The 60,948-nt window shown below is 39.0% G+C and overlaps 3 protein-coding genes across 5 annotated transcripts; all 3 read left to right on the forward strand.

Annotated features, from left to right (window-relative positions):
• Positions 1-33,438: 33,438 nt before the first annotated feature.
• Positions 33,439-40,723, forward strand: wasf3a (WASP family member 3a). Of its 2 annotated transcripts, none has more exons than XM_028594464.1 (9): positions 33,439-33,700; positions 35,487-35,651; positions 36,509-36,643; positions 36,732-36,885; positions 36,967-37,084; positions 37,179-37,363; positions 38,856-39,077; positions 39,168-39,472; positions 39,609-40,723. In XM_028594464.1, the coding sequence occupies exons 2-9, from the start codon at positions 35,519-35,521 to the stop codon at positions 39,764-39,766; spliced, it is 1,410 nt and encodes a 469-aa protein (XP_028450265.1). In that variant the 5' UTR covers positions 33,439-33,700; positions 35,487-35,518; the 3' UTR covers positions 39,767-40,723. The 2 variants fall into 2 exon arrangements, with proteins under 2 accessions (XP_028450265.1, XP_028450266.1); XM_028594465.1 differs by having other exon boundaries at positions 35,490-35,651.
• A 506-nt stretch (positions 40,724-41,229) lies between these two features.
• LOC114566429 (V-type proton ATPase catalytic subunit A) lies at positions 41,230-48,918 on the forward strand. The gene is made up of 15 exons (XM_028594896.1): positions 41,230-41,492; positions 42,172-42,269; positions 42,528-42,656; positions 42,869-43,083; positions 43,161-43,298; positions 43,382-43,533; positions 43,619-43,781; positions 43,941-44,049; positions 45,973-46,095; positions 46,184-46,298; positions 46,903-46,966; positions 47,087-47,290; positions 47,506-47,600; positions 47,883-48,054; positions 48,176-48,918. Exons 2-15 carry the CDS (start codon positions 42,188-42,190, stop codon positions 48,266-48,268), a joined length of 1,854 nt encoding a protein of 617 aa, XP_028450697.1. The 5' UTR covers positions 41,230-41,492; positions 42,172-42,187; the 3' UTR covers positions 48,269-48,918.
• Positions 48,919-52,023: 3,105 nt separating this feature from the next.
• On the forward strand, positions 52,024-60,215 carry LOC114567092 (palmitoyltransferase ZDHHC23-like). 2 transcript variants are annotated; one of them, XM_028595996.1, is made up of 5 exons: positions 52,024-52,192; positions 55,559-55,712; positions 56,534-57,163; positions 58,139-58,306; positions 59,017-60,215. In XM_028595996.1, exons 2-5 carry the CDS (start codon positions 55,594-55,596, stop codon positions 59,288-59,290), a joined length of 1,191 nt encoding a protein of 396 aa, XP_028451797.1. In that variant the 5' UTR covers positions 52,024-52,192; positions 55,559-55,593; the 3' UTR covers positions 59,291-60,215. The 2 variants fall into 2 exon arrangements, with proteins under 2 accessions (XP_028451797.1, XP_028451796.1); XM_028595995.1 differs by lacking the exon at positions 52,024-52,192 and adding an exon at positions 54,607-54,709.
• The last annotated feature ends 733 nt before the right edge of the window (positions 60,216-60,948 follow it).

Here is a 60,948-nt window from a genome sequence, read left to right on the forward strand (position 1 = left end):
GTGTAATAAGTGTGTAGGAATGAGTCCAATCTGTGGTGGGCAAAGTAAATTCATTATGGTTGAGTTTTTTTTTTTCTCCTTTAAAATGTCTGACATTTGGCTAGAGTCAGCCAAATTCAAAGCTAAGATATGGGAGCCAGCAAAGTGCTAATACAATAATAATATTTCTTTGAAATTTAACATAACTCTCTGTCCCTTCTTTTATTATTTTATTATTTTTGGTCTGTGGTTATTTATGTGCTTTCTGATGATTTGAACTGTGGCCACTTTCGCTACGCTGCAAAGGGAACACCATTAATAATACAAAGCAGATAATAAACCCTCTAATCATCAGTGACCTGAGCACTATCACTATCATCTTCATCAGTTTGATATTACAAGTCAATCTTAAAATACTAAAAGATACAGCCAGAACCACCCAGACCTCTCAGGTTGTCTGGGACAGGTCTGCTTTCGGTCCCCACAGTCAGAACTAAACAGTTTAGTTTAGTTTTTATGCTCCACATATCGGGAACAAGCTCCCTGAAAACTGCAGGTCTGCCGCAACTCTCAGTTCTTTTAAATCAAGGCTGAAGACTTTGATGTTGCCTTTCTTTAAATAATTATTCATTTCTTATAATGAAGTTGCATTGTTGAAACTGTATGACAATCTATATAAGCATATAAAGAGAATTAAAAAGTAAGACCGGTGGGAGCGGCCCGTTCTGGGATGAATTACGTGTATAGAGTAACGGCTTATACATTGTCCCATACTAGCAGCCTAAAATTTCGTATTTTATCTGCTTTTATATTTCTAATTGTTTTTAACTGCTCTTTAATGTTTAATTTCTTATACTGTACTGTAACTTCTATTCTTGTATTTTATCCGTTTTTAATTTTTTAATCGTTTTTAACTGCTCTTTAATGTTTTATGTAAAGCACTTTGAATTGCCCTGTTGCTGAAATGTGCTATGCAAATAAAGCTGCCTTGCCTTGCCATTAGATTCAGTCACAAACACTAAGCCTCTTTGCCTCCTCAGTTCTTTGTGTTTATATATCTACAAGTAGGCTTCAGTACATGTAATTCCACTGGGAATGTTACATTTGATACACACTCAGTACACCACTGAAAAGCAAGCAGCCATGCTGCAAACTGAAACATCTCCACGTGTGTGAATATGACAAATGACGCATCATATGTCATGCTGACACAAGTCTGAGCCGCGGTTCATTGAGTGCTTCGTAAAAATCTCCTAGCAACCTCTGTCATGGAGGTCTATTATATAGAGTATAACTCAAAGTCCCACAGTGCAGAAGGATCGAAAAGTAACTTCTGCAATCAGCAGTGTTAGAAAATTCACCTTTAACAAAATGGAAAGACATGCATCCTAATTCACTACTTACTATTGTACTTCAATTTAGTGTTTCAAATGAAAATAATTTAAAAACAAACACGAATTGCCACTGTTTCACATTTTTATGCAAATGTGATTCATGAAACACTCAAGCATCATGGAACTGCACAAGTTGGAAAGCTCATTGCAAACATACAAGCATGAATACAGTACATAAGCCTATTAGAAATCTGCACATTATACCCCTATTCCTAATCAGGAGAAATGACTAACAATAAAACAATGTAAATGAAAGCATCGATGTGACTAAAATGCTTAAAATTTTGGACTATTACTACGATTAGCATTTTATACTTTGTCTTTCTCTTCATTTCTCCCCTGACGGTAACTCTGGTTGCTGAATTTATGCTTCAGTCTGCCGTGTCGAGCCTCTCTGATGTGTTTGAGTCCAGGTCAAGAGCTGTTGCTGGGTGCGTCCTCAGAGCTATGGCTGCCTCTACACAGCTGGCCACACTGACAGCCTCAGCACTGACGGTCTCAGTGAGGCTGTCAGGTCTGAACGACTGAGCATAGTTAATAAATAACTAATAATCAGAGAAAAACAGATATCTGACAAAGAGCTACATTGTTGATGGAGATCCAATCATTGATGTTGAAAATTAATACTCTCAGAGGGAAGATTGGTTTGGGTGCCAAGCTTGTTTGCTGCTGGTTGTTACTTCAAACCCTCTGAGTTTTTTGTTTGTTTCTTTGCTCACCATAAGTTTTCATATGTTGACCAGGAAGAAAATGTAGCCAAGTAACAAATATTGGGAGCTACTATGCAGATCTAATGCGTCATGCAGTTAAGTGGTTATGCTTTTTTCACTCAATGTTTAGAGTGTTCTGGCCTATGCTCTCACTCCCAGTCTCCTCGCCACGCCTCCAAACCAAGTTTGAACTGCTCAACAATGGAGGTCCCCACCAAAAGCAAACGAAACAAGTTTATGTTGTGATTTATACTACCTGCCCCTTAGATTGTGCTGGTAGTTGGTAAAACTGAGCAGCAAATTTCACATTACAGAAATCTTAAGCATTTCTTGTTCAATTCTACAGGTTAACTCTTACTAGGAGTTTTTGGCCTCACTGACTGTCAGATCCTAGAATTTCTATATTTTAAGATAAACAATATAAACACCAGTATACATAATACTAATTAAAAGTTACAAAGTGATTGGATTTTGAAAAGGGTAATTGTGTACATGAATGTGTAGATTACGTGGACTGAGATGCATCATTTTGTGTCTTCCCTTGGCGTAGCATCCACTACAGTTAAGGAAATCTCACAAGTAAAAAGCATGGAGTAGGCTGGCCACAATGAAAAAAGAAAAAACCCAAACTGAACTCAGTCTACACTACAGCATGAAAACATGTATGGGCACAAAAAAGGTCAAGTATGACATAAATTAAAGTGGCAAAAAAACCATTTCAGAATAAAACAGTAATGTGCTTGACCTTTATGCCAACAGTAATTGAGTAAAATTAGTGCATTTCGTAATTGTGAACATATGTGATGCAATAAAAAATTACTTAAAGTGCTTATATTATGCTTTTTGGCTTTTTGTCCCAAAGGAACTTACCATCTTCCAGAGAAAACACTGTTCACAAACTGCTCCAAACAGCTCTATTGTAGTCCAGCCTTTACTTCCGTAACACATGTTATAATGCTCGCCTAGCTGCTAGCATGGCCCCCCCTATACTCTGCTTCTGACTGGCTAACAGTACTTACTGCGCATGTGCGACTCCCAACAAAGATGGTACAGAAATGAGATGTCTCACTCTATAGCTAAAACAGAGCACTCAACACACAGGGTGAAAAGAGGAGCTGCAGCAATGTGCAGTACAACAAATATATGGTGTTTTTTGAAGATTAAACCATGTAAACCTATTCTGATATAACCTCTAAATACAATTATGAACCTGGAAGTCAGCATAATATGAGCAATTTAACAGTAAATGGAAAGAATTTTTTTTCGGACATTTTGTATACGATTGTTATCATTTTGGCACTTTTTTCTAGAAAAAAAAATACTTGACATTACCTTTACACCTATTTACCTCCAACATCTTGGATTTGTGCTTTTACATTTTATGACTCTAGACAGTACTATAGTTGTTATTAGCACTCCCTTTTTAGCATTTGTGATTCATTAATTGGAAGTTGCTGTATTTAAGGTAAACAGAAAGCAGTTTAAACTAATTTTACTTTCATACTTCAGCAGGAAAACACATGCTGTGGGCTGTGGCCTGTTTTTGACAAGAATAAATGGGAAATAGATGCAAACCTGACAGTTTGGCCTCTCTAATGAGCCCATTTACATCTAAATGTGATGATTTTATGGGAACTGAAATAATCAAGTATGTCTTCCATGAACTTTTTCAACTTCAGGAGAAGACAAACACTACAAAACAATACCATTTACCAACCAATGTCCGTCATACTAATACTACAAAGCATTTGTAAACTACTGAATTTTCCAACTGTGTCCTTTGACATGCAAGACTCATCAATCCTTACACTTTCCATATGAATGAAAAATAATCAGAAATTGGGTTTTGCTTAAAAATATTATAAGAAAAACTCCACAGAGCCATTAGCAGTCTAAATATCTTTGGATGATTTCAAATTCCCTTTTGATGTAAATCCATTGGTTCTGCTATAGATATGTCTCAAACTTCCCCTTTGACCCTATTCATATAAAAGCCTTGAAATGCTCTTCAAAAGGGTGTGTTACCCTGCGAAGGTCAGTAGGCTATTACGTATGGCTAACTCACATTTTTCCAAATCAGCAGACTTTTGGCCTAGAAATAACAGGTCAAACCAATGAATTTAATGAACTCTCCCAGACACAATGAAGGCCTCTTGCCATTTGAACCCCAGTAAAGGGATATGGGCAGGTCAGCCAGCCCTTTCAAGGGGTTTGTACACAAATGTGACAGAATGCAGTCGCTTCAGTGTCTGTGCTGACAAGTTGTTCAAAGTGCTGGGGATGTCAGTGATAGTGCCTTCATCCACACTGCCCCCTTTGTTCCCTATTTTGTGTCTGTTGCTCTTTCATCAACAGTCCCACACATACAAAAGCGAAAGAATGCAAAGCGTCTTTTGCAATGTTCTGTTTGCCTCATTTCTCTCTGCCCAATGTTGTGCTGTAGGCCAACATGCAGGAGATTTTATTGTAGGGAAAACAAAGCCGAATTACGGTGCAATACAACTTCTGATGGCAACTCGCTACTCCTCCCTCCTTTTCACCGCTTTACTTTTCTGATCCTCCCCTCTTTCCCTCCCGTCATTCACTTTCTCCTTCATTCATTGTCCCTTCTTTCTCTCAGAGTTTTCATTTTTGATGCTCTGATGTTTCCAGTAGGTTTAATTTGGAATAGAAAAGAAGAGGGAACAGAGAAATCAAAGGAAAAAAGATGAATTTCCTATTTCAACTTTTGCACAAGTATCAGGATCAAGTATGTTTCATTGATGCAGCTGCCAATTTGTTTTGTGCTTGGTTGAGAAAAAAAAACATCTTTAAGCATATGGTATTTGTGTGCTCACTTAATTGAATCATTCGGAGGCCCATGAGAAACCACCAAGGGGGGTAAGGGTTAGGGAGGAGGGAGGTCAGAGAGTTAGAGCAGGAGAGAGGGGGGGGGGGGTGGTCAACACTCCAAAAACTACTCATGTAACCACTACTTACTAATTTTCAGCTCAGCAGTTCATTATTACCCCTTTCCCAGTGTGTTTCTCTAAACAACAGGACGGGTATGAGCTTCAGGAAAAAGTCTTAAAGGAAGCCGACTCAAAGACCACTGCGATTCCTTTAAGTTTATGGTTTTCTCATTAATGACCTCCTGCAGTTTGGCCCATTTCCTCTCCATTCATGTCACATTAGCCTCCTTTCAGAGGTCACTATTGTTTTGGGATTGTTTTCACTTTTTAGGATACAAATGTTTAAACATCAACACAAACTTTAACATTTTGACATTTTTAAAACTAAACCGATGTCATTCTGTCCACTTTTCAGCCACATGATGTAAGGACATTTCACGATATAATTTGATGAGAGAAAAACAAAGTAAAAGAATAATTTCAGAAGTTTTTGTTTTAAATGTTGAGGTAAGCTACATTTTCAACATATCAAACTGTAACCACTCTGTTAAGGATGGAGTTGAGTCTGTTTCCAGGGTGAGAGCAACACTTTCAGGGCAATGAATGAGTAATGTAGGGACATTTGCATAAGTAAGAGCCGACCCCCTGTATGATTTTCATAACCCAATATCCCCTTTTCTTCTCAAATTTCTATTGCAGGCATTGTGATTTGGAGTCAGCTTTTGTTTGATTTTTTTCCCCACACTTTGTGGTTGTTGCATTTTACTTCTCTCCCCCCTCCCTCCCTCATCCTAATGACCTCTGCGACGGCTTTTTACTCCGTCTCACACACTGCTTTTGACTAAATGGGGAATCTATGGCTCAGTCTCAACTTTCTCGCAAGAGTTATGATGTAAGAAGTGTGAAAAAGAGGTTTAGGCTAATTCAATGTCTATATATGACCATATATGTGAGAGTCGGTGTGATGACGGGTCACTGCCCATCTCACAGAGTCCCCCAGTTTTCTGCAGATGCGCTCTATTCAGGAGGCGACACACGGCGGGACGCTGCTGGGAGGTAGTTACTATTTCTCCATTACCATAGAAACTAACACACTGGCTTTCAGCTGGACTAGGCCAGGGGTCCACTGACACCAACTTTCACACTACTATCAGTCCTGACAAAACCCCAAATGGATCTCAGCGCTCTAAATAATACCCATTTGTACCCAGTTCAATGACAGAATGAGCTTCCAGCAAAATGCTATGACATCAAAAAATAAAGAGGGCCTCCTTTTTGGGACACTTTATAATGAACACAATGATGACAGGAAAAACACTTGGGCACTGATATGAGTGAAGCAGATAAGTAAAAAAAATACAGCAGTTTATCAGTATCTAGTCATGTTTATCTTGTCTAAGAGCTGTGCAGGTTGATGTCAAATTAAGATTTTTCTTCCACTGTGTAATGTGGCAGGAAATTGTGTCCAACCTAAAAGGAATAGTTTGACATTTTGGGAAATATACTTATTTGCTTTTTTTGCCGAGGATTAAATAAGAAGATTGATACCAGTTTAGTATAAAGACTGAAAATGGGGAAAGAGCTTGTCTGGCTCCGTCCAAAGGTAATAAGATCCACTTACCAACACCTGAAAAGCTAATTAGCATGTTATATCTTGTCTGTTTAATTTGTATAAAAACTGTGTAAAAGTAAGTGTAAAAACGACAAGTTGAGGTTTTATGAGAGGTTATAGCTGAATAGTCTGGCTTACTGGATGTACAGTGCTAGAAGCCTAATATCTGGTGCGTGATGTCCCTCTCCTTCCGCTATCTCCACTATCTATTTAAAGGGCAAGCACCATCGCTGCATCCGGGGCTTTGCACCGCCCAGGACGGTTATTAGTGGTTTAAAGAAATGCAAACAAGCCAGAGCGTTTTTTTCCTCCAATTCCAGAATAAAAAGCGGTGTGGCCAGACCATACTCCAGCACTGACACAGCACTGTGGAGATAGGTCTGGCAATGTGAGACTAACGCTTACTTGGCAGAGCTGCACTAGCCGGATCCAGTCTCTGTGCTAGGCTAAGCTAACTGCCTGCTGGTGATAGTATGGTGATATCTCTTTCTTTTTTTTAAGATTATTTTTTTGGCATTTTAGGCCTTTATTTTGACAGGACAGCTAAAGACATGAAAAGGAAGAGAGAGCAGGAATGACATGCAGCAAGGGGCCGCAGGTCAGGGTCGAACCTGGGCCCACTGCGTCGAGGAGTTAACCTCTTTACATGGGCGCCTGCTCTACCAACTGAGCTATCCGGGCGCCCAATGTTAATCTTAATGCTGGAAAAAAGTGTAGTTGTAGTCAGTTTAATTTTTTCATTTTTTCTGCTGGTCTGAGCCCTTATTTACATCCTTGCTCTCTATTTGTGCAAAGTGTTTCTGCAGCTGCAGAACTATTTGAGTTTAATGGCAGAAGTGGCAGAAGATTTAATTGTCTGTCTGTCCTTAATTAATTTTATATTCATTGTATACGGGTAATAATTGGGCCCAATAGTACAAGTCCACTGAAAAAGCACACACTTGGACATTGATGGAGAGTGAAGCAGTCAAGTAAAAACTACAGAAGTTTACATTTTATGATGCCAAATACCAGCAACAGGTTAGCAATATCTGAATCAAGATTTATCTTGTCCCATGGAGAAAACAGTGTCTTTCCTTGTTTTACAGTACATCCTATCTGCTCTCCACTTGTGAAAATAGTTTCTGCAGCTGCACAGCTCTGTGGTTTTAATGTCAGACAAGTAATTTTCTTGTCCATCCTTAATGTATGATGTATATATTACATGGTATGGGTAGTAATTGGGCATTGTGGAAGGTACAAGGTCAGAGTTCACAATTGATCCTCTCACCCCTGGCAGGTGCAGCTCACAGAAGTGAGAGGAGGCGGCCCCTCATCTCTTCCCACCTCTTCACGCCGCTCAGCGAGAGAAAGGGAGGAGTGTAAATGAGTGCACTCCAGAAAGCCATCACCTGCTCCCCCCACCCTAAAATCCCCACTAACTCTGCCAGACAGAGATATCCTACAACCCTAGCTCAAATTTCTCCAACTTCGGTTAATGAGAGAGACCGAGAAAGAGAGAGACTGACAGAGAGAAGGAGGGAAAGGGAGGGAGGAAGAAAAGAGGAATCAAGAATTTTAACTATCAGCATCCATGCCGTAATTTGGTTTTTTCGCCTGTTTTGTTTTTTTGCGTATGAACGCATTCATCGGCAGAAAAATGTACATTTGTCATGCCTATAGAGGGAACTGAATTGGACTGGAAGGGGCATTGAGTTTGTGCGCACAGAGAGCCCAAGGGTGAGGTTGTGTATTGATGGGTGCCCCTCCCAGCTTCTCCCAGATTCCCCCTCTATTGTGACTTTGAGTGAATGTATCCTCTTGCTAAGGGCACTGGAATGTGTCTTCTCTACTTGTGTGATGGATGGGGCCTTGTTTTGCACTCCTCTGCCCCTCCCTCTGAATCCCTCTTTCTCTCCCTCAGCCTTTGACTCTTTCATCACATCCTTTTATTCGGCACCAATAAAAGTCAGTGATTCTTCATCAGCCGTTGTGCAGATCTGAGGGCCGCTGTTATTTTTCATCAGGAGTGTGTCACACATCACCATTCAGCCCCTCCGTCACACAAATTCAGACACTGGCACAGAGGCAGAAGCAGGTGGAGATACACATCAATGAATTATTCAAATGAGACACTGGGCATATCCTTTAAATTTAATTTAAATACTTGGTTAATGTTGTTTGGTGGGTCTCTATTGCCATTTATGCACAAGGGTGATATACTGTTTTAGCCTGAATGAGTTATAATAGTGGCATAGAAAATACTACTACTACTATACATTAATAATAAATAATAATAATAATAATAATAATAATAATAATAATAATAATAATGAATGAAAAATAAATAAGAGAAAGGTAAGAAAAATTGGAAAAACATTGTATTATACATGCTCTTTGCTCTGTATTACATTTTTAATCAAACATTTAAACATTGATTGTTGTAATTATCGGAGTAATAATTATCAGAGTAATAAGAGATAAATAAATACTAACAATGACTACATGTACTGTATAGTGAACATGCAGATTACCTCACTTTCTAAAAGATGGCCCACAGTGAAATCTCACTCATTCTCACTCATTCCATCATTTGGTGTTTTGTGAGACCATCCTAAAGTGTTGACTCTCACATTGGGCTGACCGACGATATGCATGAAGATAATATAAGATAACATAAGACTATCCCACACTGAGACTAACGTAAAATAAGATTAAAAAAATAGAATAAGATAAAATAGACTTCATTAATCCCAGTGCGGGATAAAAAAAGTCTATCTTATCTTATTTTATGTGGAGTCAACGAAACCATTATCACAATAATAAGGATATTTTTCTGATGTTGTTGATTTATGTCACATAGTGGTGAATATCTACAAATTCACATATTAAATAAAAAAAACTGCAAAAGCAATGAACTCGCCATATGTGTAAAACTAATAATAGGGTTACCCATGTGGCCTGGGGGGTTTATGCACTGACCATGAATCACAACATTGCCCGTCTATTGTTAGCTCTCCAATAAAGGAAAAAAAAATTTTTTTTTACTGCAGCTTGTTCAGAAACTTTGTCTTGGACAACTGAAATGTGTAGAACAACATTATTTTTCTACACACGTCTGTTGTCCAAATTAATGACTAACTGATATATTATCCTGATATGATTCTGCTAAAAATCTATAAATTATAACATTGATGAATCTTCAGCCTTTCTCTCATGCCACTTCAGTACTTTTCACTGGTGTAATACCCTGCTGACTGACGATTTACTTAGATTTACTATATGCATATTTGTGAGGAGCAGGTAAATAGAAACCATTCAAGAACTGTCCAACTGTTTTTTTTATAATCAGCACCAGCAGTAAAACTTATTACATTAAAAATCCTATATTACTGCATGATTATATAAAACCACCACTTTGCATCTCATGACAGAGCTTTATATTTTCAGTGTGCACATCTTTTTTTTTTTACTTTTCCACTGGACATCTATATGGATTATGAGCTGTGTAATAAAACAAATAATTAACTACAGACAATACCAGCAAACACGGTTACTTTCGACAGTGCTTAAAGGATTTTTTTTTAACCTTCTGCTTAACATTGCACATCCTTTGAAAGAATCACAGTATTTAAATACGTATGCATTACTACCCAGTGCAGCACTTCCTATTTTATCAGGGCATATTTCACCTTAAAAGTTGATCACCTGTATCCAATATACAGTATTTATAAATAATGGTGCATTTTGTTTACTTGTATTCTGTACCCATTCCCATTATTTTCATCTTTATTTCCTTTTTGCAACATAACATCCCAAGATACCTCACACTCAGACATCACTTCCCGTCAGTGGCCTTGTGGAAAGTGAGAGTGTCTCTATTTAAAAAGTATTATTCAACAGAGTTACATAAGCTCCAAACAGGAGTCAGGCCTCGCAAATGAATCATCAACTCAGTCATCATGTCAAACAACGATTCTCTAGCACTTACAGCACTTTACGACATTTTACACAATCTAAAAAGACTCATACACACCTAAATACAAGCAGAAGCATCACTTAGACGAATATTAACACATTTTACTCTCAGCTTTATGTGTGGACACGCAGAAATGTCAATACTAATAGCAGTAATTGTAAGCAAGCCTACTTATTTGTGAAGTCATTAGTATTGAAAGGTGTTTCTAATGTTCTGTCCACCATCATTTGCATACATCAAGGGGGGTGGGGGGGCAGCACAGAATATTCTAAATACATCTCATGCAGTTGAATATGAAGACATGAAGTGATGTCCAGCTGAGGAGAAAAAGAAGTCCTGCTAAGCAAAGGACTCATCTCAATCGATCATTTTTAACAAACGTGAAATTGGATAATTGGAGCAAAAAGTAAAGTCTCGACTCTGCAAGATGCCTGATGACCAGGGTGCAAAATTAACTTTTTTTGTCCACTAGCCAAATGGCTAGTGAATGTTCAAATTTCCAGCCACTCAACAGTGTAACAGTACTTTTTTGGCTGGTGAGTGAAGGAAATCTACCATCCATTTGCATATTTTACCAGCATTTGGCTGGTGACTGGTGCTAATTTTGAGCCCTGCTGACCCACAATTCAATAATAAAAGAGACAAGTCTTTGGTGAGAAGCAGTTCATCATTTAAAGTATCAAATGGATGTTTATAAAAGCTACAGGCGTTGCTGATTAAATTGTAGCCTTACATATCAATAATGTGTCTCCCTGTTTCTTTGACAAGTTTGTTGGGATGTTAGGATGAAAAATAGCAGCCCCACGTCCAGGTGTAATGTGAACCATTATTCCACCTCTTTGATACAAAAGTGGAGACAGCTTAAACACACCTTATGTTTTTGCATGCTAAAAAATAAATTAAAAAAAAGAAAGAGTGACTGCACACACACCAAGGAAGAAAGAGTTGTTCAAGACAAAATAAGGAAATACCATTTGGTGACAGGGCTGATGTGCTACATTTTTACAGGCAGGAATATGTTTATCCATGAATAACCTGCACAGTCAGGGGAGGAGCATGATATAGAGAAGCCAGCCCCATATTGCCTTGTAAGTCCATAAACCACACCCACGTGTGTTCCAGAGAAGTGGCCAATGCTGCAGATCAAACATATAAAGATATCACCTTAATGATTCTCTTCTCTATAATGTTGAGGTAAGTGGAATTTAAGGTTGTTGTGCAGCGAGTAAATGTACAGACTGACGTCATAAGAGATGTAGGTACACTCACAAAAATAACTCTTTAAAAAGGCATTTTCATAATGTGACAATATGACAAAGTACTGTATATTTACATACAAGTTTTGTCTCATCTGATTATAATTATATTATAGGCAGTAACCTTATTGGAAGATTTAGTGTTCTTTGAGTTTCATGCTAAGTCTTACTTAGTTGTACATACTTATTTATGAAAGGTTATGAGGAAGTGAAAGAATTTAATTTGAAGAAATTCATTCAATTTAAACGATAAATCTAGTTTATCAGAATATGTTTATTTAGTTTTATTTTGAACTTGAAAAGCCTCATACACTCATCTCTAGGTGTCTTTTTTAAATGGAGGAAATTAACAACCATACCATCATATTTATTTTGTTGAGTCCGTCCATTTAAAATACAAAACAAATTAACACTAATATAGTTATTGACTCATTTTCTGATAACACAGCACAACATATCTACTCTACACTAAGCATATTATAAATCAATACTACTATCTAATCTTCATTAGTATCTCATTGTATTTTTACCAGCGCCCTCTGCAGGCTGTTAAACCACAGAGGGAGTTTTGCCAACCATACTCCACACTGAACAGTGCCACCTCTATATTTTCGAACAAACTGACAACAAAAGTAAGCTCCTCACTTTTTATCTGCCATTTATTAAGGGTTTTCTTAAAGATAACATTTAGAGAAAGATTTTTAATCCTGCAGAAACGTAAAATGTAAGAGCAGTGGAGGGAGGTATAGTTAACATGACATCAGGCTAAGCATTTTAGACAATAACATTTTTTTAAATCCCAAGTTTAAGAGTATGGATTCTGTGGGGAAAAAACATTTTATATCAGAACTCCCGAATAGAAAAATCCTCATTCTCAGATTTTATGAAATTCTCAGAGTCATGAGATTAGTTCAATTTTTCTAATAATTCTCTTCTGTGTATTGATTTATTTCCTCAAATAACATCTCTAAGAATAAAGCTGCTGTTAGATCACATCCTGGTGTCAGTAGGAGCAATTACAGCATTTCAACTTATAACTGCTTTTTTGAGTCCACGTCTTTTTTTTTTCTTCTTTTTTTTTAGGAGGTGTTGAGAGCATGCTTCAGCATTAAATTGTATCTGCACATTGGACTTGTATTAGTTTTGTTTTTATTGTGCCGTCATCCTCCTCTTGCTCCCACTTCACAACACTTTGCTGATGGTTAAAGGTATGATGGAGTAAAGGGATGAGTATTTGCTCATCTTGCGGTGTCCGCTTCAGGCGCACAGGAAGTAAGCTGTGTTCACAAGTTCAGGATATTTGCTGGTGTTTTGTCACAGTGATGTCGGAGGGTCACATGGAGGCAGGGAGCCATCAACAGAGGCAGATTTAGTATCGCCTCCCAGCAGCTGCCCCTGTTGCCTCCAGCTATAACCGTCGCTTTTTCCTCAAAGTTTCAATACTTTCGTTTCATTTACATTTTTGGCAGTCTTTAATTAATTTTGTGGGATAGAAAAATAAATCATCAGGATTTACACCATTTCTAATGTCTAATTTTCAGAAATAAAGCAGGACACATTGACTTACTACATTTACATTTTGATTAGTTTCTTTCTTCAACAACTGTTCACCTGTTCTTGTTTTACAATCTTCACTGGAATTATTGTGATGATTTTGATAATTACATTTGATTAATATGCATTCTATTCTTTTTATAATATGTCTCACCTAAAATAGTGTTTTTTTCACCTGTTTTAAATCAAGAAAAATACAAATTTAACATAATTAAAGTAACTATGCATTAATCCAATAATCAGAAAACATATTTTGGAGTTGTGTGTAAATGTCTAATATTTTTTTATAATAATGTTTTATCTTCAAAGATTGTCTTCCATGTCGTCTCCACAAGGTTGTGAACATTTAAATCTATACTGTTAGTTATTTGAAAAAAAAAATATATAAAATATATAGACTTTCTTTCATTCAGAATCCAATAAACGGTATTAAAATTACCTGGATTTTATTTGGATGCAATCAGCTGTAGTTATATGGAAAAAGTAATTGAGCATATGTGGTTTCTCAGGTTTACAGTGTATACTGTAAATGAACACAAATTCAAATTAGTCAATAACAAAATTCAATCCTCTGGTGACAAAGTAAGGTAATGTTAAATGAACCTGATTTTTTAAAGAGATTTATAATTTTGTCATTTAACACTGAAACTGTCTAAATTATTGTTTGAATGTGACCTTTTTCTAACCACCTGAAATTATATTTTGGGTTTAACAGACCCTTTAGTGGCATATCTTACAGATGCTATAAATGACATGGATGTTTATATGTGTGTGCATGTGCATATAAGGCAAAAGTCTAAATGTGCATGTTTTTAATCAGTCCTGGTATAACCTCTCGAAGCGCGGAAAAATGGCAGAGGCATTAAAAACATAAAAGGGAAAAAGGGCAGTAATGAATTTAGAGAAAATGGACATTAATGGTATTAGCATTACTCATGTTCCATATAACAAATTATTGGAAATTTGACAAGCACACCAAATTATCTCCTCATGCCTGACGGGAGTGTGGTGAAGTCCCCTCTACCTGCTGAGGAAAGACAATTTCTGCTCATTTTACTATTTTTAACAATAGAACCAACCCATTAAGACAAATTAATGTCATTATCAAGTCTCTATGAAAATGACAAATACCACCGTTTCGAGCAGCTTTAGAGGCTATTGACAATAATGAAATTCGCTGTACAGGTACTGAAAAGAAACACTCCAAGTAATTATTTTCTAGTAGCTTGTTTGTCTGCCATCCGTTCATTTGCTTTCAGCTCAATTATCTGACTCTGTGAGCATGTGGAGGCGCATAGTGCTCTGCGGCCCACAGAGCGAGGGCCCTAATTGGGCAATTACTGTTCTGTTTCTGGGCTTTTAGCTCCAGTGGAGAGTGGAGGGAGACCGCGGTGTGTAAAGCCATGAGGACCTTCCATGCACAAAACCACACATATACACTGTTTAAACAAAAACAAAACCCCACGTCCTCTATACACATAACACAGACCTATACGGTGCAGCTTTAGTGCAGCTCGTGCAACAAATACTAAAAACATAAAAAGTGACAGGAGCTGCAGGCCAAAACGCGGTCCTTTCAGTGACACATAATGCAGGTGCAACGCTGTATTATGTGCAACTTTTCAAACATGTGATTATGTCATGTACATATGCATTCTTTCAGGTTTCCCTTTAAACAACATCCCATCTGAGTAACCAGCAGCTATAAATGGCTGAGAGTGCTTACTGTATAACCCTGCTGAGTTTTGGGCGGGGGGGTGGTCAGCTGAGGTAGCGGGGTTGCAGTTGGTGTATAGAGGGTCAACAGTGGGTACCACTTAAAAGTGTTCTGCATCATCAGCTAGGAACTACAAGATTCATTTCAGAGCTTAATAATCTGGTAGCAGCAATGCTTTGGTCATTTGCAGTGGTTTCAAACTGCAGGTGAAAAGTCAAGGAAGTTTTTAATGGATTCCTCTGGCTGGGCGATATGGAGAAAATCAAATATCACGATATTTTTGACCAAATACCTCAATATCGATACTGCAACGATATTGTAGGGTTGACTATTGGTGCTTTCACAAAATATTTATACAATGAGATTTTTGATAAATAATCATCAGTAATGTGGATATAATGACTAAGTGGGTAAAAGCAAATAATAGAACAATTACAACAGTCTGGTAAGTTCAGAAAATGACATAACTCTAATGCAGCCTTCAAAACCAGGAATTTATGCCATATTACAATATCCAAAATCTTAGACAATATCTAGTTTCATATCACAATATCGATATAATATTGATATATTGCCCAGCTCTATGTCAAACCTGCACAAGTTTATGGAAACCACAGAAAACACAGAGAGGAAATACCTGAATGAATGAGTGGAGACAAATAACGAATGCAGATGCTTCCACACAGGTTATCCAGATTCACCTTATTAGCCATTTGCAGTGTAACCTGCATTGGAAAAAATGTGCAAGTAGCTCAAAGTGCAAAGTCAACACATCAGAGGACACAACATAAAAACAGACAAACAAAGCCACATGAAGCCTCAATATTAAAAATACTCAATATAAAAATGCTGTACAATGAAATCCATACATAAATTTAAAGTGCCTAGTTTAAGATGCTTTGTTCAAAGCAATCACAGCTTGTGGAAAGAAACTGTGTAAATGGTGATCAGTAGAACATTTGGCAGAACGATACCTTCTCCCTGAGGAAAGCATCTCAAAGAAAGCCCCTGCTGGATGGCCTGAGGCATCATTAGCCAGTTGTAAAGCTCGATTCAATAGTCTAGCTTTATATGTGAACTCCAGGAGCGAAAAAGTGCAGCCAATAATTCTGCTGGCTGAGTGAACCACTTTATTCAAAGCCTTCTTCTCTTTTTGAGTGAGATTACCAAACCACACAGTAATACAACTGGTTAGGACACTCTCAATTACTCAATAGTAAAAATTCAATAAAATCTTAGTATTTTTTGAGTAAACTCTCGAAGCCTACGTACGGGCATGAGGGGTCAGGAAATGGTTTGAGGAGTATGGAAATTATGTGAATCATATACTATAGGCATCACAGTCTCCAGATCTCAACCTGGCTTTTGCCCACTGTGTTAGTTAGCACTCTCAGCCACCCTCATTAAAACACCAAATAAGTTTCTTTTGGAATAATAGTGCTCATCCTCTCCAGTTGTGATCCACAGACTTCAAGAATGCGGCTCGTGTTGGCCCAACACTTTAATAAGAGATGTTTCCTTTAATCTGTCTTTAATATTTGGCTTACCTATTGAAAGTGACATTTGCAGGAAACTGAAAGGGAGAGACTTCCCATTTCACCGATTTCTTTCTTTTTTTTTTTTTTTTTTTTTTTTTTAAAGATTCTTTTTGGGGCTTTTCCCTTTATTATAGTGACAGCAGATAGACATGAAAGGGGGGAGAGAGATGGGGGATGACACGCAGCAAAGGGCCAGAGGTCGGATTCGAACCCGGGCCGCTGCAGGACTCAGCCAACATGGGGCGAACACTCTCACTGGGTGAGCTAGAGGCTGCCCCTCACTGATTTCTTTCTTCTGTTGTTTCGAAATAACTCTTGTTATGATTTGATACTATAAATAAAATTTAATTGAATTGAACTACAAGGTCAATATTGTTTTTCACTAACGACAAAACAACAAATTATCCGTGCATTTATATGGAACTAAGCTTTCCATCTTTACTCTCTTTCCTTGACTATTTTTGACTGGCTAGATGGACGGCGACGGAAAAACAACAGCTACATTGAGTTGTTCAAAAAACTCTGGGTACACAAACAATGTTCTCAACGCTGGAGTTCATGTGTAGAGCCCCTGGTGATACTTCGAGCAAAGTTTCATGTTGTGTCGAGCCTTCTTAGTGTTTTAAAAACAGTGATTTTGATGCTATCATAGTAGTGCCCCTAGCACTCCCATTCAAAAGGCCATTTGACCGAAAAACGAAAATACGGTAAATCTTAAAAGTGGTGATTCCGTCCTAAATATGCTTTTAAATGAAAGTTTGACTCAGGTACATTCACAAAAAGACCCTAGGTTGCATTTTGGCGAGGGTTACGCTTTAAGTTAGCGTCCTATAGCGTCCCATGTCGACTGTCGAGGATTGATGCCAACATGGCATCATGACTTTGCGTAAACATACACGCCACTTTCCTAAAGCCAAATGGTGTGTTATCTGTATGCATTTTGAGCTATCCACGTGTATGTCTAGCTTTATACAGTGGATGTAAACATACACACCACGTGGCGTTGCCACGTTGCGTGTTATCGCGAGAACGTGACGTACTATCGCGTGTAAAAAAAAAAGAAGAAAAAAAAGGAAAAGAACATTGAGAAAGGCTTTAGTAACACAAAAAAACGACATAAAAACGACAAAAACACGACAGTGAACGGCGGCCGAACTGCTTTGATAAACACGCTAAAATGCGTGTTTATGCGCCAAAATGGCATATGAATTGGCGTGTCATACATACGCCACTTCATGAGATCAGTCTGATTGATACAGTTAACAGAAATATTTTAATGTCTGTATAATGACGTGAAACAAAATGGTAATCCAGTCTGATTATCAGACCAGAGAGATTCTGCAGTTTTGTTCAGAATCTGAAATTCTCTAAAGATAAATAATCAGCTGGAAATGTCATCAGTGACTCCTGAGCTGTTTTGGAGGGGAATAAACAGGGTTACGATTTGATTCCACTTCATCATCAAATCAAATATTATATTATATTATGTGGTATAAATATGCAGTTTGATATTTTCAAAATCAATTTGCAAATGCATTCTGGTTCTAGCTGGATGATGTTTGTGACACACAGATGCTCCTGCATCTGAAGTAATGTGCAAAAACAGGAGCAAATTCTAGACTTTAAACCTGTGAGATTAAAGTTGGCACCCCAACCCCCCTTCCCTCCCTATCTCACCCTCCTCCTCACTAATTTTCATATTATCCCTGTGCTGTGCGCTCTCCCCCTCACTTTAACATTCTGTTACGCGCTCCCTGGATCATGTAGCTTGTGTTAATTAAACCCTCTTTCAGATCATTTTCTTGCTCAAGTGGCCTCAGTGCAGCACCCATTAGGCAGAAAGCTCTGTTATCTGAATTTCCAAATGTAGCTCAACATTTATTAAAGTGAAATTCATCCAGTAATTGCCGCCTCGGTATGCCCCATGTCTCCCTCTTACCTCCAGGGCCACCTGCTCAGAGACACCTCCAACTATTTACCAGCATGACGCAGGGTAATTAGACCTCTCTGACCCCGTCCACTAAGAGCCCGGTAATTGCGGTAATAAAAAAATTAACAGCAGCAGCATGAGGATCATTCTGTAAAAATACCTGGTAATGAAACATTAGCGTTGATTTTATTTGGATTAAAAACAGCTATAGGTATTTAAAGGTTACAGTGTCCGCTAAAACAATATCAGAGGAGAAAGTTATTATTTTTTCTTTTCATTAATCTCTGTGTAACTAAGGAGCAAGAAAGGTGGGATTTTAGCACAAATGTTTAAGATTTTCTTTGCAATGATGGCACTATTTCATGTGAAAGCCTTGTTTTTCAAATATACCAATGCCATTTTACTGCACCCTGCAATGCAAATGCTACTGCATTTTCCATAGCAGCAGAAAGCAGATACAACAATGACACATGCAGGTGCACAACTAAACTATTCAGATGAAGAGTATAAACCTGGTAGGAGAATGACCTAACCTGCACCATGATCAAATGTTTCACAAAACCTCATACAGTGTCATCAGCAAAATAAAAAATATTAAATTGACAAAAAGAATCACTTCCTATTGTAATAGCATCCTCTATCTACAGTGTCAGCTTTTTGTCCACTCACACCAGTGAAAACCATTAAACTGAAGGTTCAGTAAGTAACCCCAGTTTAAGTTTCAAGAATTAGTTGATTTCCTCAGCTGTTTTCTTGCTAAGTTAACAAATGGGTCGCGAATGGTAGATGCAATTAATGCAAGTGTTGTCTGCTGTTGTTGCTTAGTGATAGAGGTTATTTAGACTTTTTTACTGAATTAATATTTATTTCTTATTAATTCATTCTTATTAATTTTTAGTTAAGACGAGAGGGTGTCATAAAGCATTGTAAATTTAAATATGTGAATGTGAATACGTTTCTCACTAGTTGTATTAGACTTAAGTTAAGTATGACTTAGTGAGAAACTATAAAGTTTGATCAACAATACATAAACTTGCCAGACATAGCTGCCAAGAGATGTTTTAAGATAATCATCTATATAGTGACATCCTATGGGCAAACAGTGCAACTGCAGTTAGTGACAAAGCTGATTACTGAGAGAACGTGCTGTTGAACTATTAAGGTAACTCCTCATTAATCACAGTTTTCATCTGCAAAGACTTCTGACTGAGTTGTTTTTAACTGCACTTCAGTCAATGTTGGAGTAACAAAAAGCTATGCAGGGTTTTGTCGAACATCTCGCGCTGTAGGATTTAAAAAAAAAAGAGAAAAAAGATACATTCTAGAAAACTTACTCAAAATAAACTGTTGGCCTTTTTTTTTTAAAGTGTGGTATTATTAATACACTGGGGTAGAAATCTCTTCTTTGAATGTGTACTCGCTACATTAAGCTCAGTCTTGACAAGACTAAGCTGCATGTCCTCTGGTTAAATCCTGTTGTCTGCATGACCATCTAAGGTCTCAGAGAGGTTCAGCTGGGACACAACTACATTTAAGTTGAATGCTTTAGATACCTGGTATTGAAGCATACCTACAGCTAAATACCTATAGCTGTTTTTTAATCCTAAAATCAAGACTAATGCTTTATTAGCATTTGTACATAATGACCCTTACACTTTAGTACTGCAGAACTCCACAGGCTGGCCGTGGTTTCTCCCATCAAACTGAAAACCCCGGTGCTCCATCATCAATGCACCACCCAGGACTCTTTCTTCTCATCCAAACAAGACAGTCATTCCCTATCTTCTGTCATACACTTTATAGTAGTAGTTTACAGTTTCGATAGACAGGAAAGACAACGCTGTAGTTGTGAAATAAGGAACAATCATGTTGTTGCCCCTTTTTTGTTCTCACTTTGCACCTTTCTTTCATCATGGTAAGGGGGACTAAAAACTGCTGACTAGGAACAGCGGAAGAGAACACAGACACAGTTTTAAAGTCTTTACACTGGTTGCACTGGAAGCACTTAATGTTCTTGCACCAGTTTATTTCTCTGACTTGCGATGTATGAACCATGACACCAAGTCTTTGTTGTGACACTAAGCCACACTAGCCAGACCATACTCCAGCACTGACACAGCGCTGTGAAGATGTGAGACTATTGAAAATGTATTGTGTCAGCTGTGAACAATTCAAATATAATTTGTTATGTATTAATTATTAATTATCTTGATTGAGTCATCTGATGCTTGTCATGGTCAAATTATCGTAAACCCCTTATAAAATCCCACAACAGCAGCTGAAGTTACAGACAAGATTGATGTGAGATCAATGGCAATTAGTTGGTCATTTTGTCTGTGGTAAATGCATCTCTTTCTATGTGTATCATTGTTCAGGAACAACACTGCTCCCTGTTCAGTTTCTTTGGTTAAATGGTTGAATAGAGACTTTGGCCATGGCCTCACTCATTACCAACTGGCCCTGTTAGTATTTACAGCATCATGGCGGGTTGACCTCACAGTATTCATAGCTTCACACCTCACACCCATTCACTGTTGGAAAATAAACACAGGCTGCATTGGCCCCCAATAAAGAACCTTTTCCTCTGAAAAGATACAGAAGGTTTTGTGGCTTAACTTTTTTGTTGGTTTGTTGCAACAATGCGGGATGCTGCACAAGGAAGCAGAATCCAAACGCTAATTGGGAAATGAGGCCTTTCCCATCTTGAATGCTCTTTCGGGAATCGTTTTATTTCTGATCGGTCAACCATGCACAATCATCCACCTGCTACGTTTAAATGATGGAAGTTTTTTTTCAGATTCTTTCTAAAAGAATTTCAAATGGGTTTTCAAAAATGTGCACTTTGTACCCAACAACACGGAAAGCACTGCCAGGCCATTGGGGTGCTGGATTGTTGTGTTTGACGGCCTACAGAAACTCGGCAGTATAAACTCTTTATTGTATGCTCTTCATTACAAAGTTGCTTTGATAACCAAATTAAAAGCTTACAATGTATTTACAGATAGACAATTTGGAATTGATACAGAACATGGAATAAAAGCATAATTATGCTTTAAGTCTAATATTGGAAAGTAATCTATGTATGCTATGAATAAAGTATTCCGTTACAAAAGAAACAAAAACATTTAGAAGTCAATCGATGCAAAGATAATCGGAAATTGGAAGCAAACAAAAAAAAACTACAATTAATCATAATGGAAATATTTCTGTTGATTTATGGCTGTAGTGCGAACAAACAAAACTCTGATGCCATCTGAGCATCAAACCAAATTTCCCTACAAGCTCCAACCTGATTTGTATACAAACTATGAAGCAAAACTATGAGGAGAACATTAAGTGAGAGGACACCTGTGTGACAAGCAGGTGACAGCGCTTTATTTAAAACAGTTGTTTAAGACACTCCACTCCACTGCTTGATGCTGAGGTTAAAGCCACAGAAGAAAGCAAAGATTAGACTACCTTTGTGCTGAGCAGCATTAAACATATTAATCTTTTGCTGTTCATTTGACTGTGAAATCTTTGGAATCACTGTTTCTAAAGACCAATGAGTGAGGCTTATCATTAAACCCGCCTCATGGAATGTTTACTGGCATTCCGAGTTCAGTAAAAGTGGCAAAATTGCAGCCCTGGGTTTTCCAATCAACTTAAAATGATTAAATAATATCCAGTTTTTAAATGTTTGTATTTCAAAAAAACATCTAAGTTAAGCTAACAACAATAGCCTCTTCATTCAAACCTCTAAAGAGGCTTTTTCTTTGAAGGCCAGGCCAAGAGAAACAATTCTGTCAGACCCCCAGCCTCAGCAAAGGCCTACAAAGAGCCATTTCTGAAAAGAAGAGCAGTTCTGAGAAATAATAGAAAAGCAAATGTTGAGAAATGAGAGCTTAGAAGACTAGAAATTGTAATAGAATCTGTAGGGATAGTATTAAATGCAATTCCCAGGAGAGAACATGAAAACAAAGGCCAGCAGAGAGGGGTATCGGCTGAGGTCAAATTGTGTCAACCTGAGTTATGTTCAGATGAACGCACTGAAATTGACCTGTGTACCAAGTGTAAGCCTGCACCGGCCTGTTTAAAAAGCCCGCTTTCATTCCAGTCCATTGATGTCATTATATCTCCAGTGGGCCATGTGCCTTCAGTTGACAGCCTCCTGGTTTGAAGACATTATTTTTCCACAACCACCCATTGGTGAAAGCGTCCCCAAATCAGCTGCATTTGTGAAACGGCACATTTGTGATCTGGCAACAAATTGGACCATTCATAAATGCGGAACAATGACAAGAATCCAGGTGTTTGGAATACAACTTTCAATGGCCTGTTTGAATAAAGGGCACAGGCATACATGACTGTCATCTGTGTATGAAACAGTTTAGTTTATTATTACAATTTGTTTATAGGATCCAAAAACGAACCTTGTGTTTACATGTCTTAAATGTATTACAATTGTGCAATTGAAGATGTAGGTCAAACTGATTTTTAGTGTTCAATTACGATAATATTGGTGTTCAATCAAGATTCACAATAACTGTCTAACTCTAGTCTATCAGCTCAATCCCCTGATCATATATGTGCCTCTCCATCAGTTTGTTAGTTACAACACTACACAACCTTTCTGACCAAAAATAAAGGACATGACAGATACCATGTACACTGATAGCACTGGCTTGCAGACAGGGGTTCTACCTGTGATAATAAAACTGTTGACATGTAATTATTTTAATGGTCATGTATAATGCGAAATACTCATATACTTCTTGCCACTTAGCTGTTATATAATCACAACATATTAAGGACTGAAGTAAGCTATTGCTTTTATAAAAAACGGTCATCTAGTAGGGCAATATGAATGTTATAGTCAAATTCCAGTTAAAATAGATTTTTAATTAAAAGAATAATCATGTTCACAATAAAATAGGCCCTCCTGGGCTGACTGCCTGCACATACCGAGGCGATTTCTATGGAGCGCAGTGCAGGTAACGTTAGCCTTCACTAGCAGCTAGCACAGACTATTTATTTTGCTTAATGCTAAACTAAAGAAAGGCACACACTAACACTAACTAACTAACCGACCGAGACAGCAGTAGACAATCAACTAACCAATTGAGGCAGCGGAAGAAGAGCAACTCCCATTTTCTGCAAGGTAAAATTGCTGTTTATATCAATGGAGTCTGGTGGCTTTGAAGAGAGCGTAGATAACGGCTTCCCTCCGTGGCACCAGCCATCAGTTTGTTAGTTTAATGTTTTTTTTCTCAGACGTGGAGTGATACTTATTGTGCAGAGGAATTTGAATCATAGCCATTGCACGTGGTTATCATATCACAGCTATGAACCATTCATATTGCTTGATTTGAGCTACACGGTTTATTATGCCACCTAGGCCCAAAGAGGGGACAAGGGCAACTTGCTGTCAGGAAATCTGTCAGGAGCTTCAGTGACAAATGAATAACCTGTTGAGGTTATAGGCTAAGACATTATGATGGCATGTGTTGAAGTGAAGGATATCATTGCATAGCCCAAATGCAATTAAGTGTTACTTCATGTCCATACATTAATTAAAAATGCATAAAAACAATACAGATGCAACTCTTAATCAGCTGACTGCATGTGTCAACCTAACCTAAGAATTTACTATCTGGCAGTTTTAAAAGATTGTTCATTGTGGACTTCACAGAGAGCTCCACTTTGGTCATGGTGCAGGAAATAAAACTATTATCATACATAACAAATCACTTTGGCTATTATAATAGACTAGGGAAGCATATGCTGAGTGAACATTATCTGACTCTAAGGACATACAGTCCCATTGGTTGCTGGTTTAAAAATGTTATGACATTTTAATTTTTTTCTTCATCAAGGGAGTAGAGGCTTGTAGGCCTGAATTTAGCACAGATATAGACACGGTGAATGACACTGTGAAAATGAAAAGCCTTGAAGCCCACATGCCCTGTATGTATTTCACACTAACACATACTTTGACTTGGTCCTCGTAGTAAACATATTTTGGTGCCACTGTAACCCAGTCAGACATAAACAGTAAATGTCACAGCACATAATTGAGACCATGTCGAGAGTCTGTATCAGGAAAGAGTCGAGTGGCTGGCAATGTTCATATCCCTTCTGTGAGATATACAGGCATTTTATCCCACCTGACTGAAACCCCAAATTAGCTGCTTAGTGCAGGCAACATAAGGTATCGTGGTTTACATATTGACCTAGGCCTTTTTGCCAGGTGTTTCATGCCTTAACAAATAAGCCACATAACAACTGTAGTGGATTTGTAGTCATGACTCCAGTAGCAGAGGTTTACTTTAACTGACAGATTATCGTAAATGCCAAAGATTCAAGAAAGAACTTTAATTGCAAGAAGGCAAGTACAGTAGTCAACTTCCAATTCCGTGTGAGGGTGTGACTCTTAAATATATTTGTTGTATATTCCATAAGTCTAGAAAATACATCTTCCAAAAAAAATTATAATTTAAGAGACTTATTTTAAAGAGTTTAAATACAATTATATGAATGTCTTATACAAGTAAAAAGAACTGCACTGACCCTTACTATTATTTATTATTTAATTTAAATGTAATTATAGCACGTTTCTAAATAAACAGCTATTACAAGAAGCCAGGAAGTGATTGTATAATAAAGAAACATTTACACCTGATAATGATGCCCAATTCATTTATTTAAATATCCACCTTGTGGTTAGAAAGCAGTACTACACCATTTACTGTTTTAATGCGGTTGCATGTGCCAGTATGTTGATCCATTTTGCAAAACTTCATCACTCTAATAAACTAAATTCTAGCTGAATATTGCAACAGAGTATTTATTTATTTATTTTTTTTAATCAGTGGCTGCCAGCTCGTAATATTGTAGTTGATGAATGTAAATTCCCAATTTAACGAGGAAGATATAAAACGATATGAACATTATGTTGCCTCTGGGCATAACAGATCAGCTTCACATCTTCAATTACAGTTATTTTGCAACATTGATCTATTCTCCTGGTCTACCAAAGACTGTGACTTTATCTTAAGTCTGTACTGTTCTATCAGTAAGATGCACAAAATGTCTCTCATCTTTATTAATGTGAACAACAGAAAGCATCAAATGCTAATGAAGCACATACATAAATATGGTGGCTCCTGCTTTCTGGTTTAATGTAATGTAATTTTCGGTCCCACGTGTAATTCATTTAACAAATGTTTAAACGTGACCCAATGAGCAGTGACACATACGGCACTCAAAGCAGCCGGATAAGTTATGCTTGAGCTCTCTACAGCAAGGATTAACAAAGCCAAATCATTGACTATAGACCTAGGGAAAAACGCAGCAGCACAAGTATCAGTCCTAATGACTTCAGCATCACAAGAACTAGAGGAGGGGGACTAGGCAAGGTGGGATCTCTGTGTTTGTTTTTGTTTTCCTCGATACCGTGGAGGGTGGGGGGTGGGAGAGGGTTTCTGATTTTGTTCAATTGTGTTTGTATGTTCAAAAATAATAAAAAATGTATCTAAAAAAATAAAACAGCAGGATAAACTGAAAGGAAACAGTCCCTTAGTTATTGGTACCAGTCAAATCTGAGTTTGATTTGGTGCTGCTTTGATTGGTACCTTTTAGGAGTGGGAATCACCAGAGGCCTCACGATACGACATCATCACGATACTTATGTCACAATAAGATATTATTGCGATTTTAAAGATTTAAACAATATTCTGCGATATATTGCAATTTATTATCTTTTTTCCGACTTCAGATTTTTCCCCAATTTCAAATGACAGAAACTTTGTTAACATCTGTTTTATCTAAAAAGTTAAGTTTCTCTGTTGGTTCATCTCACTTCAATTTTATTGCTGCAAAATGGGATTGTCAAGCAGACAAACTGACCAACACATATATAATAATAGATCCATACTTGCTGTCTGTGTATCGATACAGTATTGCCACTGAAAATTTTGCGATGTATCGATTCCCCCCCCCACAACCCTAGTACCATTTAGAATTGAGGTAAAACACACATGTAAATGTGGTGATTACTATTGTCTTTGGCTGCAAGAGGCCTCTGGGTGTTGCCTCTTGGGGGTACATTTGTTAATAGTCCTTAGAGACAAGATTAGGGAAAGGATTTGGCTCTGGGGCTCAGGAAAACCAGGATTGGATAAATTGACAATTTGATCAGACAAAAGCAGATTCTTGTTTGTTTTATGATTGTGTATATTCATCTGAAGTTTACCTGCCTAAACTAATCTGGATTGGGCATCAAATGAAGCTGGCTACTCATTCTCCCCTCTTTATATCTCTATTAGAAGTGAAGTGCTTAAAACTCGCAGAGGCCTCGCGTGGCTGCACTTTATGGCCTCGTCTACTTTGCAGAGATATTGTCCCATCACACACGATGAGATTCCTCGGAGTACACAGTCACACAGGCTTTTAGACACTCATTAGCCCCTGCTAATACAATAAGTGTCACCTTCCATTACATGGTGCTGGGCTGGATATCAGGATTGGAAACCCACCAAATCTCCACACAAGGGGGTGCTACCCCCTGATGCATCGTATTGTCTTTCAGCCACAATGTCGAATTGTTTTCTCTTGGCCCATTCATGCCATAAGTATACATATGTACAATAAATATACATATATACAAAAATGCACAAACTAAAGGATTTAACTGACATATAAACAATCTTATAGACTATCTTTGAGGGTAAAAGTAAAGTGACGCACATTCCTTCATCGTGTGGATCTTCATGTTAACTTTGGGTTTTGTTTAAGAGAAAGCAGCTGTTTAAGGATCCACCGCACCCCACCCTATTCAAGCCTGTTGTCTCGCATATGAACAGCACATGCAGCGTTGTAAAAAAAAATCTTAATTAAGACTCCTAATTCTCCGTGCCGTCGCCTGACCAAGGCTGTGTGCTCACGTGAAGCACTGCTGAACACAGCATGCGCGTAGATGTTGTTGGACAGGGAGTGTCCTTTTCCTGGCTTTCACAAAGCAGGGTACGAGGAACATTTGTCCGTGATCTTCAAAAACAAAACAGGGTTTAAATTAAAGACTAGTTCGTTTTTTTCAGGGTTTAAATTATTTCAGCTAATATTTTATTGGTTGTATAGATATTCAGCTTTATATGCTGTAATTGTTGTGCTGCTGATATTGTGTGAAACTGTTGCTTTCTGCTAACTTTACTTCCAAAGAGCCATTTGAGTAGCTAAACTTGGTTTTCAAGAATATATACAGGATTTGAGTAAACAGGATTATTGTGATGGATTAGCTTCAAATGTTTTACTGGTGGTTTGAATTATCTAAACAACAAACATGAGCATTCACTTCTAGAGTCTAGGAGAGACTAGGAGAGTCAGATTAATAGTTTTCATGCACATGGTAATGAATGTTCCTCATTATACCGAGAAGCTACAGTATGCTGTACATCACCACACATATAAAAATGTGAAGTGACAAGTGTTTGCCACTGTAAAGGTGATTTCAGCTTTGGGTTTTGTATGTAGCCCTTTGGTTCGGAGGCTTCTCCCTCTGAGCGGTGGCAAAGGGCATGTGGTCCTCTGCGTGCAGCAGATGCCCTGGAGAAGACTTGTGACAGATGAGTCGAAAATGAGCGTGACATGTGTTAAACAGGCGAAGCCCCACAACACTGACATTTGACAAGATGATGGGCGTCGGCAATCATTATTGTCTCTACTTAGGCAAGCAGTAAATATTCAGGGCTGATGTCTGTGAAAGCAAAAGCCATAATACAAATCAGCCTGAACAGATTTTCATTAATGATTGAAGTGTTTGAATGGATCATGATCGGACTCAAACAAAGCGGACTGTTAAAGTGAGATCTAGCGTTTAAATGTGCAAAAAGCCTTGTGAATCCAAATTAAAGAATTTATGACAACTACTATTTAAATGTTGAAATGGTTTCAATAATAACGTTATTTAAATTGCAAGCGTCTGAGTTTATGAATTATTTTCACAGCCACTTGTACTTGTCTCCACACCGTCACAGACATTCAATCTCGGTCCTTCCTGCCTGACAAAGGTGCCAATGATGGTGAGTTAGGCATAGGGAGGAACATGCCAAGGAGGTGCCCCCCTCCTCCCCTTCCCCTTCTACCCACCCTCCAGAACCATTTGGACCACAGGGAATGGGTTAATCACATTAGAGGCCCAGAAGAGAGATGGGAAGTAGACAGTACCGTGACAGCCGGGGTAGCACTGGCACGACTAATCCCGTTAGGTCGAGGAAAAAGGGGGACGCCATCGCGCCTACAAGGCTGAGAAAGAAAAAAACATTTTCCCAGGAATGAGTTCACCTGTATGGTAACACAGAGAAGTTGGCCTGTTGATGCTTATTAGAAGAAACAATCGCACTTGGCACATACAAATGTTTTTCATTCATGCTGGGCACCACTTTATTGTCAGCGCGTGAAAAAAAATCAGCAGCAGACAGTGGCATTGCATGAGATCCTCTTTCATGCCATGGTGAAGCAGCCCCTTTCAACCCAGTGCTATCAGTCTCCCAAACAGTGAGAAGATGGGGAGGGGTGCTGTAAGAAGGATAGAGCTTACTTCATCTGCCATTGTAAGTGCACCCGAGTTCAACCTTAATGTAAACCTTTGCAGGCAGGATATGAATAGGATGCGCTCTATAAAAATATATCCTGCTGGGTAATCCGGCAGATGGCCAAAACAGTGGACACTACAAGCGCGGCTGGCCACTGCAGGGGTAATAGAGAACGTTCGATCGGCAGCCACTCCTCAGCCTGGGAGATGTGGAATCAAGATTCTTAACTCCCCTTAGCAACGCTGGGAAACAGAGCCGTCAGTTTAGATCCATCAAGTTTCTACTTAATCTCGCCCACCACCTTTTTCTCTCCATTTTCTCTTTTTTTGTATCTTCCCCTTTTGTTGTAGGGATTAAGCCAAGTGGTAAAACAGTGATTTAATGATCTTTCCATGGCTATGTGCACCACTTAAACCATGAGACAAACAAGCTGAGGCATTCTAAGAGTCACCCCCTCTAAAGGCGGCTGCTCAGGAACTGTGAGGCTTTTGATACGGCCTTAAGCTCCGGCTGATTATTTTTCCCACTGTCGTGTGATGTGCTGCGCTCTGCTATGGGAAAATTTAAGGTTTTGTGTTTTGTAAAGGCCCATTGTAAACAAGATGAGAAAAAAACAGTTGGATAATTACTTGATGATAGCTTTATAATGACAAGATATGGTGAATTTTAATGATTTGTTAATGCAATAGAGAAGCGGTACTGTTTAATTTTCACAATACAAAATAATTTGAAAATTAGATAAATATAACTATTTTACAGACATATGTGGTTAATTCTTTTAATCAATTGACTAAATTTCAATTATAAACAACCCACTAAACATATCCCTAAACGATACATGTGATATGGCTAAAAGCTCCCAGAAAAGCTAGTAAGTGGACCTTTAGTTGGGTTGGAATTATTACTATCATTATTATACGCAAGTTCAAGAATAATCTTCAAAGCTTAACTTTATTGCCACACAGATGAAAAGTCCTAAAAAGTGCAATGGATGAAATTATAACAGCTATTGAGACAACATGGCAGAGCACACTCCTGCTCATGAAGACAAAAACAAACAAAAAGTCTAGGACCTTGATTTGTAATTGTTTTGTCATATCCACAAATGAAGGAAAATGTGTTTTTATTGACATTAGATTCATTTGTATTACTATTTGGTACTTTCAAAAGTCTCTTACCTGGGACTTGTGATTGTCTGGTTGTCTGAGGGGAAGAGCAGGACTCAACTGCTGCTTAACTTCCTCTTCCTCGCTCACATAGCTGATCAGCAGCAGGATCTATTCAGTGAAGAAACATATTCATTTAAACATATCCGCATTTGTGCAAGCCTCAAATCATACATAACAAGTCAATGAAATACACACATTACATAGCCAGATACATTAGACATACTGTATATTTTAACCCATGTATAACTGTTCATTTGTGCTACCAACAATAACCAACAGATGGCACCAGGTGAAAAGTATGAACATCACAAGATTAATACTGTCAGTATGGCACCTAATAACATAAAAATAGACGTTAAATACTACAGCCCTCAATGTCAAAGAGTCCCTACCGCAGTGGCCCGGGTTCAATTTCCACCTGAGGCCCTTTGCTGCATGTCATTCCCCCTCTCTCTCTCCTTTCCTGCCTTCAGCTGTCCTGTCAATTAACGGCCTAAAATGCCCCAAAAATTATCTTAAAAAAAAAAAAAATACTACAGCCCTATCATTTTTGACTCTTCTCCAGCGATTTAGTATTTCCATAAAGTTGGGGGACTCACAAAAGAAGGATAAAGAAAATTGTCAGAATCAACTCAGAAGAGGCTGAGATGCCCTCACTGTATGAATGTAACTCAAGACTAAAGTTTCCAACACAAAGAATGAAGCATTTAAATGTCTCATGAGCAGAGGTGTCAAAAGTATTCCCATTCATTACTCAGGTAGAAGTATACTAGGGTTTGAAAAGACTTGAGAAGTATCAACTCAAGCTTTTTACTCAAGTAAAAGTGTAAAAGTACTGGTTTCAAAACTACTTAAAGTATAAAAGTAAAAGTAATGTAAGGGAAAGAAAATAATTTCTTTTCATATTAGACGTCAAGTTTTGGAAACAATTAGCTTGTGGTACTTGGGTGCGCAGAGCTTGCAGCGCATTCGAAAGGAGTTGTTTTTTTTTGCATCCAACCATTTCGAAAAATTCTTCCAGGTACGTAGAAGGGTTGGCTGGTCTTCCTGGCTACCAACCTCCTCGCTGGTGCTTGGTTGGCACATTTCGCTCGAGTTCTCTTGAGTCTCTGCCACGTACATCTTCGTACTAGGCTACATATGTCTGCTATTTCCTTGGAGTGTCACATGATTTGTGTCATGTACAGGTGCGATGGATCACATACAAACCAATAGGGTGTCGGAATGGTATGTGTTTATACTTCTCATCCAACCACAATCAAATTCACTCTATCCGGATGGCATGATGACAAGCCGTAATGAAAACAAGCCGAACTGAAATAGGAGTAACGAGGCTATTTTTAAAATGTAAGGAGTAGAAAGAAAAGATAATTGTGTTCAAATGTAAGGAGTAGAAGTAAAAAGACTGCCATAAAATAATTACTCCAGTAAAGTATAAATACCCAAAATTTCTACTTAAGTAAGGTAACAAAGTATTTGTACTTTGTTACTTGACACCTCTGCTCATGACTCTGACATAGATGCCACAAGTAAAGGCATCCTGAATCAAAAGTCAACAGAGGTCTACAAACTCCACAATGTGTCTCTTTAAGTTATTCATGATTTCAACAAAAACACTACACAAGACAGTGTGGAACAAGATTATTATTCTAACCTTCAAGCTAAACATGAACACAAACATGAGTGTGATTTATACACTGATGCTCATGACACAGCTCAGTGGTTGTAAGTGTGTGTGTGTGTGTGTGTGTGTGTGTGTGTGTGTGTGTGTGTGTGTGGCGCTCACTCACTGGGTAATAACTGGCAAGGCATTGGCAATGATCAATTTGGAGTAGGACTAGAAAGCCATAATAGGAGGACAAATATCAGAGGAGAGGCAGTCTGGGCATCTGTGTCTAATGGATGATAGAGGTGATAGTGTTTGTGCCGGTGTGCAGTAAGTGGGTAAGCTGGTGGTTGGCTACATTGTGTGAAACCAGCAGGGTCAATGATGGTGATAATGGGGAGGGTAAATACTGTATTGGGGTTAATACTTCTAAGCTGGCCAAGAGATTATGGCACCGTCTAAAATATTGAACACCCCTCAGCAAAATGCTTTGCTCCCAAGACTTAACAGCAAACGGACACCATCAACAAAACATGTACAAAAAGACAGTCAGATAAAGATCATATTGTAAGTGGTTTTTGTTTAATTAGTTAACCATGACACTGATGTATTGTAATCAGTTTTGTGCTGATAAGTATACTGTACGTACGTAATCCAATGTGAGGCAACTCTGCTCTTTTTTTCACTGAATTAGATTTCCTGCACCTGCCTTAATATAGAATGTGTATGTAGAAAGTATGATGCTCATCTTTTGCACCCTGATTGAAGTCACAAGATCAAGATAGTTGCATTAAACAATCTCTGTGAAACAAGCAATACTCTTACTCTAACAACTATGAGTCATAGTATCATGGCGTGCTACTCAAGATTTAAGCCCCCATATCTGGGTTAGACTAGTCCCTCCCGCAATACAGATGATGCCATCTGTGCGAAGAGAGTGTGTGTGTGTGTGTGTGTGTGTGTGTGTGTGTGTGTGTGTGTGTGAGCGTGTGGCTTTCAAATCAAATGCGGAGTGTCTCTTTTCACTATTAATCCAGGTCGTCCCCACTGAAATGTTAATAGACTGGCTGGGACTGAGATACTGCTGTTTATGCCAAGTGGATGGCTTGAAAGAAAAATCAAAGAGAACTGAGAAAAGTTGAAAAGGTTAAATAAAAAAAAACATTTTTGTTCAGCTGCAATACATGACGAATAATTATGAGAGTGCAAAACATGTTCTCTGTTATGTCTGATTATTTTTGGGTTTGGTATTTTCAAAATAAGTAGACTTTATGTTAGGCTGTGGGGAAATTGTGATTGGCATTTTCACTATTTTGTGACTAGACTCAATGCCAAATGGACAGGGAGAAAAGGTCCTAATTAGCACATTAATCAATAATGAAAGTATTCATTATTGCAGCCTTGATTTGATTAACGTTAGTTGTTACTATTAATAATTAGAAATTATTATTATTACCCAATTCATAGAAGGCAGATAATGACTTACAGTTCCATAAAGCATAAAATTGGACTAATACATCCGGAAATAGATGGCTGGCATGATGACTGTGATTGGATGACAGGAGTAAATCTGCTGGCCAAATCCCCTCATGGCTCAAGCTGTGATTTGGACCAGAGAGATTTGTTTTCAGAGTGAACTCCGCCCTGCAGAGATGACTACTGTAAATGTCCAACACACGACTGCAGCAGGCCAGCAAAGAGTTTGTTTAATTTGGATAAAACAGCTTGGACCCGACTTTCGCTGCTCCTTTCCGGCGTGCTGACGTGCAAAAACGTGCGTTGAGCCCAACAAGCTAACTCAACGGAAACTCTATGGTAGGATAGATAACGTACAATTGTGTTTTTAGCATGTTGTGGTGCGGCTCACATATTGTTAGATATCCCGTGTTTCGTGTACTTGTATTTGAAAAGTTACCTGCTGTTAGACGTTTAAACTTTCTGTCAAGAAGAACAGACAGCTCTGTGATTGACAGCCGCTTCAAAGAGCCTCTAAAGCAGATGACCGTCATGTTAGCATGCAGTAGCAATGTGCGGTTTTAACGCTGACGCGGGGAATTATGGGAAATTGACGCTCACCTGCCACCCCGAAAACAAAACGTATATTTGCATATTTTAAATTTTAATTACAATAATTTTGCATATTTATAGATTCTGGATTTTTGTAACGATGGGGGGGAGGGGAGGGAGGAGTGTATGCCATTTTAAGAATTTAAATAAGGTCATTCAACTTTTTTGTGAATAATTATTCAAAGCAGAGTATTGGTGAAAACTGTCTGCTGCCATACACTGATGAGACTGCCAAAAGAATGTTAACTTACACTGCTGTCCTAGAAACCGAGGCATTGAACCCTGATTGATTCATATCATGCTTTATATTTGTCAAAAATGCTAGAATGTAAACTTCATATTGGTGTTATAGTCCGTGAAGCAGCTCCATGTACTTTTCTGGTCAAACGGTTCTCTCTGACTTGTTTGCCAGTGCACTGATATGAAAAAGATGGTAGTTATGATATGTTGGTGTTCTTAGTGTGCTGGGTCACCCATAATTACAGGCAATCACTCAACCCTTTGTTTTAAATCCATGTAATAAAGAAGTGTAAAGTGACTTGCAGATTCACTTAAAAATGACCACATCTGTTGTCTTCACACCTCTTTTATCACAATAATAATCACTTAATAACACAGCTGTTGCCGAACATGTTAAATCCTTAAAAAAGAAATAACATACAATAATTGTACCACTTTAATAGATGGTGATACATTGTGACATTCAACAGCAAGTGGTCCAGTAATTAACACAGCAAATGTTACAAAATCATAGAAGCTTTAATTTGATTCTGTCCATTACACTTTTTACCATTACTCATTGATAACTAATATCTTCAAAACAAAAAAGGATAACAGGCCCACCAATTGCTGTGAAATGTTAAATTCAGTTTAGATAAATTACAACAGGTTTTGTCTTTTTAAATATACAATTTATATCTATTATTAGTGTTCATTTGTACACAAGTGACACCTGTGAATTAAGTAAGTAAGTAAGTCACGACTCTAGGTACTGGTAAGAAAATCGATAACAATACAGTAACAGTTACATTACGTGCATTAACCTTGTCATGCATTGCCAGACCTTCCCCCACAGCGCTGCGGAGCAGGGTCTGGCGGACGGAGCAACGGTGCCTCTGCAAAATTGCCTCGGGAAGGAACTTGTTTGGGTGGAACATGTGTAGTTCAAAGGTTGTTTTAGACATGCAACAGAAACCTCAGATTGGACAGGTAGTCTAGCTAGCTGTCTGGATTTACCCTGCAGAGATCTGAGGAGCAGTTAACCAATAGTCCTCATAAATCCACCAGTTTAAATTGCCAACACAAAGAAAGCCAAAGGTGAGGGACATCCAGCCGAAATGAGGGACATCTGGCGGAATTTCTGGCGGCACCTGAGCAATCCCTTAATTGGAACGTCGTTGATATAGACTAACCTAGAGTCAATGCTTATATACTGATGTTTCTTTATGAATATGGATCAATGTGGTGATAGTTATACTTTGCTAGTTGTACTTTAGTATAAAATGAGCTGTCAGAGCTGTACTCTGTCCCCCAGCAGGTGCTGTGGCCGAGTTGTGAGAGGGGGTCATGCCTTTGGTCAAGAGAAACATTCAGCCTCGCCACCTGTGCCACGGTGCAGTGCCTGATCGGATTGGCAACGAGCTGGAATGTGTAACCAACAATACATTGTCCGCCATCATCCGCCAGCTCAGTAGTCTGAGTAAGATCACAGTTACTCATATTTAGCTATGTTTGTATCAAAACATGTTCAGATGCTTCTTTAATGTGAGATCATTACAGGAGGGAAGCTGTATGACCACCCCAAATTAGCACAAAACAAGTTAATTAGTTTAAGTCAAGGAGTGGTGGATGATATCCCAATGTCACTTCATTGTTATGCTTTTGACAAGCCAAAACAAAACAAATGAAAACACATAAAAAGCATTAAAAGTAATTATCATGTAACTGTTATCACATCTATCTACTGTACACCCTAATCAGCCAATTTGTACAGAAGCAGAGTGGTTAAAATGGTTAAAGATGTGGGGCAATGTCCATATAAGCATTGGTATACCTGTGTGTGTTTATTGATGGGTTTTACAGTTTATCTACTGAAATGTGTGAGACACAGAGAAAAATGTAGATGGAAAGACTATTTTGGGAAGTGTGTGTGTGTGTGTGTGTGTGTGTGTGTGTGTGTGTGTGTGTGTGTGTGTGTGTGTGTGTGTGGTGATGTTACAGGAGCTTAGAGCTTACTGTAAAGCTTTGTATCACAGGCAGATAAGACGGAGAGTGGGCAGAGACACAAACAGAGGCAGTCTAATGAAAGCTTCCACATTAAGTGGATCAGCGCTGTTTGACGTGTGCCATTCATGATGTTATGTGGGGGGACTAAACACGTAATGCTTGTGTATAATCCAGAGAAATAGAATGGATTCAGAAATGTACAAACATTATAAAACATATTTTCATGTGTCATGCAATATGCTGCACTTCTTTCTTTACCTCACAGGTTTGAATCACCTTTCTATGTATTAACAACTCCTTTTCTCTTCTGGTTCTTTGCGCTGGTTGCAGGTACACATGCAGAAAACGTTTTTGGGGAGCTTTTTAACGAGGCCAACACCTTTTATGTTCGCGCCAACTCTCTCCAGGACCGCATTGACCGCTTAGCCGTCAAGGTCACCCAGCTAGACTCCAACGTGGAGGAGGGTTAGTTCACTGGATGCACTTTAATATCTTATTTTCATTCTCACATGCATTGTATTAAACTTTAAACCCCTGTCTTACTGTTTTGTAGTCTCTCTTCAGGACATAAACATGAGGAAGGCATTCAAAAGCTCTACTGTCCAGGACCAGCAGGTTTTGTCCAAAGACAGCACTCCGAACTCGGTGGCTGAGATGTACAACAGCAGCGACAGGCCTCCTCCCCTCAGCACCCTCACTGGCTACAGGTACTGCATGCGTTGTACAAACGACAACATCTGAACAGGTTACATTCTGATTTTGTGTGTAAAATTGTTTTTAAAATACAGAGAGGATTCCACTGATGCAATGAAATTCTACTCAGACCCGTCTTACTTTTTTGAGTTGTGGAAGGAGAAAATGCTTCAGGACACAGAGGACAAGAGGAAAGAAAGGCGGAGGCAAAGGGTAAGAGCACTCTACTGACTGTTTTATTTTAATGTATTTATTTGGCAATTTGGTTCTCATCTCCCTTTCTGTCCCTTCAATCTACCTTTCCCAGGAACAGAAACGATGTGTGGAAAGCAGCACCCTTCAGCGCGAGGTGAAGAAGGTGAGAAAGGCTCGAAACCGCAGGCAAGAGTGGAACATGATGGCATTCGATAAAGAACTTCGTCCAGATCACCGCCATCCGCAGAGTCTCCAACGAGGGGCATCATCTGAGGGCTCGCTCTCCCCCGACGGCAGGTTAGTGCTTATTTTCTGAAAGAAAATAGAGATGCAACCAGGGAATTTGGGTTTTTGAATAGAATCAACATTTAAAATGTCACAAACTGCACAGCTTTGGATAGGGGTGGGAATCACCAGAGGTACCACGATACGATATTATCACGATACTTAGGTCACGATACGATATTATTGCGATTTTAAACATATTGCGATATTCTGCAATATATTGCAATTTATTACCTTTTTTCCAACTTCATTATTATGTCCCCAAAGGAAAACTTTGTCAACATCTGTTTGTTCATCTCACATGAATTTTATTGCTGTAAAATGTGACTGTCAAGCTGACTAACTAACCAGCACTTTAATGAATATGTTATAAATGTTGTATACACCTGGCAAACTGAACTGTTTGCATTTTTAATTAAGGTGGACTAGACTGTAATACCAACAGGTATGCACTGCTGTGCTACTACAGGTATTTTTTACAATTAAAATGAGTACAAAAACGGCGTGACGGAGTCACGTACCTCGGTTCCGGTGTTTTTAGCAAGTGACAAAATCCTTCATTTTCCACAACGTTGTATGGACGCAGGTCTTTGCACATGAAGTAGGCGATGGCTTGAGTTATTTTCTTAGCTCGCTCTGAATTGGGAGGTAGCTTTGTCAAGCTAAGTGTGTCCAGTGTTGGTTGGTTTTTCGGCGGAGCTGGTTTAGCATTAGCTTTACCGTCCTCGGCTAACGCTAACTCTGGATGGTGCCGTGTGAGATGAGCCCTCATGTTTGTGGTATTCCCTGAGTATTTTATTTGCATACGACACTCCTTGCAAATCCCATGTCTCATATCCATCTCAGTTGTCCCCTCCTTGTTAAAAAATCCGAAAAAAGTCCAAACACTTGATTTAAACGCAGATGGTGCATTTCTGATTTCTTTCTCTGACGCTGCCATGTTTATTTTATCTACATCCTCCTGCACGCTGACAGTCACCCCGCTGACCTCACCAGAAAACAAACAGCGCCATCTGGTGGACCGAATAAGCAATTGATTTCATTATTATACTACCAAAAAGTTAAATTCTGATGTGCAATTTAAATAATAAAAGATCGATACTTGGCGCCTGTGTATCGATACAGTATTGCCACGAGAAATATCGCGATACTATGCTGTATCGATTTTTTCCCCCACCCCTAGCTTTGGAGACATTTTTTGCTCTTTCTGATACTGCATATGAAATGTTTTGGGCTAGTTTAATACTCACTGACTTTCCAGTGAGTATTAAACTAGCCCAAAACATTTGTGCGTCCACAATCAAAAGTATTAGAATAATACTGTAAACAATTGCAAAAATAAGATCGGGAGGAATAAAATCTAAACTCTACTTTACCTTGTGGTTGAAATAGCAATATCTCTGTTGTGTAAAGCTTCAGTTTTGATTTTATAACAAAGAATCCACCATCTGGATATGTGAAGGCATCTGCATGAAAAGCTCTCTGTTTTTCATTGTTTATCCAGGCCTGACCTCCCAGACTACCCCGTCCCTCCATTGCCTGCCCACGCTGCTTGTAATCATGCCAAGTCACAAGATTACGTGACTGGGAACGCACACCCCTCACCACCTGTGGAGCATGAATACCACAGCATTGATGTGAACTACAAGAGAGTAACCTATGCCACAGCAGAGCCTCATGCTGCAGACCGATTGAACGGTTCAATACGTCCACCTGCAAATTACAAGTATGTGTTTGTTGCATAATTAGAGAAAGAATTCAATATAATATCTATTTTCCACTGCAACATAATCCTCTTTCTTTCACTGTCGACCAGCTCTCTTCCCCCACCTCCTTCCCCCGGCCCACCCATACCATCAGCCCAGACAGCCTTTGGTTTTCCTCTGGGTGCGCTCCCACCAACACCACATAATGGAGTTTTGCACATAGGCCCAGGCTACCCTCTCCCATCCTTACCTCTTCCAGGGCCACACATGTTCCCTCCTCCCCCAGGTCCCCCACCTCCACCTCTCCCTCCCCCAGCTGCACCCTCACACCTAGCGGGATACAGTGAAAGCGGCAGAGCTGAGACTCGACCTGTGAGAGATGCGAGAAGTGACCTGCTGTCTGCGATCCGTATGGGTGAGTAGCGGTACTGGCGCGGTTTTATCTGGCATTGTTTTCTGCTGGTCAGATAAGAGCAGACATGATTGAATAAAACTGTAAGATGTACAATATATAATCTTATTTTAATATACTGTATGTGTGCCATTACTAGGCATCCAGCTGAAGAAAGTTCAAGAGCAGCAGGAGCAGCTGAACAAGCAGGAGCCGGTGGGGAACGACGTGGCCACCATCCTGTCCCGGCGCATTGCGGTGGAGTACAGTGACTCTGATGACGACTCTGAGCTGGAGGAAAACGAGTGGTCAGACTAAACACAAAGTGTAGCACCTGGTTGAAGTTTTGCTTAATTGGATCATCAGTGCAAATAAACCAAAACGGTGAATCCCTCTCTTTGGCTCCACCTAGTGGACTCCACATACCAAACCACTGCTGCCAGAGCTCCTTAATTTCATCTTGTATTATTTATGTGCTGCCACATTTCATGAGGAAACTGCAGGGGTGGACACTTTGTACCATTTTTCTGAAACTGGTGAATTTTCAGATTCACATTAAGAAGTGATGGATCGTCTGATTAAATTGTATGATTACATTTTTCATTTTCTACCACTAATGAAATTTGTTTTCTCACTTTGTCAATCTAAACTGTGCGTTCTAATAAAATGTCATCTCCTGATAAACTGACACCTTGAACGCACCATACCCATTGATGAAATGTGCATTAGACCCTAAAACGGATGTCCCAGTACTAGGCCTTTTTCACTGAAGACATTTAAATTTGTTTCAGTAAGAAAACCCCAGGAAGGTCCATAAATAATAAAATGATTGGCTGAATTCCATTTAGCTGCTTCAGTTTCAGTATACTGGTGCTGTGCATGCTGGCTCATTGTCACACTGTCATGGCTTACTGGGACACTTGCATAGAACAGAGCCACCATTGAAGTTATAAGTAACACCTGTATCATTAAATAGGATTATTATTAAGTCAAAATGTCTGTTGTGGAAAAGGCCTATTATTTATGAGTTAGTGCAACAATTTGAAGTAAAACTTTCAGTATTTATTTTCATAATTGTATGAAATATCACAACCCTAATAATATTTTTTACTAAATATACCCCTTCCTATATTATGTGAATGTTTGAAAAGTAATTCCATTCAATATTTGGTAATGCTACCTCAATATCTGACCATTTCACTACCCCACGGTATGTTTAGTCAGGTACCAAACTGAAAACAGTTTGGTCTGCCAATAAATAATGATTTGTCTGTATTAGCTAGAAAATCATGTTGTGATTCTATAGTAGCTATGTTGTGATCCTAGTAGCTATATTTATAGTTTATATTTATTTATAGTATAACCTAAATAGTATAATAAATTATACTTGTATTTTAGTTCATATGCAGATGTGCAGCTTTATATCACAGACAGTTTTATTATCTTGTAGCTGTTGTGCATTTTTCAGTTAGTTATTAATCACAGCCGCAGCAGATTATCCCATAAATGATGCCACTCAATGATTGAATAAAATTAAGTTTAAAATCACTTTATTTTACAGTTCATGTGACTAGGTAGGCCTCTCTATGTTCATGTAGTTGGTTAAGTCTATGGTTGTAACCCAGGTAAAAGGTAAAACATGTAGCCAAAAAGCTGAAATATAAATCATGTTCATCAGATAAAGTGGCTGTACTGTAACTTTCATTTATTTATTTAAGAAAGGGTGTTGAAACCATCCTTGTTGGTTAGGTGAGGTAAACATATATATCCAGCAGATGTCACTAATGCGCCTGGTGGAAGTGTTTAGCCCTTCACAGTCACTGGTTTAGACCGGAGTAACTACGGGGAAACTGTTGAGCTTCGAGCGCCATGTTGGCTCCACATATGTGAGCCACCCAGAATGGAGGAAACCGGTTGAGCCACAATGGAGATGTTTTCTTTCCGTGACAGTCTGGTGCCTGGCAGGTGATTAGTATAAAGCTCCTCCTCAGTTTGCTACGTTGGAGACAAATTTGGATAATTCAGAACTGGAAATTAAGACAAGGTAAGATATTTATAGTAGCGGTATAATATGAGGTTCTGGATTCATAACAGTTAGCGATAGCTAGCTAGAGATTCAAATATTGCGCAAATAATCTAGCTTAACTTGTATGTAAATTAATGATGATGAAGATAGCTGTGTTTGCTAGCTAGTAACCTGACGCGCACACGCACAAATCAGCTTTGCTAGTAACAAACCTGCTACCATCTGGCTAGCAAACATGTCCTTAGCGATGAACAGTAGTGACTTAACTCTACCTTGTCTTTAAGCCTGGGGGAAAAGGGTAATGCATGAAATGTTTAGTTAGCTTGTGAGCTTAACGTTAACGTCACACTGCCAGACTTGGTCATTTATTCTGTAGAGAGTAACGTTACTGTGCTAGTACTCTGTAATGTGGTATGGTGCTCCTATAAATAATTTCCATCTCATCGTGGTGTGTAAAGTCTGTAGAATCTGTAGGGTGCCATATTTGCTCTGTAACTATCATAAGCTGAAATGAGGTACTGCATTGTGTGTGTGTGTGTGTGTGTGTGTGTGTGTGTGTGTGTGTGTGTGTGTGTGTGTGTGTGTGTGTGTGTGTGTGTGTGTGTGTGTGTGTGTTAAACGATGTCAAAGTCTGCTGAGTGCATTTCATTTAAATTAACAGCATTGGTGTCTCATATTCATTCCTCATTTTTTGCAGGACATAAACTGTCAATATGGATACCTCAAAACTTCCTAAGATCCAGGATGAGGAGCGAGAAAGCGAGTTTGGATATGTACATGGAGTTTCTGGACCAGGTCTGCTTTATTTCCCTTTTCTTTAAATTGTTAGATTGCATTGTTTAGAATATGATGGGTCAAAAGCCACTTATTATTTTGTTTTAATAAAAAAATATTGTATTAATACAACCTTTTTTTCAAAGCAGTTTGATGTGCAAATACAAAAAGTAAACAAAAAAACTTCCTTCTGTAAAATATGTGGATGTTTGATGATTTTTTTTTTTAGCATATTCCTTGTCCAAACAGATGTGTTCATTGTATCTATTTCTTTAACAGTGGTGACAGCTACTGCGATGGCAGGAGCAGCCATGTACGAGCTGGTTCGTGTAGGTCACAGTGAGCTGGTGGGAGAAATCATCCGTTTAGAGGGAGACATGGCAACTATCCAGGTCTACGAGGAGACTTGTATCCTTTCTACTGCAATGTTACCTACCTCTGCGGTTACACGTCTAACAGATCATATGATGATCTTCCTTAAAACTAAATTCACATTATGTATGCTAAAAAGGACACATCTTAGAGCTACTTTAATGATAGAAAATGTGAGTATGAATGTATAGACATGACTTGAGTGTCAATGTTTTGACAATTTGGTTTTCCTTAACTTAATGCCACAGCTGGTGTGTCTGTTGGTGACCCTGTCCTTCGGACGGGAAAACCCCTCTCTGTAGAGCTTGGACCGGGAATCATGGGCTCCATTTTTGACGGTATCCAGCGTCCGCTTAAAGACATCAATGACCTCACTCAAAGTATCTATATCCCAAGAGGAGTAAACATTGGTGCTCTTAACAGAGACCTCAAATGGGAATTTTCCCCCGGGCAGAGTCTGCGGGTAAGAAAAATACAGCGTGGTGTGGATGTCTCTCTTCTACAGCTGTTCTCACTAATTTCACCTGCTCTCCTCTCCAGGTCGGCAGTCATGTGACCGGTGGCGATATCTACGGTATGGTGTTTGAAAACTCCTTAATAAAGCACAAGCTGATGCTTCCACCTCGCAACAGAGGCACTGTCACCTACCTAGCCCAACCTGGCAACTACGACATTTCTGTGAGTGTTTGTCCAGAAGCAAAACACTCTGTAGTTGGATCAAACCTTCTGTGAGACTAATTTGCTGATCTCATTGCATTCAGGATGTGGTTCTGGAGCTGGAATTTGAAGGTGTGAAGGAGAAGTTCACCATGATGCAGGTGTGGCCGGTACGACAAATCCGCCCAGTCACAGAGAAGCTACCTGCCAATCATCCACTGCTGACTGGTCAAAGAGTTCTGGACGCACTTTTCCCGTGAGTAGTTTTGTGCGAGTTAAGTTGAACAACTTCAGCCTCTATTTTAACTTGTGCTTTTACTCATGACCTGTGTGCTGTGTAGTTGCGTGCAGGGTGGCACCACTGCTATACCAGGCGCCTTTGGATGTGGAAAGACGGTGATCTCGCAGTCGTTGTCCAAGTACTCCAACAGTGACGTCATTATCTACGTTGGCTGCGGAGAGCGTGGAAATGAAATGTCAGAAGTGCTGCGGGATTTCCCCGAGGTAGGTGAAAGAACAAAAAGTCTAAAAAGCATTAAAAAAGAATATATGAGTAAAGGGAAAACTTAATGATTTTAATATTTGTTTAGAGCAAAAACGCTTCAATAGAACACAAGCGTTCACATTGTATTGTATGTATGTTAACAATGCTCTTGCCCACAGCTTACTATGGAGGTTGATGGCAAGACTGAGAGCATCATGAAGAGAACAGCACTGGTTGCTAATACATCCAACATGCCTGTGGCTGCCAGAGAGGCCTCCATTTATACAGGTACAAACCGTTTACTTTGTAGAGAAGTCTCATAGCTTATTTACAGTGCTCAGCATAAGTGAATACACCCATGCTAAAGTTGACTAAAAAGAGGAATAAAAAAAATCATCTTTTGGAAATTGATCTTAATGCCTTAAAGTGATGGTTCGGAGTAATTTACCCTAGGGTCCTTTGCACCATGACCTCGAGCCAAACACCCCCCCAGAAGCTTTTTTCACCTGGGTCTAACATTGGGCGAGTTAGCGTAGAGCAGCGTTAGCAGGGGCTAATGGACCCACGTTTGTATCTCGTAAATGACCCCACTAATAATGCCCGAAATGATACCAAACTTCTACACTAGTACAAATAGGTTATGCACTCATAAAACGATGGATTGGAAAGTTTGTAAGTACACCAGAAGTTTATGAACACTTGCCTGCTCTCTTCTTCTCTCTGTTGCTGCTGCAGCTGCTGCTGCTGCTACCTGCAGCTAGACGAGTGCTTAGGGCTGTCTACAAATTACTACACCGAAAAGAGATACAACAAAAATATTTAATGATTAAATAAGGTAATGTCTCCAAACTTACCTCAATGATTACTTGTCTCCTGCTAGTTATATTACAACACTTACTTTAAAAAATAAGTTAAATTAAAAAATATTTTTGTTGCATCTCTTTTCGGTGTTGTAATTTGTAGACATCGTCTCACAGCAGCAACAACAACAGCAGACAGCAGAAGCCAGCAGGTGTACTTACAAACTTTCCAATCCATCGTTTTATGAGTACATAACCTATATGTACTAGTGTAGACCTTTGGTATCATTTCGGGCATTATTAGTGGGGTCATTTACGAGATACAAACGTGGGTCCATTAGCCCCTGCGCTAAGCTATTCAGCGGCTAACGCTACTCTACGCTACTCTACGCTAACTCGCCCAATGTTAGACCCAGGTGAAAAAAGCTTCTGGGGGGGTGTTTGGCTCGAGGTCATGGTGCAAAGGACCCTAGGGTAAATTACTCCGAACCATCACTTTAATTAAAAATGAGGAAAAATCCAACCTTTAATGACACCAATTTTCTTTGTGAATGAATAATGTATCATAAACAAATAAATGTTCTTCCTTAAAATACAGGGGGCATAAGTAAGTACACCCCTATGTTAAATTCCCATAGAGGCAGGCAGATTTTTATTTTTAAAGGCCAGTTATTTCATGGATCCAGGATACTATGCATCCTGATAAAGTTCCCTTGGCCTTTGGAATTAAAATAGCCCCACATCATCACATACCCTTCACCATACCTAGAGATTGACATGGGGGTCTTTCCATAAAATCATCTCTCAATGCAAATCAAACCAGCTATTGGGCTAACTGAAATAAAACCATGTCAATCTCTAGGTATGGTGAAGGGTATGTGATGATGTGGGGCTATTTTAATTCCAAAGGCCAAGGGAACTTTATCAGGATGCATAGTATCCTGGATCCATAACTGGCCTTTAAAAATAAACATCTGCCAGCCTCTATGGGAATTTAACATAGGGGTGTACTGACTTATGCCCCCCCTTTATTTTATTTCATTTATTTATTTACGATACATTATTCATTCACAAAGAAAATTGGTGTCCTTAAAGGTTGGATTTTTTTCTAATTCTTTTAATTAAGGCATTAAGATCAATTTCCAAAAGATGATTTTTTTTTTTTTTTTTTTTTATTCCTCTTTTTAGTCAACTTTAGCATGGGTGTATTCACTATGCTGCTACTATACATGTATGATAAATACAAATTTTCCCTTTTCTTGTTTCTTTATAAGAAAATGGGAAAACGCCCTGATATCCCATTCTGAATGATGTCAAAGTAGTTAACACTAAGCAAATGCCTTTGTTTATTTCCTGTTTGTAATTGTTTGGAGAATCCAATTTGTAAATTGAATATATTTTACCTCTGCAGGGATCACGCTGTCCGAATACTTCCGAGACATGGGCTATCATGTGAGCATGATGGCCGACTCCACGTCCCGATGGGCCGAAGCTCTGAGAGAAATCTCTGGAAGATTAGCTGAAATGCCTGCTGGTAAGTTTGTGATGGATGTGATTGATTTATATTCTGTATGTAATTGTAAGGACACTGTGAGGCAGTTTGTCTGTGTCGTTGTCTGCAGACAGTGGGTATCCTGCTTACCTGGGCGCCAGGCTCGCCTCCTTCTATGAGCGCGCCGGACGTGTGAAGTGCCTGGGTAATCCTGAGAGAGAAGGCAGCGTCAGCATCGTAGGAGCGTGAGTTGAGTTTCATATAAGCAGGGGAAATTATTTCAATTTTTTTCCCCAACATCTGCTGTACACTTAAACGCAGCAGCACAAATAAAAATAAAATCGACTTGGAGTAGGTGCATTAAAATCATTAAAAATTAATTTCCTACCTTTCAAGCAGTCGTTGCTTTCAGTAACAATGAAAATCAATCTGCAAAGCTCGTCTTTTTGTTGCCTTCAGGGATCCTCCACTGTCCAAGTTTCTGCAAGTTTATTGTCAAAGCATTCTAAAATCAACTTAAACCAATGGATGGTTAGCAATCAAATATACACACAGCACAATGTCTTGTAGCTGAACTGCATGGTGTACTGTTGAAGCTGTCTTTGGTGGTAAAGTAACTATCTCCACCTCTCTAAGTTTATTTAGATTTTGTATGATTTTTAAAGATTTTTGCAAATTGTTTGAAAAGGCCTTTGACAGTTAGACCTCGTGATTTAGCTTACATATTTTTTAGTTCCCTTTTCCATGGAAGTAAGAAAAGTAAGGTAGCCTAACAAAACAAACCTAGACACACAAGGTACAGTATCATATATTAGGCTGACTTTTCCTTACATACTGTGCATTCCTTAGTGTGTCCCCCCCTGGTGGAGATTTCTCAGACCCCGTCACTTCAGCCACATTGGGCATTGTTCAGGTAAGCAATGGGCATTGGCTCTTCAACCCTTGATCCTAACGTTTGACCTTGCAGTCAATATTTATTTCTTGCGCACCACTCTTGAGTGTGTGTCAATCTTTTTTGTTTTCTTCTTATTAGGTGTTCTGGGGGTTGGACAAGAAGCTGGCTCAGAGGAAGCACTTCCCCTCTGTAAACTGGCTGATTAGCTATAGCAAGTACACACGAGCTCTGGATGAGTACTATGACAAACATTTCCCTGAGTTTGTTCCTCTCCGTACAAAAGCCAAGGAGATTCTACAGGAAGAGGAGGACCTGGCTGAAATAGTGCAGCTTGTAGGCAAGGTGAGGCCAGTTCCTTAATTTCATTTCTAAAGGTTTTCTCCTACATGCACACATTTTTACAGCAAGGTATACGATGCGTTTCGATGTGTGAAATCTATTATAGGAGAGGTTTCTGTTAAAACTAGTTCATCATTTAAATTGTTAGCACGCTAACCTGGTTAATCAAGAACCCTGAAAAAAGTGGACTGATCTTCATAGTCTTGTTTTGTTCACAGGCTTCTCTTGCTGAGACCGATAAGATCACTCTAGAAGTTGCAAAGCTCATTAAGGATGACTTCCTGCAGCAGAACGGTTATACCCCTTACGACAGGTGAAGACAAAACATCTTATCATCCACAAAACGCATGTCTTTTCCATTCAAAAGGCCTGAAATGGCTTTCCCACCTTTCTTTTCATTAGACCAATTGAATATTGTAGACATTGAAATAGCTTCTTTCTTTCCTCCACAACAATTGAAGACAAAAAAAGATGAAATAAACTTCATTATAAACTAATCAGTGGATATGATGAGAAGAGGTCTCTTAACATTTTTCCTTCACTTGATTATTCCATAAACAGTAAGCTTCACACAGTCTTCTGTCCCTACACACAGGTTCTGCCCATTCTACAAAACTGTTGGCATCCTCTCAAACATGATCTCGTTTTATGACATGGCCCGACACGCGGTGGAGTCCACGTCACAGAGCGACAACAAAATCACCTGGACCATTATCAGGGAGCACATGGGAGAGATCCTGTACAAAATCAGCTCCATGAAATTCAAGGTACATGATTGTTCCTCATGTTGTGGGGGAGAAAATCTTGTGCATTGTTTGTTTTTGTGTTTCCCCGTTGTTTTCATCAGTCGAGGTAAATAACTTCTTCTCTGTTCAATGGATTCTTTAGGACCCTGTTAAGGATGGCGAAGCTAAGATCAAAGCAGACTTTGCCCAGCTGATGGAGGACATGCAGAACGCCTTCCGGACCCTGGAGGAATGAGTTTCCTACCTCTCGTTCCTCTCCCAAATATCCAAACCCCAGTGCAGTGCAACCTAGTGCAGATAGAATGGCCCGTGTTCTGAATGTCTGCCTCAGTCACGTGAACTCTTATGATTTCTTAGTGTTCCCGTCCTTTTAAACATTCCTGCACACATTTCATTTAGTAGATTTTGACTCATCTACTTCAAAAACACAGTACTGGAATCCCCTAATACACCTGAAAATATGGTTAGCAACACCTTCACTCAGCCCATTGCATATCACTTATAGATCACTGCACCATAATGTTGTGGTTAAAATCAGTGGGCCCCAATCAGGTGTTTTACTTGCACTTAACCAAAATCTGCAACAAAGAATGAAAAGGGATGTTTTTCCCCCAGATGTGACTGTGATGATAAATACAGATTATTAAACAAATGGGAACAAGCACATGGGTAAAGGGAAAGATGCACTACTGTACTGTATATCAGGGTGTTAAAGGCATTCGTCTACCTCTTAAGTGTGATAGTGATGTGGACAATGTACTTTATATTATGTGCAAAAATGTGAATGAATGAGTCTTTTAGAGTTGTGCTGTAAAAGATGTCTCACTATTATATGCGTGGTACGTTGCTGTTTCCTAAAATGATTAAAGCTTATCGTGTCAGTAAGATTGTATTTGTCATGTTCATGGGGAGTTGGTTGAATCAGTGTTTGACTTACTATAGTATAATTTATACAATCACTTTCAAAATGTGGAGCTGGCGGTCTGTCTAGAAATTTGCAAACTTAAATTTTCACTCCTTTGAAAGCCCGCTCTATAAAGCAGAGGATAAATACATTTGATTACAAATAGTAGTAATCTTAAAATGACGGATGGGAACAGAAAAGGAAAATAAATAAAGTCTATTTTATATACATTTTTGTAGGTCTTTTATCTAAACAGCTGAACGAGGGTGTGAGAATCAACCTCTGACTGCTGCAATTCATGAACCCAGATGTTCAGAGAAAGACTTACCTCTAGGTGGCATACATGTTGTTAGAATGTGCAGGGCGACTGTTAAGGAAAGTCTCTTTTTGATTGATTAACCTCTTGAAGCCGAATTTTCCACATAAATGTATTTTTAGTAGCTTTGATGAAGTGAGAAAAATTTTTTTACACACAACAAACACTGTATTACACTATTTTGTCTATCTCCTTGTTTCAACACTTGTTTGAAGCTACAGTATATGATGCTTTAGACTGAGTGAAATATTTGCAACACCCAAGTTTTGTAATACGTGCACTGTCACATCAAATGCAAATATTCTAAACGTGTGCATTTTTTTTCCCTAAAATTCAGCCTGACATACAGTATTTGGTAATTTTGAAACAGTTATCAGACAAACCGACAATGCCGCAAGGTGCCCCAAATGTTTACAATTCAGTGTTAAATATCACCCGGAAATTATTTTTTATTTTGAGTAATCATTACATTTTCTAGCAGAGCTGCAAAATCTGACCATAAAAATGGCTTTTTCACATTTAACATTTAATAAGCTGTGCCTAACTTTGATTTTGTAAGTATAAATCGTTAAAGTCTATATTCTTCACTAAATGTGCAACAATCAAAGTTAAAGTTTAAAAAAAATAACATTCTAAATGATCATGTATTAAGAGTTTAACACTCAAAAACTCAGTTTTCCCTCAAATTCAGCCGATGTAGTTTGATCAGATGTGATTGACATTAACGTGGAAACACAAGCAAACATCCCCTGAACTGTCATCGTATTTTGATTAAAATGTTGCTTGATTTTGATTGGTGCACAGAAATATGTGACATCACATTGATCCAATGAGTCCCGCCTACTTGAAATTAGTGAGAAACACACAAACAAAGAAATAATATATTAATATCTATCATGAAATAACCCAAACTGAACTCGTCAAAGGCCTATAAACTGATTCAAGCTATGTCACTCATCTGTTGTAATTTTGCTGATGTATAATCTTAAGCAAGTAAGTAAGTAAGTAAGTAATTTATTTGATATAGCACCTTTCACAGACAGAATCACAAAGTGCTTCACACAAAAGACATTTGATTAAAAAATATTAAAATCCAAAACAGAAAATAAACAAGCAACAATAAATGCAGTTTGAGTGAGGGTTCAAAAAAAACCAAAATTACAAACATGAGACAAAAGCCATTTGGAACAAGTATGTTTTCAAATGCTTTCTAAAAGCGTCAACCGAGATTGCAGAACGTAAGTTAACAGGAAGAGCGTTCCACAAGGTCGGAGCTACAACTTCGATAGAACGGTCACCTTTAGTCTTTAAACGAGTGCGAGGGACCATCAGTAGTCCCTAGTTAGAGGACCTGAGTGACCTGGTAGTGATGTACGGCTGGAGCAGGTCAGAGATATAAACAGGTGCCTGACCATGCAATGCTTTATATGTCAGAACTAGAACGTTAAATTGGATCTTTATTGGAAGCCAATGTAACATGGATAACACAGGAGTGATGTGTGACATTCTGTTAGACCTGGTCAACAGCCTAGCAGCAGAATTTTGCACTAGTTGCAGACGTTCCTGGGATGACTTGCTAAGACAGGTGAAAATAGAGTTACAATAATCAAGTCGTGATGAAACAAAACCATGAATGATCATCTCAAGTTCCCCTTGTGATACCATGGTCCTGAGTTTAGCAATGTTTCTCAGTTGGAAGAAACATGTACGGGACAGAGACCTGACATGTTGTTCAAGAAACATATTCTGATCAAATATAACACCAAGGTTTCTAAGATTGGACTGTACCACTGAAGAAAGGGACCCCAGAAGATTAATAACTTTGGAAGCTGTATTATCCGGAGCGACAATAAGGACTTCGGTCTTAGCCTCATTAAGCTGCAAGAAATTGTTTGCCAACCAATCCTTAATGGAGGACAAGCAATTAAGCAATGCAGACACTTTGTTGATTTCCTCCGGCTTAAAAGAGACATACAGCTGGATGTCATCAGCGTAGAAATGATAACTTATATCTCCAAATTGCCTAATTAAGTGGCCTAGGGGAAGCATATACAATGTAAATAAAATTGGACCCAACACAGAGCCCTGTGGCACCCCACAGGATAGAGCCGCGTTTTCAGAGGAATAGGGGCCTAGTGACACTGAATCTAGGTTCTATCTGTGAGATAGGAGGTGAACCAGTCCAAGGCGCTCCCAGAGATCCCAACCCAGTGCTTAAGTCTGTCAAGTAAAATGGAGTGATCCACAGTATCGAACGCTGCGCTACGGTCCAACAGTACCAGAACAGAACATTTCCCCGCATCAGAAGACATCATTAGATCATTAGATACTCTAAGAAGAGCGGTTTCTGTAGAGTGTTTCTGACGGAAGCCTGATTGAAATGGGTCTAGAATATTATGAGTGGTTAAAACAGCAGAGAGTTGATTAGCTACAACCTTTTCTAAAATTTTGGAGATAAAAGGCGTCTTGGAGATTGGCCTATAGTTTGCGGGAATTGAGGGATCCAGATTTGTTTTCTTTAAAAGTGGCTGAACCACTGCATGTTTGAAATACAATGGGACACAACCGGTTTGCAAAGAGTGGTTGATTATAGAAAGTAAACAAGTACTAACAGACCCGAGGACATTTTTAAGAAGGGAAGTAGGTATAACATCTACCGGGCTCGAGGAAGGCTTACTGTTCGGCAAGTCAGTGAGTTCTAACAGAGAAATAGGAGCAAAACAGTTCAAAGTTAACGGCCGAGCGAACTGAACTGAAGAACATGCCATAGCAGTGGGGATGATGCTATTCTTGACATCTCTGATCTTATTTTCAAAGAACAAGAGAAAGTCACTGCAGTCATTATTCGAAAAGACTGGCACTTCAGGAGGAGAGGGATTTACAAGATTGTTAACGGTGTCAAAAAGGATTTTGGGATTACGCTTGCTAGAAGCAATAAGGTTAGTAAAGTACGATGTCCACGCCTCCTTAACCATGTTATTATATTCAAGCAATAGGTCTTTGTGATGGATCCGGTGCACCTGAAGCTTGCTGCTTTTCCATTGTCGTTCAGCCCTCCAACATAAACGTTGAAAAGAGTGAGTGGAGTCGTTTAACCATGGGGATGAATTAACAAAAGGGACAAGTCGCACTTTACTTGGAGCCACGTTATCCAAAAGTGATGAGCAATAAGTGTTGAATGAGTTTACCAGACCATTAATGTCACTTTGGTCAAATGCAGCAGAAAACCTTTCCGCTGAAAGGCGGTTTAATATGCGAGACTTGCTTAGACGTTTACTTGGGCTGTAAATCCAAATTAAAAGACAGGTTGAATAAAATGCAGTCATGGTCAGTGACATGCAGCTCCTCAGTGCAGATAGAGTCAAGATTAAGACCAAGTGTAAAAACAAGGTCCAAGGTGTGACCCCCAACATGTGTGGGACCAGACACATGTTAGATAAAATTAAAAGATTGAGTGATATTAAGAAAATCTACGGCAAAAGTGCAGGAATTGTCATCAACATGAATATTAAAATCACCAACCATAACCACTTTTTCGAAACCAATTAAAGAGGACAAAAGATCACTGAATTCAGAAATAAAAGAACTGTTTGAACCAGTGGGTCGGTAAATTAAAACACAATAAAAAGTATTAGAACTACCGACTTTGGTCACCTGTAGTTCGATTGTGGAAAACACCCCACAGGTTACTGTCCGACATAGAAAGTGTTTTTTGTACACCACCACGAGCCCTCCTCCCCTGCCCGAGATCCTTGGAGTACTGATAAAATGACAGTCTGGAGGACAAAGTTCAATTAGAATCCCAAATTCCATACTTCTCTGCCAAGTTTCAGTTAGGAATAAAAAATCAAGGCATTTTTCAATGAATAAATCATTCAGGATAAAAGACTTATTGGTGATGGAACGAGCATTTATCAGAGTACTCATGGTCCAGCCTGACTCCCAGCATTAATTCCTCCAAAATAGATTAGAGCCAGTATCTCAGGTTCCGGGCTCCATCAAGACTAATGGAAGCATAACCCGCAGCAGCAAGAGCAGCATCTTTTCTCTGCATTGATTCCGTCCATCTAGACTGACACTGATGCAGACATTAAGAGGTTTTAGTGGTCTCCGTCAAGATATACCAGCTTACAATGCACCAGCCTCTCTTTCTCTCATTGGTCAGTTTTGATGACTGACTGACCGGCAATGTGAGTGTGTTTTCCCAGTTCTCTTCTCCACTTCTGATGGATTATTTTTTTACAAAGCTGCATTTTACCAATACTTTTTCCATTTAGCTTCCGTATTTCTTGGTATTCCGTATAACCAGTTAACTAACTGTTGTAACCAATTGTGTAGTTTTGTTTTTAAATGACATTCACTGACATTGTGAATGGGTAAAGACTGGATTCAAGCTCCCGTGTTGGCAAACAAGCTTTACACTGAAGTGTTCATGAGCAAGAATCTGACTCCAAATTCCAAACACATGCAGGGTTGATTTGTATCTGACCCTGTGCTCTAACCCTCTGCAGTTGGGCAAAAGAAAAGAAGACTTCCCTGCAGAGATCACTTATCACGTTGTCCCTGTTGGTATCTAGAGTTGTCACATATGTCATACAAAGAGTGTAAAGAAACATAACCAGGAGTCCCCTGGTTATCTGGTTCCCTCTGATCACAGACACACATATTCTTCCAGAGTTGTCTGTGTGAGAGTAGCAAGGTCAGGTTGCTTGTGGGAGGAAATGTGATCCAAGAGGGTGGGGCTGCCCTCTAGATCATTCCTCACTCTTTCATCTATGAGAGCCTGTCGTGTTTCTCATATAGTACACCCTCATCCAGCTATGTGTGGGTTGTCAGAGCTGCCGTTACAACTTTTGAACACCTCAACATAGCCTGTCAGCTTTGGAGAGAGGCATTAAAGACTCCTGGCTCTCTGCCTTCCTCAACCATTTGAGGTAACACCTATATTTACCAAGCATGCCAGTATGTAAACTTCAAATGGTGACTGAAAGAAGCTGTAAAGCAGAAGAAGGCTATGCAAGAGAACGACTTGTGAACTATTTAATGACATGCGAGGAAAATAGTCTTGGGAAAAGTGAGCTGGCAGATATAACACAATATCAAACTACTTGTCAGGAGGAATCCAGGTTGCCTTCTGTTGGGACACTTCTACCATGGGAATCCAAGAAATTAAAACCATCTCACTGCACTGATAGGGTATGGCAGCAGCACCGCCACAGCAGAAACATGCCAAATTCTTTTTTCGAATCAAATGACTGATGAGAAAGTAGGCTGCTGTTTTCATTTTTTTTCATCAGTCATTGACAGAAGGAGCTTGGTGACAAGGGGTCATCTTCTTAATCATTTCCCTCTTCATCGTTTCCTGAAGATCGCATAACTTTTAGCTAGAGAGAGTACATCTGACATTTCAGCTCACGTGTGTTGATGGTTTTGTATTTTTGTTGCAGACACAAAAGGTAAGTTAAGAGAGAAAATGTTTTATCTAGGCTTTGTGAAGGTGGCTATTCTTATTAACACAACTAGAAATTCAGTATATAAAATATAAAATAAGTAAATGTTGTTGAATAATAGTTATTATATGGCAGTCTGATATAAAGTCATACAAAAACTGTTAAATTAGGAAACTATGATAAGAAAAACAATCAAAAGCTGAAATAGATATTTAGTTTTCCTGGTTTTAATATGTATTCTGTTAATTCCTGTATAGATCTGGATTAGGCTCTGTATGACAAAATAAAATTATAACTCCCACTGACAATAACTCTAAGTGTTGAAGACTTGGGTTTGCTGGCCCAGATAGTAGAGCCCCTGTGGACACAGTGGCCTTGTTTTAACAAATTACATTCAAAGCTCTTGGGGACTGTGAATCCTCTGATTTTGGAAATTATTAATTTTTATAACAAACAAAATATCTTCTAGTAAATTCCATGTACAGGTTGAGTGTAGTAAACGTCGCCGTAACCTGCAAAATACTATATTGTGAGTTAGGGTGTGTGGGTGTGTGTGTGTGTGTGTGTGTGTCTGTGTGCTTGCGTGCGTGCGTGCGTGCGTGCGTGCGTGTGATGCAGAATGAAAGAAAACAGAAATCTATATAACCATTTTTGTTCTGAGGATTGCTATTGGTTGTATAATACATATTTTATATGCAGCAGTAAGTTACATATTACACATTATACAGTATATATATATATATATATATATATACACACAGCTATATTTCCCCTCCACCAATGTGCTGTAACTGTGTGGTTCATTGCTCAAGAGTATACATTTTAAAATGATGGCCTTTTGTGTTGAAATGACAGCGTGTAGACGTCAGAGTCATCTTTATCAAGCCATTATGAAATGGGAGAAGTTAAAGCCCCCTGAGCCAGATGATCCTATGTGTTGCTGTGAGTGTGACTACGACCAGTATGGATGTTGCTGTGACTGTGAAGATCTGGATGAAGCCTTTAACAGGTATGAAGGGCTTGAGGAAAAGGGTCAGTACTGAGTAGAATATACTGAAGTACTACAGTATACTGGAAAATAAAAGAAGCCTAGCATACTTACATGTTAGTCACATAGAAGTAGCACATAAGTAACAACCTCTTTTTTATGTATGATGATAAGAAAGATTGATACCACCCTCATATCTGTCAGTGAAATTTGAAGCTACAGCCAGCAGCTGGTTAGCTAGCTTAGCATAATGACTCTATGCTAGAGACATGCAAACTGGCAGACATCAGAGTGGTATCAATTTTCACATCCAACTTTTGGAAAGAAAATGTGAATCTCCCAGTGTCAAACTATTCCTTTAATGTGACACCAATCCGGAGGTCCTGTCTTGTATAGGGTCCCTGAGTTAAAATCTAGATTGCAAGCCCTTATTGTTTCAGTTTTTGTTGCGCTGACATTTTGCATATTCCTTAATACATGTATGCTTTATCAAGTTACCACAAACAAATTACTTTTTAACTAAGTAAGGCATACATAACACACAGACAGTGGGAGAAGTGGGGACCTCACAGCTCGTGTATTTTTAAGTTTTTTATTATGCCATTATAATGTAAACTCTACTGTTCATCTTAAATTTGAAAAAGCACAGTTCAGTACTTGATTAAAATCTGCTTATGTGAAAGCAGCATCACTGACTTTAGAGTGTAAATGAATCAGCACAAGCACATTGTAAGCACATAAAAAACTAATTACTTTCCACCCATGAAAAGAGCAACTGTACTAGCCACACTCATAATTACAAATGTTTGTAATTTTGACTTGGTGACCACTGTTCTCTGTAGGTGGCTGAAAGACAGACCTAAAGGTGGATCTCAGTCTCCTGTACTTGGGGCCATGATTGACAAACTGGAGATCTCCATGATCCCGGCCCTGGTGCTGCTACCTGTCCTGCTGCGGGTTGCAGCACTGCACTACCTGCTGGGTATCATCATCCTGACAGCTCTGCCCATCCTGGTGCTGTGGTACTACTACGCCACGCACAGAAAGAAGAGACGCACCCTCTTCTTCCTCACTCTTGCACTCTTCTCTCTGTTCCACATGTATTATCTCTTCATCACAGAGATTTTACCTCGTGGGGACGTCAGCCAGCTGCAGGTGTGTGCTGTGACCACTGGGGTGATTCTCACTGTCATCTCTCTTATTCACACCAAGAGAGGCGCAGGATTGGTGACCACTTCACTACATATGGCACACAGTCACAGTCTGGAGGCTAACAAGGGCTCCGCACACCGTAATGGATCTATCCAATCAGCAGCCTCCTCAGGGACTGCAGCAGAGTTTCAGACAACAAAAGAGGCCGTGGCAGCCAAATGGAGCAGCTGTCCTGTGTGCAAAATAATGCGACCCCCACGGGCCGGACACTGTCGAACCTGTGGATCCTGTGTCCAGCGTCTGGACCACCACTGTATCTGGTGGGTTGGATAGAACATACTGTATGTATTTATATATTTCTTGTGTGGCCTGTGACTTAGAAGTCAATTATTCTTTTCTGTACTGTGCATTCACAACAGATCATGAAAATAAAATATAAAAGATGTATTACATAACTGCACAGGTAATTACACAACAACCATATATTCAGCAAACTCCACCTATCTCCTGTTTTCTTCCACAGTAGAGAAACTAGCAACGGTTTAAATCAGCCATTAGACCATTAGATTACACAATCATCAACCAATTTAGTTGCACTTTATAAAGTGCACACTTCTAATACCGGGTCTAAACCTGTTGATGGCCCTTGACGAAGTGAATTTGTCTGGGCTTGACCTCTACAAATAGGCAGACACACACCTACTGGTCTACAAACAGCAAATGTGTCAATTAAATGGATTTCATTTAGCAATTAAAGTGTAATTCCAACAGATCATAACAACACATTTTCCTACTTTCCCATAGTTGTATGAAGATACCTTTGGTTTGAATTCTTGCAAATTTAGTTTTTGAAATATCTGCTGCTTAGATTTCTGCTGCCACTTTAAAACAATGGAGGTGAATGGAATATAGTTTGTGTGGTGCCCAAAGCAAAAGAGTGTATTTCCAGAAACAATGTCCTGGTTATTCAGGATAATCCACAGACCTTTCTGTGAATGGTTGGGAACTACTTTCTCCCAAAGGTAAAAAAAAGAAGAAGTTTAAAACAGTTCTTAGAAAAAATGTCTTAAAATAAAAACTTAAACTATTGAGGTCCAAGCATCCATTCTAGGCAAACGGGAGCAAGAAACCATCACCGAATAGGGCTTATGCAAACGTCATTCAAATCTAAACTTTTAAATCTTGCTATGGCATAATTTTACCTACATAGTTGTATGGAGCCACAGTATCAGGTACTAAACTGGTACATTGTGTTGTGTGTTTGTGTTATGTCTGTATGTGTTGAGGTGTTGTAGGATAAACAGCTGTGTTGGACAGGCAAACCACCGCAGTTTCCTACTGACCCTCTCTGTGTTCGTGTTGACCTCTCTGTATGGAATCAGTTTGGTGCTCTGCAGCCTCTGTCCTCAACAGTATCTACTGACGGCTCTCCTCTACTGCCCCGGCGTCTACAGCCAGTCCAGGTACAATGCTCTTCTCCTGTCTCCATCACGACTGCAGGTGACTGTGAAACTTAAATGTAAGAGTAGAAGTCAACATTGTAAAAGCTCTTATTAAAACAAAAATCACAATCTAAACTCTTCTGGTTGATATTACATAATAGTATAATAAAAAAAAAGGTTCAAATGAATATTAGTGAATACATTAAAAGCATTAGCAAGGACATACATTTTTCAGTACAACAATTGAAAGATGATTTTGTTTGTAAATTATAGACTGACAACTGTTTATAAAAAAAAAAAAAATCATGGCAATATTTTACAAGAAAACACATTTTCAGCTTGTGTCATAGTTAAATTGCAGTATTTTTTGTAGTAAAAAAAGTTATATATTTATTATTGTTTGTTTAACTAGCATAAACAGCAGATAGACGTTTGGCAAGGTGTGCATGCACATCTTTAAGCATTGCAATGTTACCTCTTTTTTACTTTGGATTTTGTCATATTTACTATGATGATGATTGTTGAACTGATTATGGGATCAACTTAAACCATTTTCAGAAAAATGAAACAGCAGGTTTATAGTTACGTGACACAAGTACTACTAACACTCAGATAAAGTGATGTTAGATGTAAAGCTGTCAGGGTGGAACATAGCCAGTTTAAAAGAAAGTTCAAAATTCTGTACTTTTAAATAGTTCTCAAACATTATATTATATTCTTTATCTTTACAGCATGGCACTTTGCTTCACCTGTGCTTGGTACAGCAGCATTGTCACCGGTGGACTGCTTCACCTGTTGGTGGTACAAGTTCTGAATATCAGCTTCAATGTGACGGAGCGCGAGGCTCAGCTGGCTCTGAGGAACAAAACGGGCCAGAGGCGCCTGTGGGGACTCGTCATCGTGACAGGAGAGTATTCACGTGGCTTCTGTCACAACTGGGTTGAGTTCCTCACCATGGCAGATGCCTCGCTTTCTCCTCGCTCCAGCCACACTGACTTGGTCTAGTTTCACTTTGTACTCTCTAGTAGCAGTTGTAGTCGTAACATTATAACAGACACTGCATTGCTTTTAGAATATATCAGCTGACGTCTTCCAATGCTTATTGCATTCCAGCCTCTTCATACATTACATTAAAAACTATTGATATTTCCCTGCAATCTAGGTCACAGAATATCAAGGTGCTATCAAAAACCACACATTAATAATTGTTTTGGTGTTGGAAGTTGTTGCACAATTTCTTCTAGGAAATAACATACAGTCATAAGGCTGCAGGAAGCACCATGTTACTGTACATATTTTCTCTACCTGCAGAATGTGAACAACATTTATGCTGTCTGACTGAAATTGAAATATCGAAATATTGTTGACTGCATGTCAATTAAGAAATGAAATAAAAAAATCTGGTAAGAAATGAAAGACACTGTGGGGTTTAAGTAAAAGAAGAACAACAGCCATGATTCAGTTCTGATCTGTATTTTAGGTATCTGCCTTTGGATGCCTCCCTGTGGAGGTCTTCGGAGTCAAACTGTTAGAAATCCCAGTGACCCGCTGGGGGCTTTATATATCCCATCATAGCACTTGTGTTCATTCAGCATTTGTTATAACAAAACAGGTATGAAAAACTGGCACAGAACCAATCGAGCACTGCATCTGACCCCTGTGAGTGAGTGGTGGGTGTACAGTCAAAAGTTCCTGGAGCAGCTTCAGCCATCTTTAATATTATGACTGATGCAATCTGTATTAACTCAATATTCTTCTCTGCAGTGCTCTGTTTTATTGATTTTTTAACGTAATGGTTTTTGTCCATTGCTTTCTGATAGTGCCAGTGGTACTCCGAAATACACATTATGAGACATGCGGGGATTGTATCTGTAAATAGTCAATTACTATTACATAATATAATTATGTTTTTATATTAAGCTGAAGGCCACAGTCCTGTCCACCATTGTAATGTATAAGATTTAATGTGTATAAGTAAATCTATTAACTCTTATATAGCATAATAAACAGTAAACTGAACACTCTAATGTCTACTCTGGTGTTTCCCTCCATACATTTCCTATGATATCTGTCATATTTGCTGAAACTGACCCGATGTTTCAGTAGAATTACATGAAGCAGGTATAATTTAAAAAAGAATCTGCCTCCTCTGGCACCACCTACAGCCTGTAGTGCGATTTGCAAAAATCCACAGCTCCCTGTTCAGATGCACCAATCAGGTCCGGGGAGGGGGGGGGGTCTAACTGTGTGTGAATCACTGCTCATGCACACACATTCATTCTCCCTTGTGGGGGGAGGAGCTTAGGAGACCGTTTTGGGCTTTAGCAGAAAGGGGGGAGGGACTGAGAAGTTGTCAATGTTCAAATTTTTGGGCTAAATCCTGGATCTTGGCAATCCTACCTACAGCACCTTTAAATCAATACATTTCCTCAATTTAAATCACTCAGTCTATCACGTCTATCAACCCCTATAGCAGTGGACCTGGAGTATTGCTTTCCTCTGGTGCCACCTTCAGGCCAGTCTGTGCATTTATTCCCCAGTGCTGATGATGTTTAGCCTGGGTAAACCCTGACGAACTTCCGTCAAATAGCGCAGCGACGGCGAGCAGCTCTTTTTCCTTTCTCTAAACTTTTCCGCCGTGTGTGGCTCGTACCCGCTCGCGG

The sequence above is a fragment of the Perca flavescens genome, chromosome 13 (assembly GCF_004354835.1).
Source record: "Perca flavescens isolate YP-PL-M2 chromosome 13, PFLA_1.0, whole genome shotgun sequence".
Classification (NCBI taxonomy): Eukaryota; Metazoa; Chordata; class Actinopteri; order Perciformes; family Percidae; genus Perca; species Perca flavescens.

Bases quoted from the DNA above. Each gene is read 5' to 3' on its own strand.
- wasf3a (XM_028594464.1), top strand. From the start codon at position 35,519: ATGCCTTTGGTCAAGAGAAACATTCAGCCTCGCCACCTGTGCCACGGT. The intron at 36,886-36,966 runs GTACTGCATGCG...TTTAAAATACAG, and splicing joins AGCACCCTCACTGGCTACAG to AGAGGATTCCACTGATGCAA. The intron at 37,085-37,178 runs GTAAGAGCACTC...TACCTTTCCCAG, and splicing joins AAGAAAGGCGGAGGCAAAGG to GAACAGAAACGATGTGTGGA.
- LOC114566429 (XM_028594896.1), top strand. From the start codon at position 42,188: ATGGATACCTCAAAACTTCCTAAGATCCAGGATGAGGAGCGAGAAAGC. The intron at 42,270-42,527 runs GTCTGCTTTATT...TTTCTTTAACAG, and splicing joins ACATGGAGTTTCTGGACCAG to TGGTGACAGCTACTGCGATG. The intron at 47,601-47,882 runs GTGAAGACAAAA...CCCTACACACAG, and splicing joins GGTTATACCCCTTACGACAG to GTTCTGCCCATTCTACAAAA.
- LOC114567092 (XM_028595996.1), top strand. From the start codon at position 55,594: ATGAAATGGGAGAAGTTAAAGCCCCCTGAGCCAGATGATCCTATGTGT. The intron at 55,713-56,533 runs GTATGAAGGGCT...TGTTCTCTGTAG, and splicing joins CTGGATGAAGCCTTTAACAG to GTGGCTGAAAGACAGACCTA. The intron at 57,164-58,138 runs GTGGGTTGGATA...GAGGTGTTGTAG, and splicing joins CTGGACCACCACTGTATCTG to GATAAACAGCTGTGTTGGAC.